The sequence below is a fragment of the Salarias fasciatus genome, chromosome 1 (assembly GCF_902148845.1).
Source record: "Salarias fasciatus chromosome 1, fSalaFa1.1, whole genome shotgun sequence".
In the NCBI taxonomy this organism is placed as follows: Eukaryota; Metazoa; Chordata; class Actinopteri; order Blenniiformes; family Blenniidae; genus Salarias; species Salarias fasciatus.
Window position 1 is genome coordinate 36836274 of NC_043745.1, and position 62624 is coordinate 36898897.

Consider the following 62624-nt stretch of genomic DNA (forward strand, 5'->3'; position numbering starts at 1 on the left):
TTAATGAGTTGCAGTAAATTAAATGAAACTGACCTGAGGAGATTAAATTGTACACTGTTTTGCTGGAGTGCAACAATAAAGCACTGAAACAACCTTTACCTCAAAAGCTCAGTAATTATTAACATGAGGTGTTCTGTTTGGGTGAGATAAAGAATAACTGAATCCAAGAAGGAACATTTTTATTTATTTCTTATACTAATCTGGATTCATATTGTTCGAGTACTGCAGAGAAAAAAGTGTTCTTGACAATGACATGAGGTGAAGATCCTGATTCGTCCACAGTTAAATCTTTGGTTTTATTTCTATATTTTAGAGCGAAGGGTGAATTTGTTGCACCCACGAGGCTGCAGTATTTGTGTGATTGTGAGAGTGTAGAAGTTGTCTGTTATAAAGTGAACTATTCAGCTGAAGAGGTCACATGACTTCTCAGTCTTTGTGGAGAGGCGGGAGGCAGCATTAGGTATGGACTGTATGTGGCACATCTTACTGTGTGTGTGTGTGTGTGTGTCCAGTTCGTCTGTGGTCGGCGTTGGAGGTATCCCTGTAACTTCTGCTTTCCTTTTTGTCAGTTTGGATTTTCTGACTTTTTGGATTTTGTTTAGACAGAATGACTTTGTTGGCTCCTTGCCCTGATTTTATTTCTCCAGCGTTTCTAATAAAATATTGTAACTTAAACAGCAGTATCTGGTTTAATGAGTATTTCCTTTATCAGTGACCCCTGACAGGAAAACAGGTTTTATTTTCAAGGGGTTTTTTTTTAGGTAAAGATGCTATTCAGCAGAGCAATATATACTAAAATTAGTTTTAAATGTTAAAATGGACCCAAAGTCCATTTAATTCAGTTATTCTCAGCAAAAAAATAGAACCCGCTAAAGACCAACAATAACAAATTTTGATTTATATGAAAAGAAAGCAAATCCCTTTTTATCACTGAGGAGACGAAGGAAACTTAACATGAAATATCACAGTGGACACTGTCAAATAATTTGTAATAGTAGTAGTACTTAATATTTTCCCTCATTTAAAGGAAAACAAAGACAAGACTCAAAGCAGTATTTGTTGGCTTTTGAGACATTTAATGCAGAAGTTGTGCAGAAGAATAATGAATGAATTTACTTTTTGAAATGAAAGAAAACTACCTGAAGAGGATGATTTTAAGCTCCCTGTTCGCCTGATGTGACCCTGTGTAATCCGTAGCCTTACACCGAATGGACAGTGACATCTATTCCTCCGATATGTCGAGTGAGTTAAGACCCCACACCTCCAAAATCTCATGGAGTGAAAAGAGGTTTTCCATCACGGAGCGAGTGTCACTGTGCATTCAGCTCTGAGGCCGGAGCAGCGCCGCTCCGCTGGAGGACATCATGTGACGTGATTGACGGTTTGGGAACAGCTGTCAGCTGCTCCTCTCCGGGTCAAGAATAAACTTCAAATCACAAGGCACGGGGGTATTTTAGGTCGGAGAGTGGATTTGTGGAGGAACCGGTTTTGGAAATCACTTTTTGGTGCCACTTGAACCATGAAGACAGCTGGTAGATTTGAAGGAAATGGGTGGAGATCTGCTGACAGTGTGAGAAGATGAGCAGAAATCCAGAGAGGTTCACTGTATTAAAGCAAATCGACTTTCACTGAACATCTAATATTCATTTGTTTGGGATCATTCAAAGATACAGATTCCATTATTGTTTGAATGAAGTGGTTTTGCACTTTTTTCTTTCTCAGAGTGAAAACACTATTCTGAATTCTAAAGTCTTTGCATGTGGAGTTTGCATGTTCTTTCTTTAGATTTGTGGGTTTTACTAGAGTACTTCAGTCTTCTCCTGCAGGCCACCGGGACATTACTTGAAGATATGATAAGCATAACCACCTTTTCTGAAGATGGGAATGTCTTTGTCACGTTTGACCTCAGACTCCTGGTCGGCATCTACTGCAGCTGAGCTCTGTCAAGTTTGGTCAAATGTGTTGATAGAAATGCACGGAAAAATAATTTGTTGCAGCTTTTTCTGAAATGTATGTTGTCAAGGTCGATACTGCAAAAAAAATACAAGAAACCCCAGTGGCCCAAAAGGAAAGTATCTCCTCGTGACCTAGAGTTTAGTGGAGCAACTTTGTGAGGTTCACACATTCGATTCCCAACAAGTCACCACTGTGTGTCCCTATTGTACGACCCTTGACCCCCAAAAGATCCATCACTGTGTAGTTAAGACTTAGGATGACCAGTAGGGCTAAAAAGAAGAGAGAATATCCAACAAAAGGATCAATAAAGTGTCTTACATACCACAAGAGTTACAGAAAAGATTTTTGTATTCACTTTATGCAATGCACACAATTTATTTATTTATTGAATTAATAAATGGAATAAAAAGTGAAAGCAAAAATACATTTGCTTAATCATCAGGAAAAGCACACACTATTATTTTTCTCAAGAAAAGAGATAAAAAAAACTTGTTCTGTGCTTTAATTAAAGAAGATACAATTGTCGGTATAAATCCATTTTAAATTCATCCTTTTCTTCAGGGTGGATAAATGTTACTATCAGCTGCTCTGATCCTTTCCCTGTAACTGTTGATTCACTGACAATAAAATAAATAGCAATAAAACTAACAAGTCTGAAAAGTAAAAAGTTCTCAAAAAACACTGTGGGGTATAAAAAAGAGGATGGTGGGTGGGAGGGAGCTTTCAAATGAATGAATGAATGAATGAATGAATGAATGAATGAATGAATGTTTTATCTTATTACATTCTTTTTCTCCATAAGGAGGCCAAAAGTAAGTCACCCCTTAAGAAGAGCAGTCTAGAACAAAACCACTTTAATAGCATTAAGTTGACATTTCAGGCGCTGTCCTTGGTGCTGAAGGTGCAACAAGTAATCAGATGGGTCTAAACTCCAAAACCTCAAAAGCCTTTGACATGACAGGTAGAGAAGATAAATTTAAAAAAAAATATAGAAATTTAGCAGAAAACTGAACCAACAACAAGTGATGAACAGAAAAATAGAAGTGAAAAAAAATCTGATATTCTCCTCTGTTTGCTGTCTCTCGTCATTGTTGTTCGAAGAAGCAGTTTCCTGGTGAGGGAGGAGTCTCCTCAACAAACAATAAGAAAATTTCATTTTTTTAAAATAAATTTGGCCACGCATCCCTACAGCCCTCCCAACACATACTTCTGATGTTTTTTTATGGTTTTTTAGTTAATTTTTAAATTTCTTTAAAAAAAAAAAAAAAATAGTTTTCAGCGTTTCTGCCGACATCATTTTCAAAAATGTAGTCATGGAAACTTTTTTTAATCTACAACGCCAAAATGATGCGTTTTCATGTAAACAGGTGTGTATTTTAAAAAAGCAAGGAGACAGTCAAAAAGAAAAAAAAAAAGCCTCCTCATCAGCTGCCTGTTCAGACAGTACATATATTTATACTCAACCAACTTCTCACCACAAGTTGAAGTTAATAATCTCTTCTTAACTTTTTTTTAAACGCTGTCCTTTTCAAATGCCTCAAACCTCCCGAGGGAATAAAATGACTGATAATTGAAGATAAATTAGGTCTGCAGCTGAATTACAGCTTTAAATCTATTGTTCATGAAATGATTATTTTAACATAGACATTTGCAAACTGCACTTTTTTGCAAGTGCATGCAGATTAAATTGAAGGGAGAAAAAAGAAAGAAATTGGTACAGATGAGTCCTCCGTGGAATTACTTATTTCCTCTAATCAGGCCATTTTGCAGCGTTTGAGCTGGACTTCCTCCAAAACAGCAGGTTCCTCCTTGTTTAAATACGCCGAGCTGCCGCTGTTGACCTGCGACCGCTCTGACTGCGAACACGATTGCTTAAATTCCATCCAATTTAATCCAGAATTACTCCACTTGCCTGTATTCATTAGCATTTCACTTGGAAACTGTGTGTCTCTCCATTTGATTAAAGTCTTACACACTCACTCGCTTCTTCTGTGAAATCAGAAAATCTGATCCTTCAAGTTTTGATTGTATTTGTTCTTTAACCCTGCGTGTTTTATACTATACGATGTAAATAAGCACAGCAAGCATCAGGACCATTCTTTGATTCTGTTCATACAACGTGAATCAGGTGGCTCAAGCTCCGGCCCGTGGGCGACTTCTGGTCTATACTATGGCCACTGTTGTGTCCCAACTTGTTTGTTTTCCATTTAGTTTGTCTCCTGCAGTAAAGGCAAGGTAAATGTATTTAGACAGCACTGTTCAGACAGTAGGTAATTCACAGTACTCTACGAAGAACTCAATGAAATACATTAAAAGGTGATTAAGGCTCTTAATCTCAAGTGATTAAAGATTGAGAAAAACAATTAGAAAAGGCATAAAAAGCTTTTTTAAGATATGTCATAAGCTGAGTAAAATCTGTTGCTTATTAAAAAACCTGATCAAATGATAAGAGTAAGTCCTGATTTAAAAGCGAGTGTGTGTCAGCAATAACTCAAAACTGCTTCATCTGGTTTCTTCTGACTCTGGGAACTCTGAGGACTAAATGGTGCATATTCTGCTAGTAAATCTGAGATGTATTTCAGGACTGAAATCATCCAAAGCTTGAGAGAAAAGTCAGATTTAGGTGTTGATCCTGAGGCTGGAGCTCAGGTGTGATGTGCTCCACCCTCTTTATGGTCAAGTCTGACACTTTTTTTTCTACTGAAACCTGTTACCACATCATAATAATAATCCAGCCTGCTGAAAATATACTTTCTCTGAACCCTGTTCAGTCAGAACAGTCTTTTAATTCAGATTGGCGTAAAATGATTTTGTTATTGTCTTTATGTGGTGGTTAAATTTCAGGTCTGAGTCTGTAATCAAAGTCTATTGAACGTCTTTTAATCAGGTTACATATTACAGGTTATTACATACATACCAGATATTACTGCGGAATTTATTTTAGTATTCAAACAATTAAAAATAATATATAAACAAACAAAAAAGGAGTAGTAGTAAAAGAAGATGCTGATCATGTTTTAAAATGGATGAACACTCGCCGTCACGAACTCATGTGTTCACTTTACAATACTGTATAGTTTATCATAAGTTTTCAGTTATCAATAAAGAAAAAAAATTGCTCATACTTTACCCGCACATTATGAGAGATAATTTTGCAATTTGTATTATATTTGTATTTGTTTGAACATAAATAATATCCCTTAATGAGTGAGATTTTATATTACGTGAAAATAAATATGCATACATTAAATAACAATAAATACAAAAAAAATCTCAAATAGAATCAAAACTTAGATATCTTGTAAAAAGTATCACAATTTAAATAATCCCATAGTTTGCCACAACAACTCTATGAACTGGATTCACACTGTGCAGTAACTACACAGAAAATAAATTCCTTGGTTTTATATTTGCTGTCATTTGTCATTTTAAGAGTTAATAGTTTTCTGATTAGTTCATTTTATAAGTTTAAGGTGAATGTTTCTTAACTTTGTGGCGCCCCCTGGAGGCCATGGCTCCTATAGTGCCTGCCTATATTGTCTAATGGAGCAGTGGGATCAGTTTTGGATTCTGAAATGAAAACCCAAAGACCCCGACTCTGTTGGGTTTGAGACTCCTGCTGTAGTAAAGTTATGAGCTGAAAACCTAAACTATGAACAAAACTGCGACGCCGAGAATGATCGCAAGCGGTTGAATCTAGGTCACGGCCACAGCTCACTCCAGCTGGACCTTTTTTTTTTCTCTCTCACATCAGACTGCCACCTGTTTCCTCTAATCTCCCCCACATAATCCTGTGTAAACACTCATAACTTCCTACAGATTGTTCTTGGCAGTACATTCAGATTTCTTTTCATTTTATGGAGGAAAATCCAAGCAATAATAACGCGGTAAATATTGGACACTGAGAGGCCAGCAGTAGAAACATCTGTGCACTAAACACTGGGATTATGCTGCCCAAGCTGTTCACTGAGACTTTGTGAGCAATATTTCACAAACGAGTAAGGAAATAAGGGATCGCGTATGGTAACTTTTCCCATAAAAGACTAAATCAGATCCATATTATACATAAATGTTATGTTTTGTTATAGTTACGAGATCCTCATTCCATGTTTTTTTTTTCTCATGCATTTGTCCAGTAACACCTGCAAATATCTTTATTTTTGAGGAGGCCTTGCTTCAATCAATAATTTATTCTCAAGGTTTTCGGGTTATTTATGAAGAGGGATTATCTTTGTTTTAAAAAAAAAATCATGAACAAACTGTGAGAAATTGTTTCTTCGGTTATAGAGAGACATCATTTTATTATACAACAGAATTTTTTGTCCCTGCAGAGGTAGCATTTTTAAATATATCAAAATTCTTGGGGCAATCTTCAATCTTGAATGTGAGGAAAATGTCCTTTTAATCTCTAATAACCAGCTTCCATCTGAGGTCAGTGCCAAATACATAATTCTAACTTTGAAACAATCAGCTTTTAAAATCACAGTTTCAAAAATGTATTGAAAGTTACTATTATTTTTACAAACCATGTGTCTGGTGTTCAGGATAATGTGAGCCCAGCGTTTTCATCCTTTTCTCTCTTTCTTTTATTTGGTTCTCTTTGTTCAGTCTCCACAATCTCCCGGGGTAAATATTGGAAAGGTTGTCGGTCATGAAAGCAAAACAGTGAGCTAAAAAAACATCCTAAATCTCTCTGCAGCCTTTTTCCTGTGGACTTTCTAACTGCTGATAACACCGAACATGCTGAAATATTAACGCAAGAATGTAGCAATTTAAGAAATGCAACCAACACGATTTCATCCCAGAGCAGCAGAGCAGGTCGATTTTTCACTCATGTCCAAAAAAATACACAGAAAACCTGCAATGTGGTTGTACTGGCTAGGTGGAAGAAAATATGTTACTTTAACTTAAAACTGGTAAATCTGTATCATTGTTTACATTCCATGCAGATGAATGGTTTCTTTGAGAATTATTTTAGTTTAAACTATAATATATTGTCCAAATATCTCACTCATCTCCCGCCAAACATTGTTACACAAGCAAACTGTTTTTGATCATTTCTTGCTGTTTCTTTAATATCACATAACGGCAACTAGGGGGCAGTGTAGAGGCTTTAACTTTGCCTCGATTTACACAACAATGTTGAAAATGAAAATCGCTTTTGTTTTTTCAGAAAACAATTTTTTCCAAACAATTTCTGTTTATACAGAAACTGTACCGGATTGTCATCAGACGAGATTTCTTTCACTATGCAACATTCTGCCGGTGAATAAATTCCTCTTGAGCAGAAGTGAGACGACCTTGCAGCTCCACTCTTCACAGCAGGTCTTGTTTTCCCTGTTGATAAATAGAAAACGCTGCTTCCCGCTGCTGATCTAGAGCACACCAGAAAACCGCCAAATGCTTTTTATTTTGCTGGTTTTCGCTTTTATATGTCAATGAGAGAGGGCATGTTTGCCGGCATTTGGCTTTCCTGTAATATTGTAAACCAGAGATGGGGGTCTACCGTCTTTCTTGAAGTCAAACTGAGAGTGGAGGATTCTGGGGTGGGGGGGTTTGGGACCCACTGCCTTATAAAGTCTTTGATTTTTCAAAAACTCCACAACTTGTAAAAAGTCACAATTGGTCTTTAAAAAAGTTTGCCGCCTATTTTTCTTCCTTCCAGCTGATATCAGCTAATTACCTTTGAGGGACTACTAATAAAAAATGACTGTCTGAAATTCCACAAAGTCAATTAGTCTGCAAGGCGGTGCATTTGTTGTGAGTGAAACCACCATCCTCAGTTGGTCCCCAAAGCTGGTAAAACTGACGTAATGCTGAGCTGACAGACCGAGAATCCAAACGCACTCTCCCTATTATCATCTGCTTCTATGCCTGATTGATTATGAGGCTGTGATAAAAGCATTAAGTCTCCATCTTTGGCCGCGGGACACTGTGAAGCGGGGTGGGGGGGCACACGCATACAGCTCTTTACTGGATTGAAAGCTCACCTATCAATGCACCTTTTCTGCATGAGTTCGCTGGCACCGACTCTCCGCCTGGTCTTGGGAAACAGCCAGCTGGACACTTTTATTTAGATGTCCACTCTTGGCCCTTTTTCTGTCATATCTTTGCAATTATGCTCATCTAAGACCAGATTAATGCTACATTCACAGAACTTGTGCCCACTATCTGCTTTCCCTCAGTCCATGCGCAGATGGATAAAAGGCTGTTGCTGTTTTTTATTTATTTATTTTTTAATAATGTCATCATTAAGCCTCAAAAGTACTGTGTTGTTTTAAAGGAATCAAAAACATCACACAGAGCAGCCTTTCTTTGTTTTCAGTCTATATGGAATCAATACATCGGTACCACTTTTTTTAAAGGACGAGTATAAGAAAGAGAACTAGCCTATAGCTACTTGCTACTTCGTGGCATCGGTACATTCCCAATTTTCCCATTCTTAGTGAATTGATCTTTACCTTCACATCGCCGTTGCATTGATCGTCTCTCTGTAGCTTGTATCTCCTCGATAGCAGAAACTTGTTTCACCTGCCGCCTCGGTAAAGTCACTATAAAGTCTCTTCCTGCAGCATTAATCAGTCTAACGGTCTCATTGTCCTTCCAGACGCAACAGGATCAGTCATTTGTTCATTCTTTAATGACAGAATCCTGTCATAACAGAAGGACTCATGGCTCTTATCTGTCCGGAACAGAGACAGAAGCAGTGTTATGTTGTTACGGAGCCGCGGAGGCCAGAGAGAAAGGCGATCGACTCAGAAGGATGGGGTCAACAAGTTGTCACAATCTGCTGCTGGCTTCGCATTTCCTATCAGCATTAGAGGCTTTATTTCTCTCACCTTAACCCGATAAAACACCCGCAGCCACAAAAACACAAACCTCCCTTCATTGCCCACGTAAATGCTTTTAGATGAGGCCATCATTTCCAAGACCTTTGACCGATGAAATGTGGCGTAATCTGCAGGGAGTAAACTCACATCCAGCCCTGAAGGAAGAAGCGAAAACCAACGTGCTTCAAGTCCGAATGGCTTAAAGACCCCCGAGCAGCCGCACCACTCCAATTACACTGGATGAACAGATGTCTTGGGTTTGTTGTTTTTCATCATCATAATGAGTCGCTCCCAGAAGATCTCCGCCCGCCATCAACCTCGGAGGAAGTCCCTGCTCTCCAGAAGTGACTGTCTTCGCCTCTTACCTGCGCAGGTTGGCGTTAACGTTAATGAATGAAGAGACAGTAACAGATGATCGTCACCATTATGATGAACTCATACATACTTACAGCCACATCAGTGTTTCACATCCAGGACACAGAAATGAATGACTGTAGAGATCAGGAGTGAGAAAGAAACACTTTTGGATCGTAGCAATAAGTTGTAGTGAAAGATCTGAGTACGGTTAATATGATCCCTGGTTTGGTTCCGGCCTTGAGCTCGTAATTTTGTGGAGTTTCAGTGTTCCCCATGTGCATGCATATGAAGATTTTCAGTTCCAATGTTTGTCAGTTTTATGAAATGTGTGGTCAGATGTGTTGTCTCAAAGTCGCTGTCTGTCTTAGTTTGCCCTGTAATTGGCTGGTGACCGGTTTATTGTATGACCTTTACCCATGATCCACTGGGGCTCCAGCGACCCCAAAGCCCAATTCTGAAGCAGTTTGGGTGATCGGTGCAGTTTTATATGACATAACAGGGACTACAATAAAGCGTTGCTTAACGGATCAGAGAGAGGTCGAAATGATCCCCGATTTGATTCTGGGCTGTGCATGTTGTAACTGCATGTTCTCCATGGCCGTGGCGTGCACGGCATTTTCTCATCCTGATTTCCTCACATGTGTAACAACCAATAAATTAATAACTGCCAATCATGTTTTAATTATAGCCATTTTAAATGTAACAAAAGCTAACAAGATATTGATTTTGGCATATCTAAAAGTTAAAAAAGCCAATAAAATTTATTAAATTGGTCATTTTTAAAGTAAGAAAGCCAATTTTAAATTAATTTTGTTCATTTTAAATTTTAAAAAAGCCCCAAATATTTCAATTTTGGATTTTAAAATGTAATAACTGTCAACATTGTAACAATTTTGGCCATGGGGTAAAAGAATTTTTGTCTTTTCTTCTCAAAAATAAGTGTAGTAGATGGATAATCATGGTATTCACTCACTGAGGGTGCAAAATCTGCAGTACTCCTCATTACGGAAGTAAAAATCTTTGAGGCTCAGTTGGACGAGCAGGTCACAGGTTCCATTCCCCCCCATCAGTCCACATGTCAGCCTGTCCTTGAGCAAGACCCTGAACCTCAAACTGCTCCGAGCAGTTGGACTAAGCGCCCTGCATGGCAGCCTGGTGTGTGAATGGATGAATGTGATAAACAGTGTAAAGGGCGATGGGGACTGATGAAGCGGTGGAAACAGCACTGTATAAGTCAAATCCATTTACTATTTTATGTAACTGACCAGTATTTCATTATGGGTCGCTACATATGTGATAATTCAGTTGGTGCCATGATGGTTATTTTCTCCAGTAATTAAGGTCAGAATGCAGGTTGTTAAACCAAGTTCTGCATAATTTCAGAAAAAAGGAAATAAGGCATTCAACAACTGAAGTCGCATTTATGAAGTGTCATAGCTACAGTTGCTTATGTCTGATTTATTCAATTTTTAACTTTTGTAACCATTTCTAGAGATGCTTTCTCTGTTTTTCAAGGATTTTCAGACTTTTCAGCCATTTTGTGCCTTTTGGCTTTTTGAACCGCTTTGTTCATGTAGTGTCTTTGGTGTGTTTCCTAACAGTCAGAGCAGTTTTAGATGTTTGTGATGTTGCCCCCTTTTTTCTTTCCTGTTTCCCTTTTTTCACATGCTGAAAATAACTATTGGGGCGATTTTAATGTGTTTTTTTTTTCTTTATCAGTTTATCTTTTCTTTTTTAACCAATTCCAGCCTCTCTGGGTGTTTTGAAAGTTTTAATGTATTTAACTGTTTTCAGACCGTTTTTTGAACAAAAAAAAAAAGATGTGAACAGAAATAACACAGAAATGAAAACAAAATGTTGACTCAAATCATTTTCTGAGAGCTACCGGAGTGTAAGCATGCTTGAAATCTCCTGCATGTTTGTTCCCTGAGCTGCTGATTAACATCTGGAGCACGAACAGGAAATGAAACTTTCAGCTTCCTGTGAGTTTTGTGCTCGGTTGGCTCTCCGTCTCTTTCTTTCTGGTCTAAACTCATCAATCATCATCATTATTAATGACGCCCATAATCACATCCCACTCGTTGAGTTATTGCCTGATTAATTTAAATTAAAGCTTTAAAAAAAATAAAAAAAAAAGATAGAAACAGTATTTTTCTGCTTTTTATGCTTTTCACCCTGAGCTCAGTTACGGCTGAGCTCATTCTGTCTAATTTATATTTTAAATTCAACCATTATTTTAACGCTGGATTTATGAGGAAAAATAAGTTGATAGCCCGTGGTTGTTTGGGTTTATTTACTCGCTCTTGTTAAATTCGAGTCAAATGTGATTGAGGCTCCGGGAAGGAAAAGCTAAGTGAAAGTTAATCTCCTCGGCACTGCGCTGCCTCGCCTTGGGAGGGTTTACTGTATGTCGTCCATGCTTTGAATACCACAGCCTCTCCCACACTTGCAGGTGCTTCATTCTGCATAACCAAAATGCTTTTTATACAAGATTCTCGTCAAAATGCGCCGCCCGTCTATGCAAATGTGTCTCCCCTGTCTGGTCGGTAAATTTGAAAAGCCTTTCATATTTTGTTTATTTTTCTTTCAGAGGGGGAAGCTGACCTTTTCCGACACACCCAAGTGACCCAACAGCAGCAGCAACCGGTGTGGAGAGATCAGTGACAGACAACAGGCTGTCAGACACATGGGTAATATATAAGCTTCAGAGCGCGGCGGCGGCGGCGGCGACCTGAGTGGTGAGTGACGCTGACTGAGGCAGAATGTTAACCTGCGTCCTGGCCTCGTTTCTCACTCCCTGTCGCGGCCGGTGGAGTTTGTTCTTAAATACACTCCAGGAATGTCACAGCTGTCACAAAAGACGGAGAGCTGTACTTCTATAGTGCAAGAAAGGAAGCAACAACACAACAAAGTTCCTGCAGAAATGCATGCGTGCATGTTGTTTGTGTCATGTTTGAGGAATGTACTTTGATTCTGATTGTGATTCTGATGAGACTCTGATCTGGTCCCACAAACCACCAAGCAAATGCTAAGAAAAGTAGTTAACACTGAGACCTGAGCTGACATATCCACAAGAAAGTAGCTCAAAACTGTGCTGTCAGGGTGAGTTTGTAAAAACATGCAGAATGCAGCAGCTATAGGAGACATTTTTCAAATATTTCACTATTAATCACCTGAAGCTTTCATTAAAATGGACTTTTTGTTGAGATTGTTGTTTTTTGTGAAAATGAAGACATTTTAATCATGATATTTTCTGCTGTATTTCCCCTTGAGGTCAATGAAAGACTAAACCTGCGGTCAGTGTAAAAGTGAGTGTGTTCACCATGTCTTCACCTGTTTGGTGTGTTTGCTGGGATGAAATCCAGCTCTCTAAAAGCCTCAGTCGGATAAAGCGGTATGAAAAGTGGACGGAGGCTTGAAGGACGTCCATATTGCCAGGGTTGCTCTTGAACAAGGCCATGACAACATCCGTTGCTGCATATTAGAATTTGTGTCTTGGCACTTGCACTTATATCTGTGACTTTGTACAGCACTTTGTGTCAGCTGTAGTTGTTTTTAAAGTGCTATATAAATAAAGTTGAGTTGAGTACAAAACCAGATGAGGTCTTCAACATTCTATCTGTTTCTGTGCAGATGCAATGAAAAAACATCATAAAATGCATAAAAACATGTGTTTTTCTCACTAAATCTGTATTTACACTTTGAATCATTGTGGTTTCTAAGTCTCTATCGACCCTGGTTGGTTTGTTTGTTTGTTTACTAACTCACTGACTGACTGTGTTACTGTTTTATACAAAAGTCCATCTGGATAACATGGACAAACCTAGGAAAATCCAGAATCTTTTTTCTTTTTTGACTTTCATTGTTTTATCCAATGTCAAATGTCTTTCTGTTACACCACCGTCTGATAGAAAAACCTCCAAAAAGTGATTCCAATACAATGTAATATTTATAATATCAAGGTTTGTCCACCGTTCCAGGATACAACAAAGGCGTCGATCCTCCTTAAAATGCTGTTGTAGGATTTTTCAGCTTCAGACAGACCTGGGTTTTTCTTTCACAGAGCTTTTGTTTCTTTTTATTGTTTCGTAAATCCAACTGAAAGATTGGTAATGAGCTAAATTCATCCTGTTCCTTCATACTTTTACAATGGTAATAAATATTTCATCTATTTTGGCAGCTGGCAGACGCCTACCTCCTGAATTCCAAATCTATAAAACTGGCGTGAACCATGGGTTGTTGTACCTTCATAAAGTCACGGGGTGTAAAATTGTACCCGTTTTTTCAGGGGTTATAATTCAAATAAACATTTGGCTGCAGATCAACAACTGTCATGTAAACATCAGCGAAACACTCATTTCACTCACCTGCAGCTAAGCTGGATGTTCAAGTGCAGTTTACGAAAAATGTGGGAAATGTGAGTCGCTCAAGATGTTTGTGCAGCAAATCACCCGAACGTTGTGAGGGTGCTTAACTCCACACATCACTTCAACTCGCACACGGATTCACCAAATGGAGACATGAATATTTCCTGAGTACTGCGGCTTGTTCAGGTGCCTCCATGTTTTGTCAAACTGCAATTCCTGTTCCTTCCTGTTCGCCGAAATCGTCCCGACGGATTTGTGAAGCCGGTTTTTCAAACAGGGGCTGAAATGACAGCTGCACATCAGCTGCCTCCATCAGCTGCCTCCATATGCCACCTCTTCGTCCCAGTCCTCCAAGGCACCCAGTCAAAACCGGGAACGTGTCGACTGCGCCGCCGCGGCGCTCTTCCCATTGTTTATTGTTCATTAGGATGAATCGGGCTTAATGATGAAAAGAAAAGAACAATCTGGAGCAAATCCGGTGATTGGAAGTCATGTCAGAGACTGTTTTCATTCTTAACAACATCCTTAAGCAAACATCAGTGCATCAACGCCGCGGACTGAAATCTGGATCGTCTTGGCAGCTTGTGTAAAAAACGACAACAAAAAAATAAATAAATCTCACAGCAATTGTGCTCATTCCTCCACTTTCTTCCAAACAGGAGAACACATTTTTAGGTCACATCTCTCAAAACTGTATTTGAGCTTCAAGTCTGTGGTTGGAGTGGGATTTCATTTTTTTCCCCATGGCAGCGACTCACTGATAAATGAGGGCAGTGTTGCAGGGAGAAGTGCTGTCACCTCCCATGGTGCACTTCAGTCTGCAGCATGTCACCGTCCCGCACGGCTCCGAAACACAGACACACACGGTAATATTTCCTGGCATGTGGTACGTACGGCGCCACCAATCCTGGTGTGCAATGTGCCGGAAGTCACCCGGGAATGGTCTGAAAAGAGCGTCGTATGGATCATGAGAGGATGTGAATGATCCAGCGGGACGTTTCGTCTTTGCCTGACTGAAGTTTCTCGTCGTAATAAGCTCGTTTTCTACCATCATTCCACCTGATTTCATGCGTCTTCGGCGGGTTTCAAGGTGCTAGAGCTACAAAGTCTCTTACAGGGTGGAAACAGACACATAATCCCCTTCTTACACACACATCCACACATTTAAACTCAGGATTTCACTAAAGGCCTTGTTTACACTGGCAAATGGAAACGTATCGTTTTGGCATTTTGGAGACAGAAATACAAAATTCCCTTCTTACGTGACATATCTCCTGTTAAACTCTTTAAAATGTTCTTAAATCCATCCAGCTGCCCCTCAGTGCCGGAGTCCATTTTCTTGCTTGTGGATCAGTGGAAGTGCAGCAGTGTGAGTGTGTGTTGCAAATAAGTTTTTTTAATTCATGAAATATGAAACATTTCTGCCAATTATTCTCATTTAACTGAAAGCATTCTGGTGCGCTTGGATCAGCGCGCTGGTGGAGGAAGCATAACTCGGATATGCTAATGCGCAAGTCTGTGAGAGGAAGCGGGACGATCTGCAGGAAGCACGACGTGTCACATTGAGCAGCGAGAGCCAGCCACTGCACCATCGTGCACGTCAGACTTGATTTCTACTGAGCTTAACTTTTTATTCACGCTCGCCTTCATCACGCCACCGGATCGCCCGCTGGGCCGCGGGCGAGCGCACGCACGCTCGGCGCTGCGCTCCTGTGGTGACGGCGGTACATGACAAGACTGCCAAAACTCACAACAACAGCAGGCAGTCCCGTGTGCTACCTGACGGCGTGAATCACAACAAGGAGCGCTAAACTCAGAGACGGGGTTCACGCCGAGTCTTCCAAATGTGAGCGGCGAATGCGGTCGACGGGAGAAGGCGGGTCGTTCTGGAAGGTTTTAAATACCACTTTGATAAATGGCACACATAAAAAGGCTGGTTCATTCTATTGTTTTATGGATTTCATAACCACGTGCTATTAATCCAGAGCTATATCGCTCAGTTCTGCGGCTGCTGACACGCCGAGTGACTCCGGAGCTTCTCTCTGAAATCCAGCTGCAGAAAATTGGCTCCAGCTTCGACTTTGAGAACTGTTCCATCAGGAGGAGTAGGTGGTCTGAAAGATTTTTTTTTTTTTTTTTTTTTCTGTTGTTTTGAGCTGTCAGTAATGTCAGAGGAGCTTCTTCTTTTTTTTCTTTTCCCTGCTGTGTGGCTGTTGGAACTAAAGTTACAGTGTGAAGTATTTTAGTGCCCTCCCACACAGAGATTGCACCAGTCAAATGTCAGTCGCTACCAAAAAAAGATTCCCACCCAGCGGAGAGCCCTCATGCAAGAGGCACCGCAGACGATCAAATTAAGAAATAGATTTTAAATAAAATGAATTGAGATTTGTTTTGTGTCTGACGCTGGTTTTCACGTTGTGTGTGTTCTGATAGACAGAAATACATCGACTCGTACCTTGCAGGGGGATTTCTTGTTGATTTTGAAGCCCCATTGATGCACTTTGGGTGTCCCAGCGGTGTTAAAAGTTACGAGAATCCATCTGTTTTCCAGAAGTGAAACGTTCTGAAACTGCTCAGACTCCGTCTCCATGGAAACGTGCCAAAATGCAGCTGTTTTAAAATGCCGAAGTCCGTGTAAATAGGGGAGAAATGCACATTTTTCTATTGTTTCTGTGAAAATGGACATCCTTTTCAATATGTTGTTCAGTAAACGTTAAACTTTTCTGGAACGAAAGTGCAAAAATGATGCATTTTCACTTTCAAATGTTACGATACAAGGACCTGAATTTCTTGGTTTGGGAGAAAGAACAACGAAAAAGTGTCAGATGATGGAGAGGGTCTTAATAGGTGAGGGTTTCAAAATCAAATCAAATTACTAGTTACTTTCAAGGAGTACAGTATGCAGGATTACTATTGCAACAACACATCATCAGTAGGGTAAAACTAACCTGTCTCACGACGATCTAATCCCAGCTCACGTTCCCTTGTGTGAACAATCCAACGCTGAATTCTGTAAGTAAGTAAGTAAGTAAGTAAGCTTTATTTGTATAGCACTTTTCCCAGACCAGGGTCACAAAGTGCTTCACATAAAAATAATATGTACATAATAGAAAATACAAAAAACAATCACTAAAATAACAAATATGCAAGGTAAAACAGTACCATGCAGGCCAGAAAACAAATAGATATACAAGATAAAAAACAGTACCATACAGGCTAAAAGGCTTGTTCAAAGAAAAAGGTCTTTAGCTGCTTTTTAAAAGAATCAACATTGTCCAGAGACCTGAGCGAGCAGGGAAGCTCATTCCAAAGACGCGGTGCCACTGCCTTAAATGATCTATCCCCTCGAGTTTTGAAACATGTGCGGGGAACCATTAACAAGTTTTGGTTGGAGGACCTCAAGCAGCGAGTGGAAACATAGGGCTGGATCAGGCCCCTGATGTAGTCCGGTGCCTGCCCGTGTAGAGCCCGAAACGTCAAAACCAAGATTTTAAAATTTATCCTGAATGAAACAGGGAGCCAGTGCAGGTCCTTGAGAATAGGACTTATATGGGCTCTCCTACGAGTGCGGGTCAGGAGCCGTGCAGCGGAATTCTGGACAACTTGAAGGCGCGCCAGTTCTTTTTTGTTGAGACAGGTGAACAGGCTGTTACAATAGTCGAGGCGAGATGAGACAAATGCATGTATAATCAACTCCAACTCTTTGAAGGACACCATTTTGCGAAGTTTAGCTATATTCCGAATTTGGAAAAAGCAGTTTTTCACAAGCTGATTGGTGTGGTGTTCCAAGGACATTCCTTCGTCAAAAATAACACCCAGATTTCTTAGGCTGCCTTTAACTGAACAGTTCAGGTCACCAAGATGGTGTTTTATGGCAGACATGGCGCTGTCTGGGGCAACAATCAGAGTCTCCGTTTTGTCTGAATTCAGCTGCAGACTGTTTTCACTGAGCCACTCTTTAATTTTGGCCAGACATCTCATCAGCGACTTAAGTTTTTCTGGCTCAGATGACTTAAAGGAGCAGTACAGCTGCAGGTCATCGGCGTACAGGTGGTAGGACATGTCACTGAACTGCTGAATCAGCTTGCCAAGAGGGAGGATATACAGCAAGAACAAAATAGGTCCAAGAACAGATCCCTGTGGCACTCCCCACTGAAGCTCCACAGGATCAGACATCACATTGTCAACGGAAACACTGAAAGTTCTACCAAACAGGTATGAGCTAAACCAGTCCAAAACAGGACCTGACAACCCAACCCAGTCCCTCAGTCTGTTGATCAGGATGCCATGGTCGACTGTGTCAAAGGCAGATGATAGGTCTAGTAAAACCAGTACAGTGCATTTGCCAGAGTCCGCAGCCATCATAATGTCACTAGACACTTTCAACAGGGCCGTCTCGGTTGAGTGAGACTCACGAAAACCAGATTGAAATATGTCGTGTATGTTGTGTGTCTTCAGAAAGGAAGCAAGTTGGACACAGACCACCTTCTCCAGGACTTTAGCCAGAAATGGGGTTTTTGATATTGGCCTGAAGCTCTTAACATCTGTAGGGTCCAAGCGTGCTTTCTTTAAATGTGGCTCCACAATGGCATGTTTGAAAGAACGTGGAAACACGCCAGTTGACAGTGACATGTTGAACATTTCTACAATACAGGCCCCAATCAAATCAAACACGTTCAGGAGGAGTCTAACAGGGAGAACATCAAGACTACTAGAGGATGGTTTCATTTTGTGAATGACAGATAAAATGTCCTCTTGCGTGACGGGCTTGAAAGATGCCCAGCGTTGAGGGGGGGGTCCCAGATGCTGAGGTCCTTGGCATGGGGCCAATGACAAAGGCAAACCATCTTTTATAGCTCTGACCTTCTCAATAAAAAAGTTCAAGAACTCATCACTTCTGATATTACAATGAGCCAAGGTGGCAGGGACAACAGGTGATACAATAGAACTGATCGTATCAAAAAGCACCTTGGGATTCTTTTTGTTGGAGGAAATCAGCTGATGAAAATAGGTCGCCCGAGCCTCCTCTAACTTCTTATTTAAGGAAGCTATGAGGTCCCTTAAATGAAGCCTGTGGACCTCCAGTTTCGTAGATTTCCACAAACGTTCAGTTTGGCGACATGTTCTCCTTAGACTCAAAATTGCATCATTGATCCAGGGACAGGACTGTTTGCGGCACATAATATTAGTTTTAAGTGGTGCTATTTGATCCAGAATAGACCCACAGTGACTGTTAAAACAGTGCATAAAATCATCAATATCAGTGCAGTCATTAAAGAGAGAAGGGTCAAACCTATCACAGAAATGCGTGGCTGTTGCCTCTGTGATAATCCTCCTCTCTGACTGAGATGGAACACGCCTGGACTCAGGTGGGGCACTTAGTTCAAAGAAGACACAGTGATGGTCACTCAAATGCACATCTTCTACACAGACACTGACTACGTTTACATGCAATCAATATTCCGGTTAAGGTCAATATTCAGGTTTCTGAATCATTTGGAATAACCCGTTTACATGCTTAAACAGACAGAGTTACTCCTGTTTACATGATCAGGGATATCCCCATTCAAACAGCGGAGCACAGACGACGCCATGACTGCATTTGCACTTTATGCCACTGGGTGTGCTGTTTGCATGTTCAACCTTATTTTACACAGACACCACAGAAGAAGAAGGGCGCTGCAGGCTCTCTCTGCATGTTGTTAGAAAAAGAGTAAGCCAGCGAGACGTGGTAAAATGTTTAATGATGCGATGCACCGTTTTTTTCAGTAAAAGAGAAGAACTGAACGATTGTTTTGGCACATTTTATTTACTTAGTAGCAGTTAAACTGTGTCACAAGTAGCTCCTGGACTCAAATGACCGAGATTCCTTGAGGGTAGAACATATGCAGAGCAGTATTTGATGTCCCTTTTGACCGGGATATTCTGATGCGCGTTTATATGACCAGAAATTCAGGTTAGAAAAGGAGTAACCCAGGGGTAATATTCAGGTTTTTAAAAACCGGAATATGAGCATATTCAGGTTTTTGCACGTGTTTACATGGCTGTGCGCAACCGGGTTATTGCGAATATTCTGGTTAAGAAAGGGTTATTGACTGCATGTAAACACACCCACTGTCAATATGCTTCACAATGATAGGAAGAGCCGACATCTGTCAAATTGTTCTCAGCACTGCCCCCTGCAGTGAGACACGAGTACTGACTTGATCACTTTGTGTTTGTTTATTGCAAGATCAACAAAGGGTAAAGCATAATTTATATGACATTTATAAGACATTTTCAAGAGAAAACAGAAAACTTTGGTTACATTTTATCAGTCTCTTTACATGATTTCAGTGCTTAAAGCCATTGAAAACACAGCTTTTCGAAAACGCTCCGACTCTGCAGAAACAGGGAACTTTACTGAAAAGCTGCTTCTGCGTATGAGCACTCCGGCTTTGACTCCCAGTCGATATGTTTAGAGCTTAAAATGTGTCTAAATATGGGAAATGTTTCTAACTCGTTTATTCTTAGAATGTGAAGAGTGTTTCCATTGCGATGGTTCACAATGACTCCATTGTCACTGTAATTCAACAAAAACCACTTTATCCCAATAAGAAAAGCACTTATCCTACATACTGTCTGTTTCAGTAAATAATTCACTGTTTATGGGAATATCTAAATAAACACATATGATGTGCATTTTTACTGGTTAATGGAGCGTTGTGGATATTATTTAGTCAAAAATCTCCCTCGTAGCAAATTCCATTAAGCCCTCCTGGCCCCTTTATTAATGACAGGACCTCGTGTTAATTAAAGACCAGAGAATTCCGGCATGACGCTCTGTGGACGTCTAAATGTTGTCGAAAGCTCATCCGATAAAGAAATATTGATATTTGTTATTCCAACAGCCGTGGCTTTTAGGTTAAACTCATTTCCAGGAATAGAAAATTTGACATAGCCTCAGTTTAGATAGCAGACACTTAATTTCATTTGAATTAATTTGGCCCAGCTGGAAGTGTAAATTAACCTGCCAATACCCTCCAAAAGAAATATGTGCATCGGTTATCACAGACTGGGCAGCTTTTAATTGATTCCGGCGCCCTGCCAGCCATCACATCCTAAACTGTTGTGTTTAATTAAAAATGAAAGACCAACTTTGTGCAGCGAATTAAGGAAACCCTTGTTAGTCCAAATATCTCCCAAATGACAAAGAGTTGTCTGTTTGCCTGTGTTTTGTGTAAAATCTCCCTTGAATACTGTGTCCAAAACGACCAAGTGAACACAGGAAAGCGATGTATTACTTTATTTAGTTTGTGATTATTTCACAGTGGCAATAGAAATACCGAAATAGTGTTTTTCCTTATTTTTGTATTTGTAAAATCCATGTTTCGTGAGTCATTAAAACAATGCCACTAGTGGGCGCTGTTGGTTGTTTATTTCATGAAACCAAACATACTTGCTGATTTGGAATGTTTTAAAAAACTTGCATTTTGCCCCTGTCAGTGGAGATGGTACTTTTACTTTTGAACAGCTGCATTTTGGGAGCTGTCCGCTTTCAGAGGCCTTGACCACCATTGTCATGTAACTGTCTCGGGAAACTGAACATCGCTTTCTATTTTCACTCGAAGGAGTTGTTGTGCAAACGGGGCCTCATATTGCAGATATTCCCGGTGGGAGGAGCTTCGTGAGTAAATAAAGGACTCTTAATGTTTTTGTGATGAATTTGTAAAGAAATTCTGCTCTGCTGCCATGAGAGAAATGTCCAGGGTTTTTTTTCTTTTTCTTCTTTTAAAGGTGCATTAAGGAGTTTGCACATTTTATGCGAAACAGCGCCCCCTTCAGGCCTTGGGCGTAATGCAGCTTAGTGAAAAACTCGTGCCTGTGGCTCGCGTGCACGGAAGAGGGGAACTCCTTCCTCGCTCTTTTAGTAGCGCTTGAGTAAAATGTAAGTTTCTTTTACCTGGTGGAGTCTGTGTGGAGCTGTGGCAGTGCTAGAAGCCAGTCTTTACTTACTTTCTGGAAGATCCTGCTCAGTTGTTGCTCACTAAGCATCTGGTGGAGTAATGGCGGACATAATGAAACCTAACTAAATCAGGCCAGCGTGCATTACATCATTCCTCTCAAATTCTCCCCAAAAAAATTCTGGTGCCGGACCGGCACTGTGACTTTCAAGTGACAATTTAGCGCTGTTAGCGGTACTTGTAATGAATATGTCAGGGCACATTGTACACATCATTAAAAATGTGTTAACATATTTATGGTGGAAAATAAGTATTTTTAAAGTTGAAAAACTCCTTAATGCACCTTTAAGCTTTATTTTTTCATGTTTTTATTGTTTTAATAAATACAATACATATTCACATCAGCTGTGACTCTTGCCTTGTTTTGTTTAAGGGAGCTAAAGTAGAACCACGTTCCCATATAAGGACAGACACAAATACAGTTTAAAAAAAAATCAGTAAATTACAAACACTACTACTGCTTCAGCATCAAATTTCCTGTTTTGTTCTGAAGTGTCAACCTGTCTCTGCTGTCAGGCTGCTTGACTTCCCCTGCTGGTGTGTGACTGCTGTTCTCCAGCCTGGTGTGTTTAACCTGGAGTGACTGATGGTCTTCACCTGGTCACTCTGGTGGTTATTGAGCTTCTGTCCTGTGTTCTGGTTGCCGGTTCGTTTCAGCTCCAGCTGTTCCTGCCATTCCAGCATTTCTTCGTAAGTCTTGCTTTAAGTTTGGATTTGTTTTGTTTTTTTTCTTTCTGTCTGTCTGATCATGTCAGTGCTGCCTGCCTGCTTGCTCCACCTCTTTCCTCCAGTTCTGTCCATCAAGCAGCTGAGGCTACAGAGCTGCTGTAGTGTCGTTTCTATATATTCTGCAACTTATGCTTTTGCACGAAAGTTTATTTAATAATTCTAATCATTCTTCGGCACACCTGTAATAAATTCAGCAATGGAAATTAGGAATGCACTAATACCAGAACCTGTATCAGGCCTGTGTGTCTGTATGGAGCACTTGTGCAAGATTCTTCTACATTAGAGAATGACAAAAGTAAGACTATAGATTTTAATTTATGTTCTAACAAAATGTTAGGAGGAGGTGAAAGCTAGTTCGTACAGCGGTAGCAATTCAAACACCAGAGACATTTGGACCTGCAGACTTCGTGCTTCATGTTATAGTTTCAGGGCTCACACCCCAGTGATGCTACATACTAAACACCATTTAAGAATGATTGATACACTGGTGAACAGCGAGCAGGGGTGTGTGGTGTCACACAGAGAGCTCAGTCTGTCTGTAAACAGTCTACATTACACATGGAGCAGCGTGGTGACAGGCCCGGATACTTACCCCATGGAGATGCAGGAGGTTTTATTTCGTTTGCACACATTAGATTTAATGTCATTTAATAAGTACTCATATCAGCAACAGCTAAAGGCTAGTATTTGTCTTGTATCGGTGCATTCTTAATGGAAATCTCTTCAGGCAGAATAATTTGTTCCCTCTTATTTCTGTTTTTATTAGAATTCATTTAAAGTAGATTGCAAGAAGAGAATAATATGAGGAAAAGGTGTGGCACAGACCTCCGAACTCTTCCTTTCACACCTCCGAAACTCTGTGGCGCCTCAGAAAGTTTCTGCTCGCTCCCCAGACCCACTGGGTTCTAGAAGCTCCCACGCTCTCACTATTGGCTCGACTGATTTCTGTGTGAAGCCTTCTGTCAGTTTTTTTTTTTTTTTTTTTTTTTTTGTCTTTTATTTTATTGGCCTGCTTCCTCTTTGTGGCCACTGCCTGTGATAACCTCGGGTTTGGTTATTTTTCTCCCTAGAATTTCCTGATCTCTGCATGTAATCTGTAATCTGGTTAATAACCTCACATTTTCGTTGCATTATTCATGCAGTGCACCTGAACTTCAGACCCGTTCCCTCGTATGTGCAGAATGATGTTTCCGGGTAATGAAACAACAAAGCCGACACTCTGATGGTAGACTGTTTGTTTATTAAGGTTTTGCAGGTAGTGCTCTCCAGTGTTAACGCCTCCCGTCCATCTACATTATCTCTGCAGCCTCGTCGCGCTTCTTCACTGCCACCACGTAAAACTCCACTCGCTCCATCAGGCAGTAACTTCCTGACTGATGCCTGAAACTGAGCGGGAAAACATTCGGCTTGTCACGCCGGGTGCATCCTGGCGTCCTGGCGCCGGTGCGGCATCCTGCCACACACACACACACACACCAATAATTTCCCAATTTTACAAGTTGTTGTCGGCTGTCCGAGCCGAGTAAGGCACAAATCAATCAAAGTCAGGATGCTTACCGACTGAGTGACGTGATCACGGGAGCTGAGCGGTATTTTTTATTCACATGTACAGTTAAATATGTGCAAGCTTTTCATACAGCTCAGAAAAGTAGGAAAGTGCAGAAAGGAGCAATTATAAAATATAGTTAAACATACAGAGGCATTAAATATACAGAAGTACAAGGTGTACAGGTGATTCCTGCTGGTCGACTTCTCGCTACAGTCAGATAAGAAACACTTCTTTGACTCAGAGTAAACAAGGATTAAAGAAAGATGTACCAACTTTGCCGTTCTTTTTTGTAGTGAACATCTAGGAAGTTGTGAGCAGTATATTCTAATTGCTGCTAAACTAAACCCCCATTTACACAACGGTTTTAAATGAAAACGCAAAACTTTCATTGTGTTTTGGTTGTTCTTTTACACAACAGCAGTTCCCGGAGTCACCGAAAACACCACTTGGTAGAGTAAATGTGTTCTAAGTATTGCTGAATGCCGTCGGCGCACGGCTCCCATCCTGATTACCCAAACAGAGCGGCTCTCAGCCTCCCCTCCACCCAGAAAGCTAAAAACCCCAGTCTTTGGCTCGGCCCGGCGGTTCAGTTCTCCCTCTCTGGCTGCGACTGCCTGTCGTGGAATATCTGACAGCACGGCTCGAATTCAGCTTCTTATTGCCTCGCTTATGCTGAGACAGCAGGCGATTGTTGATATGGATACTTTTATTGTTCACCATGGCTTCTGAATTTTGTTGCAATAGGGAGATGCGTCATCTGTTATTTAGATTGCAGGACAGCAGTGCTTTTTTTTTTTTTTGCTTTTTTTTCCTCCCTGTGTTGAATGTTTTGCATCAGCAGGAGCTGCAATCTGCTTTGTTCACTTTAGCAAATGTGCTTATATGGTAATGTTTTTTTTTTTTTTTTTTTTGCGCTTGTCTCGAGCTAAATGTTCTGGCTTCTATTCACACAAAGCAAGCAATGTGTTTTGTGACACCCTTCATTTACTGCAAAGCACAATTTCCACTGGGGAAGAAAGAGACTTCACTTTGGCAACACACATCAGCGGCTGACAGTTCGATTTGGCGGTCGTCAGCAAAATAAATCTAATCCAAGAAGTAAATAATCAGGCATAAGTATCATTTGTGGCGACTGACACCTGATGTGTACACACACACACACACACACACACACACACACACTCACTCATACACACCCTTTTAGTAATTCCCATCATAAAAACGCTGTTATTGACAAGAATCCACCAAGCTGTCTAACGAAAAGCTGGAAACCGTAATGGATGGATTTTCCTTCCAGGGAGTTCAGAGTCCGTCCGTTTTCAGTTCTGACGTCTTGGTATCCGGCCCATTTGGATGTCGTCCCCCTGGAGGCCCGGGTTGCGGTAGCCCGTTTGACCGAAGTTCAAGTCCAGAGGTTCACTGTTGTCCAACCGTAGAACTGCAAGACAAACACATTAGCATGAAACACGAGTAACAAGCAGAAAAAGGACGGGAACCTTGTTCCCAGGTCCAAACTGTGGTAGCATGAAGGTCTTTCTGTTTTCTTTCCTGGCAGCTCATCTCCAACATCCATCATCTCTCCTCAGTGCAGATCCAAACCATCTCAAACTGGCCTCCAACATTTTCCTGCTCGTTCAAACAAAAGCTGGAAGGCGTAGCAGACGTCTCCAAAGAAACTGACTTGGTCGTATGTCAAGACGTTCTGACCCTTATCAGTTTATTCTGCTCCCTCGATTAGTTTGGTTGGTCTCGGGCGGACACTCTCCACCTTTCTGACATTTCAGGCTTGGAGATTCGTCACCTCACTCATCCCGGTGCTGACTGATCAAGAGCTGTTAAGTCACTGACTTAACGGCTCCTATTTAAACATTTTCAAGGGAAAATCGAAAACTTTTGTCAAGTTTTGGGGGTCTCTTTGCAGGACACCGGTGCTCAGTATCGTTGACAACTTTTTTTTCCATTTTTAAAAGTTTTTAATAAAGCAAAACTGATTATCAGAGTTCTGTCAGATTCAAAGCACACATTTCAGAGGATGCATAAATTATACCATGATTATTTGTTTTTGGAAATCAGAAATGATCAGTGTTAAACAAATGACGTGATATAAATAATGCAGATGAAAAGATTTGAATGAGTAAAATTACACCAGAATCCAACTTGAATACAATAATCAGCATGTGTGATCCGTCTCTTCTGACACTGGTGATAACGCAGCATGGAACTGCAGTTTGAAGGGGAATTGTTCTGTGGTTAGCCTGAATCTGCACAAAAAGTTTCAGGGCTGTTTGATATCATGACAGGATGTCGAGTTGTAACATTTACATTCCCACAGATTCAGATCACATTAATGCTTCTATGAGAAAAACCCCACGAGAATGAAAGAGCAGCCTTTCTTCTATAGAAGCAACATTTTGAACGTGCCTACAAAGAAATCAATAGGACCAGGCTCTTTCCCTGAATGTGCTGCCATTATCCCTGCTAAATAATTGTTTTGCTCTCCACTTACAAGCACTACGGAGCTCTTTGGAAGGTATTTTGGGAAAATGTGGGAAATCACTGCGCGTAAGTGAGATTAGTAAATAGGATTTAAACACAAAAACGACTGCAAGTGGGAGACGAGGCTGCCAACGCTCGAGAAATCTGCAGAGGAAACGCGCAGCGGCGTCCACAAGAAGGGAGAAACACAAACGCTCAACAGATTTTTCAGCAGGATGATGATTTTGTTTGAATGCAGGTGAAAACGCGCGGTCATTCCAGCTGTCAATTAATATTTATATCGCAGAGAACGGACAAAACACACACACACACACACACACACACACACACACACACACACACACAAAACGCCTCATTCCCAATCCAAGTCTTGAAATCACACTGACAGTTTCCCCAGTGGAAGTGAAGGGGGAATAAAAACAACATAGACGACATGTAATGCATCCAGATTGTGTCCAGATATGATTTCAGCCTGATTACACAGACGCTAATTATATAAATCTCAATTAAGAACTAATTGAGATCCAATCATTTTTTTTTTTCAAGCTCACATCTTCTCTCACAGAACGATCCGAGCAGCAGGTCTGTTTGTCCTGTTTGACATGCGTCGCGACACCCAGGCAGCAAAACAAGCTTTCTCACCATCCCTGATTTGATGGATTCAAACTACATTTTGATGCCAAACATGTCCTTTTCAGGATCATTTTTAGTCTTTTGCTGAGCTCTATACAGGACCTGTTCTTCAAAGCTGCAGCTTTTTTTCTCCTCTCTGTGGTGGGTGAAAGCCTGAAGCAGCTGCTCAGAGATCATGAAGTCAGAGGCTGAGATGGAGGTTCAGGATGGCAAATCACATAAACAGTCATGAAAGAAGCTTTTTTAGCTCGCACACACACAAAAAAAAACAAACCTCTGTAAAAAGTGGAATAAATTTCACATGGACAGACAAAAGATCGTTATTCTGGGCTGCTATCAACTCTAAAACCAGCAGGTCCCAGGAGAATGTGAACTGGGAGTCAAGACACTCTGGAGATCTCCTTCATTATCGTCCATCTACTTGAGCCTGTGCAGAAAAACTATTTACTACGACCGCGGAGCACGTGTGCAGTGGCAGTATTTCTGCTGGCGGAGCATTTTCAGTGGCTCCAAGCAGCACTGTAGTGTAAACGGACTCCCAAAGCACGGCAAAAGTTTTCCTTTTGTACTTGAAAATGTCGTGTAAACGGGGTTTTAGTGTCATTTCATAGAAATTCATAATTTAACTCCCTCCTCTGACTCACAGTATCACATCAGTATTGGATATACAGTAAAGTATGTTGTGATTAGCTGTAGTAAGGTGAACATTAGAGCATGTGTGTGTGTTTTCAGGGGCCTCAGTGCTGCATTATATTGGTATCTCCTCTGTATTTTTCATTGCTGATCTGTATCGTATCTCTATGATTTCCTGATCGGATTCTATTGGTGCCTTAATGCTGCTGTGATTTTACAGTATCAGTGTCTGTATAGTTTTGGTATTATATTGATAAAGGAGAGACCTACATTGGTGTAACTTTGTATTAGATATTAGAGGCAAATACCTGAGGAATTGCACTGCACCACGCTTCTGAATACAAAGCTCTATTGATTAGAATGTAGTGCTGCTGAGCAAAGCAGCTGCAAAGTTCAAATTATAAAACACCTAAACTCTGAGGATAGTGTTTTTTTTTTTTTTTTTTAGTCGTACTGATAAAAACTGAATGTCACACTCATCTGAGCTCAAATTGACTTCAGATTGAACCGGGTTTTTCACACACTGACCATTACAGCCGGTTCTATTTATCTGCAGGTGTTTGAAGAGACGACCTCTCCTCAGTGCATTCATACTGTACCTGTAGCACCAAAATAGGCTGGAAGCCTGCTAACTGTAACTTTTAAGATCAAAGGCAGCGGCATTACTGCTATTAAATAATAAGATTTAGAAATAAATACTCGCGCAAATCCAAAGTGGCAGGCTGCCTATTTCCTCTCTCAAGCCTTTTATCGTTACTCTCCGTGCACGGAGCTTGTGGGCGTGTTTTGCGTTCTGCGCATAATTTGCAGTCTTTGGGTGTGAGTGGGTAGTTTATATCTCATGTTGTCACTCTGCTGGGCTGCTGCCAAGCATTTGCATTGTGCAAGTCAATCTAAACAGTTCAAGTTGTAGATGTATAAATCTGCAGACCTGTTCGGCAGAACCTCTCAGGATTGCTTGTTTTTGTTTCTTGAGAAAATCTTTGAACAGTCGTGGGTGTTGCCAGCTTTGGAAAATGAGCCGATTGTCGTTTCTCTGCCTTTCCTGCGGTTTGGCTTTCAGTAAGAACACATTCTGCTTGCGCTGCGAGGATATGCAGGTAACTTGTAAAGGTTGTCTTTATATGCGGCAGCTGCGGCGCTTATCTAGTTCACAGTCTCATGTGCGCAGCGAGATTTCAGCCGAGGCTCAGCAGAAAGGTTAAGTATGAGGAAGTGTAGGGGGACTGTGAAAACGAAGTGCCGTCTGCCTCCCCGGTCCGCCGCAAGAATCAGACAAATTGCAAACTGTCATAGTACATGATCCTATTTTGCATGGTGAGGTTACCTTATTAAAGGGAGGTTACCTTATTAAAGCGGGGTGAGCGGTGAGAGGGAGGCAGAACGGAGAAACACAGGCAACGCAAAGGAGAAGGAATGGATGAGAAAAAGACTGCTGAAATTCAACTATTGACTTTTTTTGCTGGGAGTCAAGGGAAAAGGTCGATATCTCTTATATGCTAAGGCAAGGCAACGTCATTTCTAAAGCACGTTTATGCAACAAATCTATTTAAAGTGCTTTACATTAACAGACATAAATACAGAACTGGAACAAAATCAATAATAAAGAGGAGTAAATGAAAAAGATCTTCAAAGCAATAATGCAAAAGTAATGATGGAACTAAAAAGGAGATACAGCAGTTAATGATACGGCGCAGCATGAAGTTACTAGCTGCTTTACAGTTGGAGACATAAAACAAAAGCAGTTTTCTGGTAGTTTGTCTTGAACGTGTGGTGCATGAAGACAGAAGCAGCATTTGTCAGATCATGCGCTGCGCTTTGTCCTGTCTGGTGTTTAAACTACACAGGAGGCATCCTGCCATCATGCAGCCACGACACAGAGGCTGAAGAGGCACGTGAGGCTCCAGAGCCGCAGCCGTCAGGTCCGCTACACACGGTGCGATTGAAACGTGAGCGAATCGTGGAGATTTCTCTCGTCTTGGCTCTAAATCAGCGGTCCCGCATTGCACTGTCAGACAGGTCCAAAGATAGCTGTTGTCATTGTTCTGCAGCCAAAGACGACCTGTGATAAAAAAATCCTGATATTGTCAGAAATTTAAGGTGATTGCGATGAGGAGAAATTCAGGATGAAATGACGTTCTGACCTATGACACTTGTATTTACATCCATTTACAAAATCGGCCTCCTGAGTTGGCCTCTATTTTCAAGCCATGGCTGGATATCCTCCTTCCTTTCCTTTTTTCTGTGATTTCTCTCCAAGAGCTTCTTTCACTAGGTTATTTTTTTTTTTTACATGAATGGATGGTGCCCACTTATAACGTTTTATGCTTGTGGAATCATTAGAGGTTGCGATGCAGCTTGTGTTTTCACCGTGTAATCCGCACACAGCAAACTTCCTGTGTGTTTGAATATCCTTATCTGCAACTGTAAAAATCTATCACAATTTTTTCAAATCATTTTAATACAATTTGATGCACTTATTACAAATTCAGCTCTAAATGTGTGAATTCTGATCAAATAATCACCACCGACTATTTCGATTTCCTCCAGGAATTTAAAGAAAACAATCATCATGAGAAAAGACCCACATTTTTCCAGCTGAAGCTCTCCGGCACCCCCAGGCTCAGTCCCCATTTACACAAAAATGTTTCAAGTGAAAACACAAAACCTTTGTGGTATTTTGGGAGAAAAAAACTTTCGAAAGTACCTCATGAGGTGAAAGAAAACGCCCTGATTTTGTGTCTGTGTTAACTGAAAAACGCTGCATTTTCACTTGAGGAGTTGTTGATCGGTTCTTCCCGGCGAGCTGACGTACCTGGGTCAGACGGATACTCCTCCACCAGCTTCCTGTGCGAGAAGCCCTTGGGGTATTTCCTTTTCAGGACGATGTAGGCCACCAGGCCCACACAGGCCACCACCACCGCCGTCACCAGCACGGCCCCCCAGGCCTGCTGCCTGGCCCTTCCCTGCGGATCCAGCGCCGACTCTGCGCAGGCGAAACCAAGAGTTACCACAGAAAAGTGCTCAGCAAATTCGAGGGTTAATTGTCATGTACTTAGGGCTCGCACATGTTTGCAGATACACATCCTAATTAGCCAGAATTGTATAATTCACCCTGCGATAATTAATGCAATTAACATGCCCGAATCCTGATAATTTCTGGAATATATTAGAATATTTTAGGGCTACAGGCTGCGTTTGTTATCTAAATAAGGTGAAATGTGACTCAACGTTGCTTAAATGGCAGAACTGATTTAATATCTCCACGGATCAACATTTCCTGCGTGTAAATAAAGCAGCGGGCTGATTATGCGCCGCACACCAGAACATGTTGTCACATTATGACAGTGCCAGGAGCCGGAGCCGATAACGACGCCTCCATTAACGAGTTTGGCCTTTCCTCGCCCTCCCTGTTCTCTCTGCGGTGTGGCTGCGAAAGCTCTGGATTTAAGTTTCCTGCTTCACAAACTTCTCCTCCTCCTCTTTCTTCCTACTTTTCGAGTTCAAGTCAGAAGCAATGAAACAATAATTGATTCTGAAAGCGACAAAATGCTGCATTTGTATTTTATCAGGACTTGTAGATAAATAATTCAGAGGCTCAGTGAAATGTCTCAATATACCCACTTCCTGGGATTAATTTTCCCCCAACCTGTGGCAAACTGAACCAAAAGCCTTTTTTTTTTTTCTATTCTTGTTTTCTTTGGTTGCATTTTTCGCTTCATATTCTCACAGGAAGTTTGAATTCTTACTGGGAGAACAAACGGGCTGATGGTGTCGTTTCTCTCTTTCAGTCACTGACAAATTTCAGGATGTGTCTTCATGAGTGTTTGAGAGACACAGAGCTGTAAAACTAAATGGAAATATATGCAAATAAATCAGTCGTACTCGCCTGAAACTGGTTTTAACATGTATGCTGAGTGAATCTCACAGGACTGCGACATTTTTCTAAAATATGTCAGAATTTCCTCACAATTTTGAACGTGTTCAGAAAACATTTGCATGATTTTCGGTTTGTAAAATAGTCTCCGATTCGTCGCTCATGTCTCAAACTCTTCTCAGTTTACTTTCAATTTTTTTTTTTTTTTTTTCCTGGAATTATTATGGATGCTTTGCAGAAGAGTGATAGCTGTGAGAGGCAGGCTCATTGTTCCTCTTTATAGGTATCTAACAAAGGAACACAGAAGCATGTTTCCATTCAATGAAAGAAGCACAAATGGAAATGACAGTGAAAAAAAAAAAAAACCCTGAGTCCACTGTTTATACAGTCTATTTCTCTATTCTCGCGTTTGTCAAAGAAAACAAACCCAGGGTTCCTCAAAAGCTTATCTGCCTATCAGTGCTATTTACTTGTTCTGCATGTGTCTGTTTCAGTCATCAGCTCTATTCAGTCTTTAAACAATGAAGCTGATTCCCAGTGTGGCGTCAGTCATGCAGCCTGTGGCCATGAACCGTTCTTCACATTGGAAATCACTTTTTCTCATAATGAGCCCAGATTACACAAAGCTTGGGGTCACTATATATATATATATATATATATATATATATATATATATATATATATATATATATATATATATATATATATATACAGATTTTCTTCTTTTTTCTCAGTAAGATGTATGGTTCTGTCCTTCCCACACCTGCAGCAGGAATCAACTCACGGTCCAGCAGCTATGGTTTAATAATTCATGTCAAATTAAGGAAGATTAAGAAGATAAGGTCAAGTCAGTCTGGCTGTTTGCATGATCGAAAATCCTCGTGTCTCAAAAGCGTTGCACAAAATGTGTGTTTCCATAAAAGTCATGTGGTGAATCTGAAACAACGTTGATCAACATTTCACCTTTGTTCAGGCCACATTCCTCTGAAAGTCCTCTAAACACATCAAAAGTGCCACTTCAGGATGAACCCAAGTAGAAATTCTCACTCGGTTAAACCTTCTGTCACTCAGAGAGACAGGGTAAGGTTTTACTGTTTTCATTTTAAGAGAAATATCATTCACAGATTATTATCCTAGATCTAACAACAGAAATGTGACAGAATATGATGTTCACTTTTGGTTTTTTCATGCAAAATCAATAATGACACAGCAGATGTCAACAAAAACTGAAATGGTTCTTGGTTCTTACGGTAGTTGTTCAGCTTTGTTTTAAAAAAAACAAAGCGAAAAATAAAGGGGAGGAGGGTTAACTTTTTCATGAAACTTCTGTAAGCGTGCCAAGACACTAAGTTTACTTTTTGCTATTATTGAAACTTGTAAATTTCAAATGTTCACTTTCTCAAGCTCCTTTGAAAAACAATTCTGAAGATCTGAAAAGATTTTGGCATTTCCTAACTCTTATGAGATTTGGAGCATCTCAGGGATCTTTGTATTTCTCTCTTGAACATGAGATTGAAATGAGTCACGGCCAAAGCAAGGCCATTACTTTACAGAGCAAAGATCAAGGCAAGACCATGACTTGAAGGGGCCAAGACTGTTTTAAGACCAAGATCTTGAAAACGCGATCTTCATCTCGAGACCTGTCTGCAGCACTTCATCGTCAGTGTTGGCGTTTAGCTGAAAACGCTGCCTGGCAGGGCTGCAGACGTGGCTCCATTCACTGTCTAACACCGGAGGGGAATTGTTATTTTTATTTACTGATGTCAGAAAAAGCAAAGCCGCCTTGTAGGTTCGTATTTATAGACTCTGTGTTTATCTGTACCCAACAGTCGATGGCTTTGTACAGTTTTTGTGCTCATGCTGTGCCTGTCATAACAGCCGTGGAGCTTTTTTTTTAAAATTTTTTTTATCATTCCTCTCCCTCGTACCACGTTGCCCAGTTTCACAACTGTTTTCCTACTGTTTATTGGAATCATCTGTTAGTGTTACGTCCTGCTGTCATATCTGTCCATGTGTTATTTCATTTTAATCCCATCCCTGCACACGCTCTCCAAAGGCCACGGTGCCACAGTGCTGAGCTCGCCATATATATATTTTACACTGGAAAGCAGATTTTCTTTTTTTTTTTTTTTTTTCCATCCCCGTCTAGATACATAGATTGATTGCTTCGCAGCAGTCTGCATGACAAGCAGCTTTTTCCGCTTGTATCGCCCCGATCTCACGGTCGACACCAAAGGCCCGTCTCACGCCCCCGCACACCGGCAGCACAGGTTTCCCTGCCCTCGCTCCCTCTACTGTCTCTTTCACGGCTTCTTTGCAGCTCAAACAGGGCGTCTTTGTCCCGGCGAGAAGGTGGCGGTAATGGGGCCCCTCACTCTCAGCGGCTACACCGATAGCACCTGAAACCCAATCCTGCATCTGCCTCTGAAAGAAGGGGCATTTGTCCCCTGCCAGTGGGAAAATAGATTCAGGAAAATGTGGGTCAGGAAAAGGGCAGGAAGCAGAAGAAAGTGGAACACATGCAGCACTGATGTGCAGTCTGTGTTCGTGTGTGTGTGTGTGTGTGTGTGTGTGTGTGCTTTCAAACCAGTGCAAGCTCCTCAAGTGACCGATCGCTTTAGTAATTAATAACTGACTAAAGCTTATTAGGTTCATTTAACTACTCACTAACATAACCGCGATATAAATTATAATTAGCACAATGCTACATTAAGACATCATATATCAGGGATACGTTTGAATTATTCACTAAAGCAACAATTTAAAAGGAATATTATTTTTGCATCATTGATAATTGATTTTGTAAAGCCTTATACAAAATAGTTTTTCTAGTGATGTGACTATTGATGTGTATGTCTGATTCCCTATTTAAAATAACTTTTATAACTAATATGACTGGAAATAGTTTAGATTACAGGATCAGTAGTGTCAATTTCAGTAACTAGTCAGCAGTTACCATCAAATGAAAGAGTTATCCATTTCACTGAAGATATTGATGGGTGACAAAAGCATTTCATTGTTTATAACTTTATGCTTCATTAAAACCAATTCATTTTTTTAAATTCCCCAATCATTTTTTAAAGGATGTGATCATCAGTATTGTGGAAATAACTGAAAAAGACCATATAAAAAGGAACCAACAGAAAGCCAGCTGTGATCACATTCTAGTTTTCTGGGAAACATTCTGGTCAGAGGGCGTGAAGCGGCGGCGGTACCTCGCCCTGCGGGGTCGTCCGTTGGGACTTGGGCGGCCGTCGTCTGGGGAACCCTCTCGGTGCTCTGTGGACTCACGGAGACGGACGGAGACCTGGTTGACATCTTGTCCGTCCCTGTTCCCGTGCTGTTTGTTGCGGCTGTGGAGTTGCTAAATCCAGTGGTGTTCTTCGACTCTCCATCCGGCTTCGCAGTGGAACTCGGCTCTGGAGCCGAGGTTACCTTACCGCCACTCCCGGAAGGATCCGGAACCGTGGTGACGTTTTGTGAAGCCGATTTTGAGTTTTCAGCTTCTGGTTTGTTGGTTTGGATCACGGTGGTTGTAGCGGGAGCAGCCGGAGCAGCCGGAGCAGCCGGAGCTGCCGTCGTGGTGTTACGTGGAGATTTGGTTGTTGTGACTGTGGCGTTCTGGACCACAGGATCCTCAGTCAGGGTCCTCTGCTGGATCATGTTATCATCGCCCGATGACGTCCCGCTGCTGTAATCAGTTCCATTTTCTTGCTCTTTTTCTTCTTCAGCAACATTGCCTTGAACTGCATTTGCATCTGGGGCCTCCTCGCGCAGCCAGGATTCGTTGATGGTCAAACTCGGGGGGGTAGTCTGGAGCGACACCAGCCCGAAGGCTTGGACGAGCAGCAGGAGAGCCACTGTTATTTTTAAAGACTTCATTTTCACGTCGGTCTCCACCCTGAAAGACAAAAATAAATCACCTAATGTTACATTCAATCCTTTGTCAACATCAAAATGCAAAAGAAAAAGTTGAACATTCACATCAGTAGAAAGAGACAAATGAGAAAGTGTGAAGTTCCGTGGAAAAGCATCAAAAAAATAATCCCTGTGAACATCCGCAGTTCTTCTGATTAACTGAGCAAACTTCATCTCTGATCTCTTCATCTCCTTATCTACATTAAATATCTGAGATACGTCAAACTAATTTGAACTGAGGGACCCAGAGGAGTCTGAGTCTGAATCGCCTCAGCTGCAGGTGAAGAAAGTCTTCATTCCTCAAGATTAATGAATATTTAAAAAGTGTGCACGTGGCTTTTCCACACTTGTGCAAGTTACTGAAGGTCAGTTCCAGCGCGTCTTACAGGAGACAGATTTCTGCATTAATGACAATCACCAGAAGTTGCAGCAGAGTTAGCTACTATTGGCAAACAGTGTTACTATTTGCCAATAGTGGCTAACACTGTTTATGCGACGTTTGCTAATCTTAATCACAAATATTGTGGAGACAGGCGAATGCTAATGTTGCTAATAGATGAACATATTTCACTTTGTGGTCATGAGAACTGAGTGAGCTCAGAAACAATGACTTTCCTGTTACAGTAACCAGCATTTTCATGACATAATACAGCATAGGAAGCTGTGTTCTATATAGCATTGCGCCAAAAAAATGTGAATGCTAACGGTTATTTTGAGAGCATGACAGAGACACAGTAGCTCCGCAGCACACTCGCTGCAGTAGTTTATTCCCAACGCACACGTCAAAAATGCTTCAACTGTTTGTGGCATTGAGCCAAACTTCTTTTCAAGAGTTCGGTTATCTAACAGTGTTGGTTAAAATCATTACACACTCATTTAAATAGCATATTATGATGTTATTTATTAATTAATCCTGAATGAGAATGTAAACAGAACTGAGTGTGAAAATCAGTTTGTTTTTTGGATACTCTTCTTTCTTTTTTTCTGGTGACTGATGACTTTTTTCGTATCAGGCACCACCTGAAGGTCCTACAGGGATCCAACATGTGTTCATCACAGCCTTCAAACTCTCTGTGACCAAGTTAGACTCCGTGTGTAATAAAGCAGCTTTTTTTCCCCCTCCCCCTATTTTAATGAAGCTACTAAAACGCCACCTGCTCTAACAGCGCAGCTCATCTGCACTGACACAAGTCATAATGAAAAGATAGTCCCGTCCCACCGTCGCACTTCCACGTCAACGTCCACACCTGCTGCTCCGGCAGCTCGCCGGTGAGTCTCTGCACCGCCACGCAGCTCAGCAGCGTCTCTGGCGAGATCTGTGAATTTACACGAGTGCCCTGTGAGCAACGTGTTCTCCCCTCGGCTTCACTCCCGCACACAAATGAGTGCGAGCCCCTACAGGGCGCTCTCGCTGTGCGCCACTTTGTTGATCGGCTGCTCCGTTCTGAACCGACGCTTGTTCTAATCAGTGTGAAAAGTCTTTGTCTGAGTGTGCCATGTGGCAGCCTGCAGCAACAAACAACCGGCGGAAAATCTGGTTTTACCTGCTAACACTGCGACAGAGTTCCAGTCTGGGGATTCAGCAATGACACAGTTTCTTCCAGAAGCGGGTACCGGGGATGCAGTGAAGCGGGTTTCACCCCGGACAAATCACGCACACTCACATTCACACCTACAGACAAAATGATTTTTTTCTGCAAAAGTATTAAATTAATGAGACATTGGTTCAAAAAACATTCGTGCTGTTTTGTAGCGTGACGTGGAGCAGGAGCTGTCTGTGAACTGAAGCTAACATGCTAACACGCTAGCTGCAGCACATCTAGGTTTGTGAATCGGATCCAGTCCAATAAGAGAAATGTAAAATAGAGTACTAAACCCAACAAAGACCGGCGTCGGTGGTGATTGTTCAGAGAGGGAGCTGATTTACCAAGATCTCATCTAAACCAGTGAGATTTGCTCGTATTTTGCAACAGATTTACTGAGAATAACATGTCCAACATAAACAGGAGTTTTCTAATGAGTTTCTTGTTCACATTAAGCCCCGTTTACGCAACAAAGATGTGCAGAAGAGTGCACTTCTCGTGTTCAATTGTTTGCATTCACCACAGAGCGATTGGCTAAAGCACAAAAATGTGGAGTTGGACGAGGCATTAAGTGTTTCGGAAATCAGAGAGATACGATCAATGTTCCAGATTCATGACGGTAAACTTCAGTGTGTCTCCATTTAGTATTTGGAAACATTTCTCAGTAAATCTCTGTAAAAGGTAAAGTAATCCTGTTTGCAATGCTTGACTTCATAGTTTATCACATTTTGCTTAATTTTAAAGGCAGACACTCTGACAGTGGGAGAAGAAGTTAAAATCAGCTATCATATACAGACTTTGTATTTAATACATCCACACTACAGTATTTACATTTTAGAAGAAAAAATAATTGACATGCAGTAACTGAGCATGCAAAAGAATAAGGGAAATATCTCATAAAATAATCAAATTCTAAAAATCCTTCACAAACAGCTTCAATCTCAATGCTCAGAACAAATACAGAATGTTAATTATGATTATCAGTAACCTAGTAAAGAAAGTTTGAGAAATATCTAAAGAAAAATAGAAAACTTTTTGTAACTAAACTTTATGTAACTACAGTTAAAAAGATCTGTAATGTCTTGCCAAATAGAACAAACATTAAAGTTGTGTACTGTTTGTCCTCTGTGCTCTTTTCTTTTCTTTTATATTCACTTTATTTGTTTTGCATCATGAGTCCTGCCATGACGACTTTGAGAAAACATGTGAAGTGAATGAATCACCAGCCCAGTTTCACCATGTGAAGCGTGTTTGCGCTGCAGGTACCAAAGAACAAACATGTGATGTTGAACCAGTCGAACGAGCAGAGTGGCGGCTTTCTTTAGAAATCGCCCTTTGTGAGTAAGCAAGCGGCCCGCGGGGAAGTTATTCGGCTTACGTCAAACTAACGACCTCAATTTGATGGTAATTGTGTAAAATTTTCTCCTCCTGCCCATTAAATCTCTCTCACGTCCTCTAAGTGTGTGGAACGGGTGGCGAACGACGGTGGGCGTCTCCCCGGGCAGTCTGCACGGCGGCAGGTCAGAGACGGACCGGGAGACGTGGAGCTGTTCGCTGATGTTCGTTAATGCTCCGTCACTCTGGAGCGGCACTGTCACCTCCTCTGCCTCCACTTTAGAGACATCCACGTAACCACCTCCCTCCCCCACACACACACACACACACACACACACACACGCGCTAATCATCTAACATCTCCACGGTGCAGAGTTCAGACGTCTTATCGTCGCCTCTTGTGTATTGCAGTTTCATCCAATGTCAAAATGTTAAACAAAGCTCATTTTTTCTTATTAGCCTCATGACTTAGAAACGAGTATATTCTCCTTATGTTTCTTCGATGGTAACTTATTTCAGACTTATAGATCAAAATAATTTCAAGGAGCACACCAACATGTTTAATATTCATATATAATAGTACACATCTTTGCAGCTGCAGTGTGTAACTGCACCCACACCACGCAAGCACACAAATATTTATCATAGCAGAGCATATTTGATCCTACATCTTCTGTATCCTGTATCAAAGTCATGTTACTACATGATCAATTCATTCTGTTGCATAAATCGACTAGATTATAACTCAAACGGAAAAGAAAAGAAAAGAAAAGAAAAAAAGCCCTAATATTTCCTTTTGCTTTAGGGGTGTCAAACATTTGAGTTCAGGGGTCACAGAAAGCCTAATTTTGAACGGTTAAAATAGCATTATAATAACCTTTAAATTTCAACCTTCAAGTAAAAAAATATCTGTTTTCACAACAACAAAAAACCAACAAAAAGCCAATTTTAATAGAACCTTCTGATGTGAAATACAGTAAAATGTCAAAAAAAATAAATACTCCTGTTGTATTCTGCATGTTTTATAACAGCTCTGGTCTCAGTGCTGTGTCCGCTACTCTTAAGAAATTAGTAAAAAAAAGTAAATAAATAAAATTGTAGTTAATTTGGGAATGTTTAAAACAGTATTGTTGTCTGGCAACCCGGATTGGAGTCTCTTGAACCAGTTTTGGAGCATGGGCCTTAATGTTTGACAAAACAGTTTTAGCACAATTGAGATTGACATTTGAATTGTTTTTTATATATATATATATATATATATATATATATATATATATATATATATATATATATATATATGTGTGTGTGTGTGTTAGAAAAAAAAAAAAGCTATTGTGAATTGATACCAAAAATGCACACACCTTTAGCATTATGTAATTTCTCCTGGTGTGAAACAGGGTGAAAGATCATTTGCATTTTGCAGCCTTCACTCGAGTTTTTGCATATCCGTCCTCACAGTGTTTCTTCTGATGCTGAGGACCAACAGAGGGAGCGGCGTTTCATTTCTGCATCTCTCATCATTTATGTTGTCCACTACTCTTCCCAAAACACCAAAGTCACTGCAACACAAATCTACAGCAGCAGCAGCAGTTTATTTGACTGAAACAAAATCCGGTCCATGTTTTCTTTTTACACTTTAAGCATGATGACCAGATCGGACTCTCTGGGTCTGTTTCACTCATTCAACATTTGTTTTGGTCAAACATTTATTTTAGATCTATAGTAGTTATATACAGAGAGGGAGAGCAATATAGAAATAAATACCACTTCTGTAGATCAGGAGTATCAAAAGTTCGTTACTAAAAACAGAAGCGTGTTCATTACGGCCTTGTTTTTAAGTGAAAGCTTGTTTTTGTTTCAGAAATGCGATGTTTACGTGGCAACGTTGTGAAAATGACGTCTGTTCGCATGGAAATTTCAGAAACGCTGAAATTGTGGTGAGCATGTTGGACCACAAGTTGGCGGTGTTGGTTGTTTTTGTAGTGAAACCACACACACACACACACACACACACACACACACACACACACACACACACACACACACACAAACGAGCAGGGAACAGTACACTATGAGCATTAACAGTGGGGGAACACGGATGTTCGTATGGCCGGAGCACCAAGTTGCGTTGTTATTCTGTCACTTGAAAACGCCGTGGCGTGAACGTCATTCTACTCCTCTGTGTTGTTGCGTCTGTAATAAACGACTGTTGCTTCGGTCACCAGCGTCTCCACAAAGCGATTTGAACCAGACGGCCGAGCGCCACACCTTCTAGTCACACAGACGCACTGTTACATTTACTGCCTGTTCACCACGACGCCGTTTGGTTTGAAGGCAGAAGAAATCAACCAACTTCATCCTGTGTGCGGTTTGCATGTTCTCCCTCCAGCCTCCTCCTGCCGTCTAACAACATGCATTATGAGAGGTTGGTCTGTGTCTGAGTGTGTTGGTAATTTAACATCGTCAAAGTGTTGGAAAAGTCACACTAACTTAAGTGAAACTTCAACTCAGAACCTTTTTTTTTTTTTTGCTTTGCCAGAGTCGTAACCACCCTCAATTCACACATTCTGCTCATCTCAACTCAGCCGTATACGATGAAACATCTGTGAACCTCTTGTCAAATAGACACTAATCTGTCACATTTGGTTCATTTGCTCTGAGGAAAGCAATTCTCCATCTCCGCTGTGTTTTCCATAATGATAATAAAGACTTTCTATTCCTGTTCGGTGAGGGCGAGCATGTAAACTGACGACCTAAATGCTGTTCATGTTGGCATAATGTCAGTTTGACACTGATGGTTCTGTGTTTATTGCTTGTTCCGCTTCTACTCGATCTTGGGAATAAATGAACAAAATGCCTCCATATTCATTTCACTCTGCAGTTTCTGTTTAAATGGCGATATCACAGATGAACTATATGATCAGTTAAAACGCGATAATCTACACCGCTGGTGCCATATGAAACTTTATTTCCTGTGTCACGGAAACATTCACATATTGTAGCGAATGCCCATTTTTTTAAGATGACTGAAGTTTTTTAATGGTACAGCAGTCATTAAAAAAAACAGTGAGAAACAAACATTAAAATCGTCATGATAGGCCTGTAATCCTGTCGTTTTTGGAGGTAACAGCACTTTAACCTTTAATTTTATGTGCAGTCACTTAACATTACTGCATGTAATCTTCATCTCTTTCAGTCATAAATCCAGTAAACCACAACCTGAGTCACTATTTGAACCTCAACAACAGGTACAACTGCGTTACCAAACTATTCACCATTTCGTCACTTTAATTCAGTTTTCTGTCTGGGAAATGACACTTAGTCCGATTTTTCATACACTGGATGAAAAAATTATTAAAATACAATTATGAATAAAAAAAAAAATACTACTTTCAGGATCTAGAAAAACACCTTTTCAATGCTTGAATTTATCTTCAATGATCATGCCACTGAGGACACATCCACACCCGCACACACACCCCTTAAGTGGAATTCCAAATACTCAAACTACTGAAATTAAATATTATTTTAACCTGTACTACAGTGGAATTTAGGCAATAGTTAGGTCATGTTTAGAGCGTACCTTTCGCATTTGATCACTTCTATTTGTATCAGGCTCAGGAGTATTTCAAGAAATTCTGCTCTTATTTAAGAACAAGTGACGTCGTCAACACTGTTTTCAATACAAGTATTTGTAATTCAGAACAATAACTGTCAACATAACAGTAGTTGTACCTGAGTATCAACTTTCAGTATTTTGTACACACACACACACACACACACACACACACACACACACAGCTTCAGTGAAATTACAAATACTCATATTACTCTAATCAAACTATTTTTTGATACGTTTTAAGATTCGAGTGGAATTTGGTCGCGTTTGGGGAAAAGGACTCTGGAAATTTGGATTATTTCTACTTGTATCAGTATTTTAAGTTCCTCTACTTGTACTTCAGCACAGTTTACGTCACATTACTTGCTAGATTTAAATTCACAAGTCGATGCTGAGTAGGTCCACAACCTTGAGTAATATGCAAACTTTTATCAGGTACTGCTCGAGTGCTGAGTGTTATTGGAGGAGAGTATTTTCAGTGTTCAGAGTATTTTCAGTCAAAATTGAGTATGATTTAGACAGTGTAACAATTGATTTACTTTGGCAATGATTGTCAGTACTCTAATACTCTGAAATAATCCAAGAAATCATGTTATTCTCTCTTTTTTAACTTTGATGTTTACATAGAAACCCAAAATGTGTTCACACCGACATGTCTTCTGGAAGAAAGATGATACGTGTGTTCTTCATGTTTTTAAAAATAAAAACCATTTCAATCTCATTAAATATATTTTTTACAAAATCTCCTTGATCCAGTTTTGACTTCACGCTTAAAGACGAAAAAAAAAAAAAGACAAAATCCTTCTGGGGTAAGAAAAATCCTTACCTTATTGTTAAGCTGTATCAGATGAGAACAGGTGCACGGGCAACAAAATCTCTTCAGTGAGCTGCCAACATGTGAGAGTGAATCAGCAAGAGAGAAGCGAGGGAGGAGGAGGAGGGCGAGGAGGAGGGCCCAGCCGAGTGGCATTCAGGGAACAACCTGCTCAACCTGCTCCTACACCTGCCAGCGATAGCAACACACCCTGAACCGCATCCAGTTCCACGCTGTGGAAAGGCCACAAAGGGAGTGAGTTAGTGGACAGGAGACGGAGCACAGGGAGGCAGGAAGCGTGTGTGTGTGTGTGTGTGTGTGTGTGTGTGTGTGTGTGTGTGTGTGTGTGTGTGTGTGTGTGTGTGTGTGTGTGTGTGTGTTTCATGTTCCCCTAAGCTCATTGTATTCATTTTCGGTTGCCAGGTTAGGTCGCTGACGTGCAGCCGGGTGGGCGGAGCCTCTAGCCACAGGTCCTCTGAGCCTTTCTTTCTTTTTTTTTTTTGTTGTTGTCTTTTTGGTTCCCGTCTCACCCAGGCCTCCGTCGTCATAGTAACAGAAAGGAGACTGACGAGCTCGGGTTTCATCCACGCCTTTGTCTCCGGTCTATATCGGGCCACCGAGTGACGTGTGACTCTGTGAACTCGCAGGTACGGCACGTCAGACGAGCCGGGCTTGGTTTGGATTTTTTTTTTTTTTTTTTTTTTTTGTCTCGCTCCTGGGCTGAACTGAGTCACACGGCGACTCGACTCATTCGGGCAGACGAGCGAGGCGGCTGAAGTGCCACTCAGAGCCGGTGTGTGTTTTGGTGAGTTGCGAACAAGGAGGGGCCGCACTTGTTTTATTAACGAGACTGAGGAGTTGAAGTGTCCGTCAAATCAAACAAGAGTTGTTTTCTCTCCAAAACTCGACACCGAAGGAGAGAAGTCCAGCCTGTGGCCTCAGACGCACAGCCGGGTCAGACTGGGTTCACTACAGGTTCCGCTTACATGGAAACGGCAGGAGCGCCGAAAATTTAGTTTTCATGTTGGGGGACCTGTGGTGTCTGTTTGTTCTTAATGAAGCCACTCACACACACACAAGCAACATCTTTCATAGAAATTAGTTTAAATCCACGTTGACTGCAGCCGTGGTGCTCATGAGCATCAGCATCATTTCAGAAAGCTTCCTCCGTTTCCGCGGAGACGGAGTTGGAGCGTTTTCCAAAAGTTGTGTTTTCAGTGGCTCTGAGCTCCGTTGTCATGTGAACACACTCCCAAGAGCCATGAAGGCCAGTCTGACTTTGAGGAGGCCAAACCAAGTGAAACACAGCCAACGAGATAAATAAATAACTCTGAACAAATTGAAGGAAAGTACCTGCCATTTTAACACTCTGCTCATTTTTTATGCCTCCTGATACTAAAAAAATCTAGCAAAGTGTTCAAGAATCACATCCTCGAATTTAAAACTCAGCTTGGTGCTTCTTTTCCCAAATCGGCCGGAAGATCTGCTCCTTTGAGTCGACGCTGATGCCTCAGGTGCCTCTCCGTGTTGAATCCATGAGAATGAAACACTTTATATTGAAATATATACCGAGTTAATGTTGTCTTTGTAATTTCACTCTTTCCCAGGTCTTCCTGAGGGCCGAACTGGATCCTCCAGTGGGCCACGGTTGGTCCATATATTAGACCCTTCTGCTCCGTTGGTCTTTTCCAGCCCATTAGTAGCTAATATTTTAATAAATTGACTCTTGTCTCACAGCTTGAGGAGATAAATTCTGCAGTTAGGCAGATATTTTAATCCCCAGTTGTCATCAAAAACTATCAACTTTTATTTAATACTTCATAACTGGAATTTTAACTGGTGCTGAATGAGTTTGCATGTTCTCCCAGTGTGTCTCTCTCTGTTTACCTCTAAACACTGCACCCTGCCTTCCCCTAAAGTCGGCTGCGATCACTTCCATCGCATTAGTGCCACAAACTGGACAATAAGACCATGAAAGACGGATGAACTCTGCTGCTCTCATAATGAAAAAATGTCACTGTCACAGCAGGTAAAACCAGATTTTCCAGCGTTTGTGTTGCTTCAGGCCTTCACATCACCCAATGGAAGGCGAACGGAGTTATTTCTTTTAGGTAGTCTCAGTTCAATTTTAGCATGCATATCAATCAAATGCAGAAAAAGCTTTACTCCAGAGTCAAGTATGTCAGTTACAACAGTTCATTGGATCTGACCACAAGTTGACAAAAGTTTTTTTTTGTTTGTTTTTTTTAAACCCCCATCTAACCATCTATCAGTTTTTCTCTTATTCCCAGCAGTTTGGGAGGCTGGGAGCTTTCCAAGACGACGAGAGGAGAAAGAGTAGAGCAAACTCCAGACAGATCACTGATTTTTTGAATCATACTTGGAGAATACTGAGTGAAAAGACTTGTTAGAAAATGTCCCGAATAATTAGAGCGTGAAATCCTGTTGTTTGTACTGACTCTTAATGTAGGAACGGACCCTGCGGGTTTCCATGTGCCTGCAGAAGATCCTGGGGCTGCCCTGCGTCCTAAACTTGTTTTAAACCCGCAGTCAGATAAATCAGAGCTGCGTTTGCTTTATGTTTAATGGGCCGGATCTTGTAATTAGTTCTTTCTCGGAGTCCCGGGAGAATGCGTCTGAGAAAGACTGTGGATCCCCTGGTTGACAATGAAGCACAGATTTTTTCCTCTAGTGGATGGTTGAACGCCGTGCATGGCAGCCTCTGCCTCGGGAAAACTTTTGTTGTGTTTTGTGGATCCCAATGCAGCCTTCTGAAAAGACTCTTACTTCATGATGATGGGGGGAAACGCATCGTTCCTGAAGCGCTGCTGCACATGCTCAGTAGAAGGACAATAGCAATGTTTTCCTCCAGAGTGTCATGACTCCCAGACCATGTTCTCCTGGATTTGGTAGTTTCAGATTTGAAAGTAAAGCAGATCTAAGGCCTAAAAGCTGGCAGTGCAGGGTTTTCTACCTTTGGTGAAGACTGATTAACTGAAAACAGCCTCGTCTGTTAACAGCAGCTCTCCTCTCCTGATCTGGAACCGGCCTCATTATAAAGCGCTGATAAAATCACTGCCATTCGTGTCCAGACAGACGTCTCTCCTATTATGATCAAATGACATTTAATCAAAGTGGAACACTGAAGGTATCTAAATGCACGGAGAGGTTTTAGAGTCGTTTCACCTTCCTTCTGAAAGGTTTCATCAGATCTGTCCGTCGTACATCAGTACTCGTTTTTTTTAACGATAGATTTTAAGAAAAATCTTCAAAACCTGCAGCCAGTCGAGTTTCCTTTGTGGTACAGTTAGATTTCGGAGAACATGCGTGTGTGTGTGTGTGTGTGTGTGTGTGAGAGTCTGCACAGACAGCAGTGAAGGGATGAGTCCCGGCTGTAAATGAGGGTTAGCACTGACAGTTCGTCCCGAGAACGCCAAGTTCCTTGCAAACGGGCGGTGACGCCTCGCATTGCCGGCGACTGTTTCAAGCTAATGGGATCATGTAGCCTCATCAGGGACGTGAATAATAGAAACATCTAAGACCCGAACAGACGAGACAGAGTCTCGAAACTTCCGTGCAAAAGAAAAGTGCACAAAAAGTAAAAAGGGCACTTTGAAATGTGGTAAACACATAATGAAGCGTTTCCTTACAGAGGCATGCCGCATTCATGAATACTGACGGAGGTTTAAGGTCAGATTTCTCTCAGTCTCCACCGTGATGAATAGATGACGGCTAGTCTTTGCTTTTGTCCTTGGCTCTGAAAGTTTTTCTTCAAAGCTGAATCAGATGAATATTAACACGCAGGATGCAAATTTACATTCATAATGATTCAATGACTTATGTAATCTGCTTTTAATTGCATCAAAAGACACAGAATAACCCATTTACTTTATTTGAGAAAAAAGTTTTTTAGTTGGAGACTTGAAGAGAAAGAACCTGTGGAATAATGAATGCAGCCTGCTGTTAAGAAACCATCTTAATGCGTCTATAAATGTGCATGAATCTTAAAGGAAAACCCCCGGGGCTTCAGAAAGGACGTCGCCTCTGTACTGAACTCTGTTCCATTTGCATCCTAAACAGTCACCATAAAGGTTGTTTGTGCCTGAATAGGACACTTTAACTTTGGCAAGTCTGTACAGTCAGAAAAGAAAACAAACTTTGGCAGAAAATAGGAGCGTACACTGTGTATAGTGGCAGTTTTCACAGTTACTTGGCACATTTTCCTTTCATTAAAACTTTGGCTTCCTCTATCAGAACAAGCTGGAAGCCGCCTGGAACATTATTATTGACCCTTTAGAGGCGTCCCACCTTTTCACTGCAGACAACCTGCTGTACATTTTTCACGGTTAAAAAAAGAAAACACTTCTGAACAGTCGATATGGCAAAACATCTACCGCTGAAATCATTCTGCATAGGAAAATTACACCTGGCACGCCGGACTAATATGTCTGAATGAGGTTCTATTAATAATTCAACGTCATTAAAAATGCAGTGAAGAGAAATATAATCTAATAATATAACATCTTCTATCTACATCATCTTCAGAAATTCAGGCTGATTTAAAGCTGGAGAGTTTCCCTGCTGACTCGCATGTTTCTGAACTGATTGAGGAACCAACAGATCTGACACCTGCTGACATTTGACCGTAAAATGGGAAGAAACGTGACAGAAAGGAGAAATTTACTGACTTCATTTCACCACATCGTATAACATAATTTACATTTTGATTTTTCTTTCTTTCTAAATCTTGTCAAACATGTTGAACTTCATCGGTTCCTTGTATGTATGTATGTACGGAAGTATGTTTGTCTAGATATGGGAGTGTCTCTTGTGTATATATAGAGATAAATTCAAATTAGTTCTATCTCTTTTTTGCATATATTGGTGTTTTGTATTTTTGTGTTTTCTTATTTCTCAAAATAATATCAATAATAATAGTGTTAGCAGACGATGTTTCTCAATGTGCTTCATTGATACAATATAAAATGATAAATAAGATATATTAAAATAAACCATTAATAAGATAACTATAAATGAATAAAATAATAATAATATATACACATGTAACTCCAGACTCCCACTGAGCCTCTCCTCTTTCACTTCTCTCTCTGCGTTTCCTGTTTCGATATTTGCGCTTGTCTTATTCAATTAATCCAATCATCTGTCCTGAATCCACTCCTATGTATCACTTCAGTACCATTTTATTCTTCTGTAACATTGATGACGAGTCACATCCGTTTGACTTTTGTTTCGTTGTCATGTTGGAAAGTGCAGAAATCAGCGCAGCACCGATCAGTGTGATGATTAGAGAAACATGAGCGTGTGATCCCAGAGCTGTGCATGGAGCTGATCTCATTAGCGCCGCGTTGTAAACGGCGTTTCGTGTCCGTCAGGACCCGACTGCCCCTAAAGTCCAGGTATTTACCAACAATCAGACGTCCATCCACAGACTCACAAACAGAAAGTCGCTGAGAGCGTGTTGCGTTTGCAGCAGTGGAAAAGTAGAAGGTACGTTTCTAACTCAGAGTGAGGATAAAATCACTCTTTGATGACTTATTTCCTAAATATAAAGTTGAAGTTTGAATGAGTGTTGGCTTTCAAAAAGGACAGATCAAAAGGTTTGAATGTTAATTTAAACTTGGGGTGAACTCAGTATTGATCTCGGATTTTCTATGTATGAAAATAGACGACATGGAGTTAATTCTACCCCAGTTCCAAAAAAGTTTAGGCTGTGCACAATGCACGGAACTGCAGAAAGAAAAAAGATCTGCGGAACTTATGAACCCATAATTTATTCCCAGTGGATCAGGAGAAACACATCAGCTGATGAAACTGAGACGTTTCAGTTTCTTTGAAAATATTTGCTCATTTTAAATTTGACAGCAGGAACGTAACTCAAAGCAAGACTATTCTACGAATACCGTCTACTTTTATTTTAATAGCTCAAATCTGAGAAGAAAGGAAAGAAGTTTGGGGAAAAACTCATGTCCAATCATGCCTGCTGAAAAAAACAACCCAAATTGTGAAATTTTCCATGACTTTCTTAAGAGGAGCGAACAGACCGCTGACTGAGCGGGGAAGCTGATGCTGCGAACCCAGACCCATGGCGTCAGGCCTTCGTTTCTCACTTTCTCATTTTCTCATTTCTGAATAAAATACTAGTTTATTAAATTTGATGGTGTTCCGTCTCAACATTTTGGGAATTGCTTGAATCTACATCAGTGTAAAACCTACACACTGGGAGAAAGAAATACCCTGCAAAGCACCAAAAACACAACTTAACTCGAGCAATACGAGTGTTTGGAAGTAGTTTCCCCTGCATGTTTCATGAAATGCCAATGAGCATTAATATGTTAAGATTGAATAAATTCAAGGAGAAAATTCGTATTTCAACGTTCTTCACTCGGAGCAGGTTTAGTCCAGAATAAAGTTTCCAGCAGGAGTGAAGATCACTTCCAGATCACGTCAGCGTCTGTTTTAGGCGCTTGTGTTTTCCTAAACAAACATCACGTTTTCATTACGAGCAGATCAAATCCAGCTTGGGATCTACTCCTCCATACCGTGCCGTCTTCTTTTCTCCTGTACGTTCTCGTACTTTTACCGAATAGAAATAAAGAAAACACTGCCCCTCCTTATTTTTTCTATCCGGGAGGATTTAAATGTGCCTTATCTTGACTGGCACATGCTGTAGATACGTCCGGGTAAATAAACTCGGGAGCTTTCCCCATTGGAAAAAATCCAGGAGAAGAGTGAATAATGAGGAGAGTGAAGGGATTCTTCCATTTGTGTTACGAATTCAGGTTCGTTCTTTTATTCATTCGTATGTATGGATCATTCATGTGCCAGGGCGTCGGACATGGAATAATGAATTCCTTTTTATTTTCCTGCATACATGCATGTGTGGCTGCGCGTTATTGCATAAATTCCATTCAGGTTTGAACACAGAAATGCTTTCTCATTGATATACATGCTGTTCTGCTCACAGGTGACGGCAGAACTGAATGGCCTGCATGTAAAACACTTAATCTATGCGCTGTATATCAAGTCTGGCTTTTCTTTAGGCAGAAGATGAGGGAATGGCTGTTTGTTTGTTTTTTTTCTTAATCGAATGACTAGATTAACATTTCTGAGACTGCTGTAAGAAAAGTTAAAAAGTCATCAAGTCAACATGACGCTTAATCCAACGAGCTGCATTTTCCTGAGAAGGACCTGGGAGCTTTGGCTCTGGTGAAAAAGGTCTCTTTAATGAAGTTTTTAAAAAAAGGGCTCCTGTGCCCATCTGTCGTCCACATTTCCACCGAAACATGAAGTTCAGACAGCAAACCTCCAGTCAAGGCGTGGTGCAAGGCGCTTCTCGTTTGAGGGGAAAATGCCCCCAAACTCTCTGAGCCACGTAAAGTATCACCCACTGCAGAAAAAAAAATTCCCCAAAAACTCAGGCCTCGTTTGACACGACAAAGCTTTCAAGTGAAAAACAGAAAAACTTGGTTGTGTTTTTGACATCCGTTCACACGACAACTCTTCTCGGAGTAACTGAAAACGCCACTTTTTGAAAACGACTCCCAAGGTGGAGCTTTAAGAAGATGCTTCTGACTGCGTCCTCATGCAACCGGGGGGAAAAAATGCAACTTTTAATAAAAAATGCTCTGACTCCCTATGCATGGAAATAGGTGGAAAAAAAACTTTTCTGAATGCGGCAACTTTTAATAAAAAATGCTCTGACTCCCTATGCATGGGAATAGGTGGAAAAAAAACTTTTCTGAAAGCGGGACCTCATCATCCTTCTGACTCTACTGATGATGTGTTGTTGCAATAATGGAACATACATGTGCTTCATGGCTTTGATAAATATTTCTTCAGCCCATATTACAGTAGTTACCTGGAAAAGTAACTAAGATGATGCTCCATAATCTAATGACATGAAGAACAAGTCACAATATAACGGCTAAAGGCCCCTTCATACTTTACACGTACATGTTGGTCAGTGTGACGTAAAAATCGTCATCCCCCCTGTGAGCGAGGTCTGCGTGCTTCCCAATTCCTGTGGCCACACGGACTGAACGCTCCGGCTGCGCATGCACCAGAATGAGTATGGAGGCCGACTACTGAGCATGCATGGAACGCATACTGGCGTCAACTGTTACATTTCAGATCATTCAGAACATTTCAGATCCTTTTTTGCGTATCGAGCTCTAACCTGCCCTTCAATTAGTGGAATTTCATCCTGCGGATAAACGGTTCATGTTGGCAGTTATAAAGGATGTCTTTGTTTTCAGCCAGTCCTCTGAATTGAAGCCTTCACATAGGTTAAAAGTTGAGTTTGATTAGTGTTTTCCTGCTGAGCTAAATGCTGTGTGTCTCCAGTCGGAACAGAAACACGTTCGAGAGGCATAATCAAAAACCTAAACTGTTGCTTGCTCGCACTTATTTCCTCAGTTGATCATAAAAAGTGCATAATTTCTCCCCAGTCAGATCCTGCGTGGCTTCCTCAGGAGCCTTTCTTTTGATGGTGTTTGACTGTGAGTCAGTGAAAATGAAATTTTGCAGTAAATTGCCTCGAGTACACAAATTCATCGGAGGTACCAACATGTAATTACAAAGCATGTTGGAGACGCTGGAAAAGCAGCTGCCTGGCACATCGCTGCATGCTAAATCAGGCCGCTTTCAAGAGGCTGTTCAATATAGAATCAGGGTGTCAATTTGGATTAAAAGAGCGAAAAGACGGCCTTTTGCAGTTTTGACTGGAGAACATGGCTCCGGGTCAGCCATGAAAATAAATACTGGAAAGCTGAGAGCTTTTTTTTTTTTTTTCCTTTTTTTTTTTTTATTTATCAAAGCCAGGATGTGATTTTATATATTCCTGCGCTTTCAGCTTTCCTCTCTGGGCCTGATTACAGTCTATGTCCAACTGTTACATCGCTGTGAACTCACAAAAAGCATTAATGATACCCTCTTAAAGCACACAAAGGGCATGTGATTCACATGTGCACCTGCCTGTGTATGTGTATGTGTGTGTGTGTGTGTGTGTGTGTGTGTGTGTGTGTGTGTGTGTGTGTGTGTGTGTGTGTGTGTGTGTGAGAGAGAGAGAGAGAGAGAGAGAGAGAGGCTGTGTTTCCGCTGCACTGGGGAGGCTGGGGAGGATGTTTCACTGTCAGACTTGAATTATCTTCTTCAGGTTTGCGTCTGGCAGAAACCAGCGAGACCCAGAAGGCACAGGAGGGAAGGCTGAATGGTTCTGCCGTGATGTTTTTAGCTTGACCCCCCCCCCCCCAACATATCCTGCACCCCACTTTTTCGAACAAACGGAAGAATAGCATGAACACGTTCTGTCCTCTATACTGTGAATCCGACTTCATGCTGTGCTCCAGCAGCACTGGCTGCAGTTTATTAACTTTCCATTCTGAACGGTGGATAATGACTTCATGAGGTTAATTTGGCCGTGTGCCGGGATGGAGGAGAGGAAGGCCTCCCTCTGCTCTACGGATCCTTTCATCTGCTCAATTATTTGTCAAACGAATCCCGTCCTTATAGTAGCTGTGGTTACATAGACCAGAATTAATCCAAATAACGGCCAACCTGATTGAATTTGCACCATGAAAATAATTTCAGGCTGATCATATTCCCCCTGTCTGATCAGATTGGAGGTGGTGTTGTTGGGTTTTGATCCAATCATTAAACACCACATTGCGTTATTTCCTAAAGTTGGAGCTTTGTGTATCTGTGTGAGACGTCGGCTCGTCGAACGCCGTGCCGTGACCACGCAAGACGGCGTCCCGTGTTCGTCTCTTCCTGATTCTGCTTTGCACCAACAGAAGGTTTCTTTGATATTACAGTTTAAAAAATAATGAAAAAAGAAGGACCACAAATGTAATCAGTCTGGTTAATTCTACCTTTGATATTAGTGGGCTTCTGGTCAAAGCTGGTTGTGGGATTCTGTGTTCAAACATCACAGTGCAAAGCATTATGGGATTGATCCACTGAAATTAATCAGGTCACATCTTGGTATTCATGTAACTGAGCCAGTCTGGTCGTGTAGTCAAAAAGAATTCAATCTGATTCACAAAAAAGTGACGATGAAAACACAGCTACTGATTTAAGACTTGTTTAGATGACCTTTTTAAGGTAAAATAGAAACATTTCTTCACACTTTTGATGTCTGTTTCCACGACTGTGGTGCTGGCAGCCAATGAAAGCGCAACTTTTTGAAAATGTTTCTGACTCTGTCTCCGTGGAAACAGGGGAAAACGTAACTTTAATGAAACACTGCCACTCTGCATCTGCATCGCAGCTCCTGTTTGTAGCTTATTGTTCTCTGCGTGTCGGAGTGTGCGGTTTCATTATTTAGAAAAAACACAAAGAGCGCCAACTCGTGGACTGGCGTGCTAACCGCATCACCTACAGTGTCCCTGCCATTTCTACTCCAAACAAACATGGAAACATGAAGATCTTCTGAAAGGAAAGTGCAAAGATTATGCGTTTTTGATTGAAACGTTGTCATGGAAACAGAACCTAAATGACATTTATTGACAGGCACTGTTTTAAAAAAAGATCAAAAATCAAAACACTAAATTGATGTATTCTAATATTGTAATGATCAGCCCTGCCTTGTCTCATTGAGAGAAACTTTTGTGATTAAGTCAAATTGCAGTTATTGCTCACACCGTTTGCTTCCTAACATACTATTTCCTGATTTTTACCAGATCCGAATTTAATTGCTTTTTTTTTTTTTTTTTTTTTTTTTGCTGTACTAGTTAAGGGTTCACTTTGAATGTAAGTCATTGTAATTCTCTACAACCGATTCATCTGCAAAACTTATTGTGGTCTTGTAATTAGTTTTGTTTGCATTATATTATTTAATTTTGATGACAAAAAATATGATTAAAGCATAAAATTGTCATTGTAAAGTGTTTTAATGCCACCTAAATTATGTTTCTATCATCTTTTTCCTTCCCATCAAAAACATGGTGCAGAAATAAAAATGTCACAATACAAGCTGTGACGGCTTAACGTTTGTAATTTGAGAGTTTGAAGTCTAGTTTCTGATACAAACAAGGTCACTTTGGCATAAAAAGGCCTGAAACTTTTCAAATAAATGTCCCTTAATTAGCAGCAAAAGTCTTTACAGCACCTGGAGCACATTGACATTTTGGACAAGATAATAATTTCATTAAATTACAAAGCTGGCTGCTTGTGCTTCATCCTCCTTCCAGTGAAGTGGCTTGTCTGGAGGCGGCTGCACACTTCAGGTGGCACAAGAATAATCTGGTTTATTAATGGACGCTGAAAGACTCAGTTACAGGCTGATGAAGGTGTGTGTAAACAGCTTAACTGGAGAGCAGCCAATAGTGAGGTTACGCTCTGCGTGGAGCCAAAGGACAACTTTAAGAGAAAAATACAACACAAATGCTCATTTAGGCTCTGCGAGTGATGTTTCTGTTTAATCATATTCCAGTTAAACGGTGGATTTGTTGTTCTGTCTATATAGGTGAACTTAAGCTGAAGTCCCGACCATGTATGAGAAATGTCTCTAAATATATGATGTCTGTCCAATTATTCTCAATTCAGCTCTGATCTGGTGTCAGCCACAGCTGATCTTGTCTTACCTCTTCTAATTACTTTAACCTACAGTTTCTATACAATCCAGTTTCTCTATTGTTCAGCCTCAGGGAACAAGGGCAGGGTTAACCTATTTTCTATAAGTGTATCATGTTTAGTAGCAACAATCTTTGTTTGACATTCTAGGTCAGCGATTTGTCATTAATACACAAACTGCAATGTGAGAAAGGAACAGAGTGTCTTTGTCAGGAGGTTTTTATTAGGTCCTATTCAGCGAGAGCAGTGGTTTCCACGAATCCGTCAGATTGGCTCTCGGAGAGGCTGAGGATGTTCGAAATCTGACGGACCAGAACATGTCAGTGAAGATAAACGGCGTGGCTGCACCAAACCACACCGGCATCGGCTGTAGTACCAGGGTGTCTCATTGTGGTTTCCACCGGAGCAGACGGAGGTGTGGACGCATCCTGTGATTTCCGGCATGAAACCGCTGTGAATGTGAACGACGATGAGTACACGGACAGTCGTGTGGATGGAGCACATAAAATGGCTTAAACAGTTTCACTGAAAATGGCTGAAATTACTAAAGTTCAAAAAGTAATCGCTTCAGACAGATCAAAATGGTCAAACCGATAAAAATGTTTAAATTTGTAAAACAGTTCAAAGCACAAAACAAAGAATAACACTCAAAAGACGGTAAGTGTAAGTCAAAACAGCTAAAAACAGCTTTAAAAAAAGAGATGAAATGGCATAAAAATGTTAATGTAGGCTATTTAAATTCTCACTGGCAGACACAGACTTCCTAAAAATCAGTACATTTTACAGCTTTATGAACTCTTATTGTCATTTCAAATGTTTTGCGGCTGCAGATGAATTTCATTTGTCTCCAAACTGGCTTTTTTTCCATTAACGTTACAGATCTCTGCACGGCACCAGCGTGCAGCTCTCATTCAAAGGGTTGCAGGTTTGATTCCTCATCTCCCCCCTAGCTTGTGAAACACTTACAGGCCACGCCTCCCCTGCCACGCCTGTCCTCAACCCTCCAATCAGCACCTGGCTGTTGTTCGCCTCATTCCCCTGCAGGTGTTGGAGCCTGGCTTTGTTCCCGTCATCCTGGTTCTTTCGTGTTCCTCCTCCCGGCTGGACAGTCTGTGACTTTACTTGTCCCCCGCTACCCCGTTGTGAGCTCCACCCTGTTTTCCTTACACAACTGTAACATAAAACAGAGCCGCACAAGAGCCCTGAACCCACAATCATAAAATCCTATTGTCAAGTGGAACTTTTTAAAAGACACAGTTGATCTTTACAAGCAGCCAAGAGACGAGATGATGCAGCTGAAAACAGGAGGGAGAGTCTGCTTCACCTCCATCGGGCTGACGTGGTTCTTGTGTGTATGTGTGTGTGTGTCTGACACGTGACAGCCGTTTGCGCCTGTTCCAGCCTTCGGGCGAGTGTCGGACCACCGCGGTGACTGGTCCGCTGCCTGACACGTCCCACAAGTGGCTGGCTCGTCACGCCTCCTTGGAAAGAGCCAGCATGGCGCCAAACAGGGAAGAGCTCATTCCCCATTCGTCTACAAAGATTTTTCTTTGATTTCACATATTTGTAGCATTGGGAATACCAGGACTCGTCAAGCGACGCATTCCCTTCCATTTGAAAAACTCTTCCCATCTCCCAGGTGTTGGCACAGGGTTGTGTGTGTCGGTTGCTGGGCAGAGAGCTCTCAGCTGTCCGACTTCGCTGGCTGCCAAACGCCGACCGATAACATTATTCGCTATGAGATTAGACTCATAAAATCAAAATGTGTCTCATAAGAGCGTCGGAGCCAAAGTGTTGGGTGATTATTTTGGTTATGTGGCAATAAAAAACTCAATAACTAAATGTATTAAAGATGAAAACACCACTGAGTTCCTACCAAAATTCCACTTTATACTTTTTTATATTTCCTTGATGTCTGTAAAGTCAAATTTGCTGCACATGCAGCAACCGGCCATGACTTTAAGACCAGCTCCGAAGGAAGGATCTCCATCAGGCGTCTGAAGGAGCATCTTGGTACCTGAGATAGAGCAACAGATTCATCGAGCATTCAGGCAGCAGGAAGAAACTGGCTCCTTTTGTCTAAACTTGCAGAACGAAAGTAAAACTTCTAAAGCGGTCACTGGACCCATTTACACAACAATGTTGTCAAGATATAATGGAAAACTTCCCTTGCATTGTGGGAATCGGATCCACTGAAAACATGTTTTGAAAACTTCTCCCAAGGTGTAACTTCTCTTTAACAGGCTCCTGTGAATGCAACAAAATTCAGACAGCAGCCCCAAACGGAGGACAAGCTTTCAACTTCATCAATTTTTTTTTTTTTTAATTCAATAATGCACTTGTACTTGGTTGCAGTTGTTACTGGAAGCTGGTTTTGCTGTAATTCAAGACATGTGCATTGATTCACTTGTTTTCCTTTCTTTCCTTGACCATTTGATGGATTCCCTTGTGATATTTAATCTAATCAATACCAAATGAGTGAACATGTAAATCTGAAGCATGAGCGAGGGAAGCACCTATCAGGTTGTTTATTTGTTTGTTTGTTTGTTTGGTTGGTTGGTTTTTTTGCTGTGTCATGCCTTCGAGGGGAAATTTCAGGCTCCTTCATTAAACTTTCAGAACTGATTGGAGTCCAACCAGTCTGTCTAACTGCAACGGCAGAATGGAAACTTACCTGTGACGGACACTGAAACCGTCTGCCTCTGGTGGACTGCATTGAGCTTTCTGCAGCATTCAAAACAAGGTGAAGCAGAATGTTTGCAGAATTTAGGAAAGTTCGGACAACGAAATGATTTAAAATGTAATTTGACTGCACAAGAAGGAAACAGGATCTGGTGGATACCGTTCAACCAAACGCTTGTCTGATCGTCATTTTGTTTGGCATCTTGAGGGCAGGAAGACCGTGGAGGAAAACTCACAGTCATCTCTCATCTCATCTGTTAGTCAATAGTGCCAACTTCATTCTTCAGATCCACTGGTGACATTTACATAACCCAAATAACCCTAAGAGATAAAAGTTGAGCGACACAAACAGGTGCGCGGTTGCGTAATGCTTTGTAGGTCAGCGTGACGGATGCAAAATATCTTGTCAAGGAGCCAGTGAGGAGGCTGGAGTTTGGCTGTGAGACTGTCGATTTGACCTACTAAATAATTGAGCAGCGTTTCGTATCGCCCGCAGGTGATCAAGGCCGGCCACACCAAATATTGCAATGCACTCTTCTTCTCACACAATACGAGATGAAGACATGCATAAACATTTCCAGCTCAGTTTATAGGATGATGGGTATTAGTTTACTCAAGTCTGCTCGGTGGAATACAGATTCCGATATTAAATTAAAGGGGCTGTATCATGCAAAATTAACTTTTTGTATGTTTTAACCTTGTTATATAGTTATGTACTCACCAAAAACACCCCCAAAGCATTTTTTTCCTTCGTGCCTGTGTGTTTGAGCTTTCCTCGTGTTTCTGCTGCTCAGAGAGGCAGCCCCTCCCGCACCCGTGAAAACGCTCTGTTTTCCCACGTTCACGTCACACGGAGAAGATGGCTCCCCTGAACCCCCCTCCCGCAGGCCCTCGGCAATCAGCGTTGCTGCTTTTTTCTAACTCTGATTACGGAGATAAACTTTAACCATCGTCTGAAAGCAACAGTCAAGCAAGAGCAAGAGTCTGGAGGGTCTGCGCTTGGTGAGTTTCTAACAGGAAAAGACGTTTTTGCGTGTCTTTGTGTGTAGAAAAGCTAGAGCTAAAGAGCTAAAGCTAGCCAGCGTATTTGTTTTGAAGTGCTGATTGGTTGAAGTAGCTGTCAGTCAAACTCCACAGGGGGAGAGGCGGGATTTTCAGTGAAACGGAGCGTTTTCTCTTCCGGGTTTCAGAATTAGCCCCAGAAAATCTTTTTTTTCACACAAAATTACTTTTCCTTAGCGCCAAAAATAAACTATTACCATGTTAATGCCATTTCTAGGGTTTGGACTAGCTAAAAAAGCATGATACAGCCCCTTTAAGAAAAATAAAGTGTACAAAAAAAACAGTTATGCATACAAATGCTGAGATTGCATTCATTGAGTTTCATTTGCAATTTAGATAGATTTTTTTTTTTCGTTTTTCCTTCACCTGTTTTTAAAGGGGGGGGGGGCATGTGGTGTCGCTGCTAACGCTGCCAGTGTTCGACTGTCGGAGAGTTTTTTTTCTTTTTCTCCTCTCCGTTGTCCGGGCGCTGCACAATTTAGCGCGGGCGGGGCGGGGCGCCCGGACAGAAAAGGTCTGGCGGAAACCCTGAAGTAGCATGTTGCCTTCTCGGTCTGCCTGAGCTCTGCCTGTTGCTATGAGACCCTCCACGCGTCCTGCCCCTCCTTTCTTGTTGTGACGTAAAATGCAGAATTTCCTGCGCGCCAGCACAGGAATGTCGCTGGCCGACAAGCAAAGCAAGAATTATATATATTGAAAAATCCCGCGAGATGTTAGAGGAGCCGATCGGCTTAATCTGCATTTTGTCATCTCCACTAGTAGTGGCTTGGCTAAAACGGACATTCATAGACATTTTAAAGTTACGCACTATAGCTTTAAAGGGGCTGTATCATGCTTTTTTAGCTAGTCCAAACCCTATTATTGGCATTAACATGGTAATAATTTATTTTTGGAACTAAAGAAAAGTCATTTTGTGTGAAATAAAAGACTTTCTGGGGTTAATTCTGAAACCTGGAAGAGAAAACGCTCTGTTTCACTGAAAATCCCGCCTCTCCCCCTGTGGACTTTGACTGACAGCGTACTTCAACCAATCGGAGCTTCAAAACAAATACAGCTAGCTTCTCTAATGCCCCGTTCAGACTGGCAGCGAGTGAGTAGCGCGGCGAGATTCGCCCCTGGTTGGTGCATCTTGTGAACCAACAACGGTTGCCGCTGACGTCGCTTCTCTGTTGCCGGCGGTCTTTTCGACAATGGCAGATTACATCGAAACATTGGCTTTGCTTTATTTGCTTGATAAAGCCCGACAACGTCGTCGTCGCGAGTCCAGGCGACGTGTCTGGATTCATAATATTTTGCAGAGGCGTTCAGAGTATGGTGAATTTCACCATTTACTCCAGGAGCTGCGCCAGGATGAAGGACGCTTTCAGCGGTACTTCCGTCTCTCCCGGGCCCAGTTTGACGAGCTGCTGTCCTGCATCGGCGCTCGCATCACCTACCAGGACACCAACTACAGGCGGTCTATTCCACCGGGGACCCCACCTCTCTGTAAACTCACTGTTTAACTAACAGTAAACACTGCTTCACCACAATCTGTTTACTCAGTTTACCCGGGGACCCGACCTCCTCACTAATCTTCCTCCATGCAAGCTCCTTTTTATTCCTGTCCCTATAAAAATACGGCGAAGGGAGCTCAGGGCGAGCGCAGACCGCTGTGATCAGTTTCTCATCCATTGCTGGTGTTTCCCGGGTGCTCCGGTACGGTATAAATGGCGTCATATAGATCAGCTCTGTGATTGGTTCGCCGCTTGCAAATTTGCTCAAAAGTTCAACATTCCCAACTTTCAATTTTCAGCGGCGACAGTGGAAGGCGACAGCGGACCACGCTGCCGCCACGCGGACTGTGCGGCCGCCACGCGGTCCGCGAGAGTAGAGCGGCGTAGTGGCCGAAGCTGAGTTTGATGAATTCTCGCCACGTGACCACTCACCGCTTCCTGGCCGCGCGAAAACCATATATTTTCAATGTAAAGCGGCCGCCCTCGCCGCGCTACTCGCTGCCGGTGTGAACGCCCCATAAGGGTTAGCTTTAGCTCTTTAGCTTCTTTACATGCAAAGACACGCGAAAACGTCTTTTCCTGTTAGAAACTCACCAAGCCCAGACCCTTCAGACTCTTGCTCTTGCTTGATTGTTGCTTTCAGACGATGGTTAAAGTTTATCTCTTTAATCGGAGATACAAAAAGCGGCAACGCTGATTGGGGGGGCTCAGGGGAGTCATCTTCTCCCAGTAACGTCAACATGGGAAAACAGACCGTTTTCACGGGTGCGGGAGGGGCTGCCTCTCTGAGCAGCAGAAAAACGAGGAAAGCTCAAACACACTGGCACGAAGGAAAAAAAACACTTTGGGGGTGTTTTTGATGAGTACATAACTATATAACAAGGTTAAAACATACAAAAAGTGAATTTTGCATGATACAGCCCATTTAAAAATCATTTTTGTTTTTTACTTTCCTTTTTTCTTTCTCTTACTGAAAAGAAAACACTGTACTTGCTGAAGACCCCGCACCCACAGTTTAAAGCAAATCCATCTATTTTGACTGTTTTATCTGTTTAACTTTATTTTAATATTTTTAGCCTGGAGTTAAGACCAGTTCTGAAAATCAGTGGGGAATGAAAATAAAACAAAAATGAGAACAAATTGTGTATTTCCAAAGTATTCTGAAGGCTTCATGGAGCTGCTGTGGTGGAGCTGAAGAGCCGCAGGCTGCAAACTCGTGCACTACAGTGAAAGTTCACTCTGATAACAGGGTCACTTCATCCCATCATTGGCTCCACAGGACTTCCCTGTTACCCTGTACGGGACAGAGATGGAACTGTATAACCTTAAACAAAGCCAACCAAATGGAGTGAAAGTTTACGGCATTCCCCGACTATTCAGATCCAGGATTATCCTGATGTGTAAATACAGCAATCTGAGGAGAGATGTTGTGAATGTGACTCGAAATGTAATGCAACCCATGACTGCTCCCGTCACACGCCTCGATCACTGCGCCGCCGCTCCGGGTTAAAACAAAGACTGACACAGTTTTAAGGAACAGAGCGTACAGGTATTCATGTATGCAGCAGAAGTATTTTGTTATTTGCCGTCTCTGATGTTCAGGAATGAAGCGGAGCTGGTTGAACCAAGTGAAATAACACATAATGACATGTGTTTGTTCTTGTTAATACTGCTTTATATAATGGTGACAATAAGTTATTATATTGCAGCATTTTTGTCCTCTGAAGTCAGAGAAACGCCCTGATGTGGTAAATTTATGGTCACATCAAAACGAAAACATCAGTTGATATGTGTTTTTATGAGAGGTACACCTTTTAAATGTCTCTAATCCTTATAGTCAAACAGCTTTCATTTCCTGACTGATGAGCACTTTTCAAACCATGACTCAAAACGAGAAATCATCCAGAAGGAGCCCGGGACAGATGAAAGATGTGATTTAGTCCTCAGCATGTCGCTGTTAATGGGCTTGATGTTGCATCAGGAAGCTAGAGCCGTCCACGTCATTAACATGTGACAAACAAATCATATGTTGCTTCATAAACAGATATGTATTCGATGTTTTTCAGTCCATCAACATGAATCATCTTTTCACATGTCACTGAGGAGAGACGGTGTCATGGTAGGACGTCACGCTAAGTGACCGGAGGAACACGCAAATTCCACACAGAAATGCCTTCAAGCACAGACTCGTACTGGGAATGTTCTCACTGTGAAAAATGTACATTTGGTTACAGAAATGGCAAAAAAAAAAAAAAAAAAAAAAAACACTTTTCCATCAGATAAAGCGTGGCTACATCTATCCAACATACTGTGTGCTTTATCACAACACAAACAACACATTTGGTATTGAAGTATTCACATATATTGATTTTCAGATTCATTTCATAGTGTGAAGATTTACATGTTTATATTTTACTACACATGTTGAAAAACAACATAGCTACTGACCAAAATAACACAGAAATCACTGTTTCTGACTTTGAAAAAATGTATAGACTCTCCTGAATGTGATTTAACCTTTCTGCACACTTTTGAATACTTGCATTGTCATCAGCCTCCGCTGGTGTGTGAATGTGTGTGTGAATGGATGAATGTGATAATGCAGCGTAAAGCGCTTTGGGCTCTGCTATAGCTGTGTAAAAAGTGCTATGTAAGTGCAGTCCATAAACCATTTATGTAATTTATACAACAATACGTAGTTCATTTGTTAATGTTTGCGATCCAATGGGATCTCAGTGATCACATTTGTGAAAGTTTGAGAATTGATTGGATTTTTGTAGATCATAGATTTCTATATCACAGTTTTCATTTATCTGTTCAATAATCAATAAAACTGATGCAAGAGTTTATACATATTAAGCCTTTATGAGAATTATTTTCCAAGGAATTACCATTTGACCATTTAGTGTGGGCGTAGATAAGGTGCTGCGTGAAATATTGTGAATAAATCCAAGCACAATAAATACAATTAATGTATTATTAAGTTAAAAAAAACACTGAAGAAATGACCTTTCATGGGGCAGGCTGCTGTCTTCTTATTTATGTAATTAGAAAGAGATGCTTCTTTATTCAGAGTTTGACGTTAAAGACAGTCAT

At 41.3% G+C, this 62624-nt stretch overlaps 1 protein-coding gene across 1 annotated transcript; it reads right to left on the reverse strand.

Moving 5' to 3' along the window:
- Positions 1-24560: 24560 nt before the first annotated feature.
- LOC115390243 (flocculation protein FLO11) lies at positions 24561-42868 on the reverse strand. The gene is made up of 4 exons (XM_030094029.1): positions 42712-42868; positions 34646-35331; positions 30369-30539; positions 24561-25229 (listed from the first exon to the last, which is right to left on the reverse strand). Exons 2-4 carry the CDS (start codon positions 35310-35312, stop codon positions 25111-25113), a joined length of 957 nt encoding a protein of 318 aa, XP_029949889.1. The 5' UTR covers positions 35313-35331; positions 42712-42868; the 3' UTR covers positions 24561-25110.
- Between the last annotated feature and the right edge of the window lie 19756 nt (positions 42869-62624).

Bases quoted from the DNA above. Each gene is read 5' to 3' on its own strand.
- LOC115390243 (XM_030094029.1), bottom strand. From the start codon at position 35,312: ATGAAGTCTTTAAAAATAACAGTGGCTCTCCTGCTGCTCGTCCAAGCC. The intron at 30,540-34,645 runs GTACCGCCGCCG...TCGCCTGCGCAG, and splicing joins GGACGACCCCGCAGGGCGAG to AGTCGGCGCTGGATCCGCAG. The intron at 25,230-30,368 runs GTACGTCAGCTC...TTTGTCTTGCAG, and splicing joins GGAGTATCCGTCTGACCCAG to TTCTACGGTTGGACAACAGT.